The sequence below is a fragment of the Arachis ipaensis genome, chromosome B04 (genome assembly GCF_000816755.2).
Source record: "Arachis ipaensis cultivar K30076 chromosome B04, Araip1.1, whole genome shotgun sequence".
Lineage (NCBI taxonomy): Eukaryota > Viridiplantae > Streptophyta > Magnoliopsida > Fabales > Fabaceae > Arachis > Arachis ipaensis.
This window is the reverse complement of record NC_029788.2, coordinates 43,954,784-44,011,194: the sequence shown is the minus strand read 5'-3', so window position 1 is coordinate 44,011,194 and position 56,411 is coordinate 43,954,784. Positions and strand designations below refer to the sequence as shown.

At 39.2% G+C, this 56,411-nt stretch overlaps 2 protein-coding genes across 2 annotated transcripts; both read left to right on the top strand.

Moving 5' to 3' along the window:
* On the top strand, positions 13,038 to 30,816 carry LOC107637767 (phosphatidylinositol/phosphatidylcholine transfer protein SFH11-like). The gene is made up of 6 exons (XM_021122438.1): positions 13,038 to 13,184; positions 29,621 to 29,749; positions 29,847 to 29,924; positions 30,017 to 30,118; positions 30,193 to 30,242; positions 30,343 to 30,816. Exons 1-6 carry the CDS (start codon positions 13,038 to 13,040, stop codon positions 30,539 to 30,541), a joined length of 705 nt encoding a protein of 234 aa, XP_020978097.1. The 3' UTR covers positions 30,542 to 30,816.
* LOC107636460 lies at positions 40,875 to 44,917 on the top strand. The gene is made up of 3 exons (XM_016339965.2): positions 40,875 to 41,231; positions 41,334 to 41,786; positions 44,507 to 44,917. The coding sequence occupies exons 1-3, from the start codon at positions 40,875 to 40,877 to the stop codon at positions 44,915 to 44,917; spliced, it is 1,221 nt and encodes a 406-aa protein (XP_016195451.2).

Genomic DNA, 56,411 nt, shown 5'->3' with positions numbered 1-56,411 from the left:
TCCAATTAAGTTATAGTCTATTTTTCTCATCATCAGCAAACATGAATAAAATAGTAGATCTTTTGAATAAGAGGCAATAAAATTTCGAGTTTTTAATAAGAAAAATTCTAATTAGTAACATGTGGTGGCAATGCTTTCTGTCTTCTGAATGAATGCTTGAACAGTGGATATGTCTTTTGAATTTGTTGTTTAAGACTGTTAAATATGTTGGCTCTTGAAAGAATGATGAACATGAGAGATGTTATTGATAATCTGAAAAATCATAAAAATGATTCTTGAAGCAAGAAAAAGCAGCAAAGAACAAAGCTTGCTTTCATATAGTTTTTAGTATGTTTTAGTTAGTTTTTTGTTTATTTTCATTAGTTTTTAGGAAAAATTTATATTTCTGGACTTTACTATGAGTTGTGTGTTTTTCTGTAATTTCAGGTATTTTTCTAGCTGAAATTGAGGGAGCTGAGCAAAAATATGATTCAGGCTGAAAAAGGACTGCTGATGCTGTTGGATTCTGACCTCCCTGCACTCAAAGTAGATTTTCTGGAGCTACAGAACTCGAAATGGCGTGATTCCAATTGCGTTGGAAAGTAGCCATCTAGGGCTTTCCAGCAATATATAATAGTCTATACTTTGCTCAAGGATAGACGACGTAAACTGGCGTTCAACGCCAGTTCTCTGCCCAATTCTGGCGTCCAGCGCCAGAAAAGGATTAAAAGTTGGAGTTCAACGCCAGAAATGGATCCAAACCTGGCGTTGAACGCCCAAAATGGCCTCATGCACGTGAATTACTTAAATTTCATCCCCAGCACACACCAAGTGGGCCCCAGAAGTGGATCTCTATACCATTTGCTATAGTTTACTCATTTTCTGTAAACCTAGGCTACTAGTTGAGTATTTAAACAACTTTTAGAGAATCATTTTGTATCTGATGACATTTTTTAGATCTGAACTTTGTACTCTTGACGGCATGAGTCTCTAAACTCCAACATATTCTCCATTACTGCATCACAAGTAACCTTTAATTTATGCTCTCTTGTTTACTCGCAATTCACTTGATAAATATAATTGACTTCCTGACTAAGAATTGCAAGATAACCATAGCTTGCTTCAAACCAACAATCTCCGTGGGATTCGACCCTTACTCACGTAAGGTATTACTTGGACGACCCAGTGCACTTGCTGGTTAGTGGTACGAGTTGTGAAAAGTGTGATTCACAATTTGTGCACCAAGCGGCGCAACCAACGCCGATACACTTTTGTCAAAAAGCTTCTAAGTTGCCTAGCACCACCTATGGAAGAACCAAATATTTCCACATCCACCGACACCGATAATGAAGATAGCGATAATGGAGATGATGATGGACACTCGGAAGCCGATCAACCACTGCGTCTCACTCAAGGCAGGGAGGACCGTGCCAACTTCTAAGTGTGGGGAGGTCGGTCGGCCAACCGGTCTTCATAGGTAACACCCGAATAAATTTTGAATTTCTTTTGTTAAGTAGGATAGATTACATTTGACATCCCTTACATGTTAGTTCTCTCTTAATAAGTCCACTTGGTTAGAGTAATGACTTCTTTCCTAGGAAGCTAGAACTTTAGGGCAAACTCACCAAATTTAAAAATTTTTTGATGCTATGCTTGTTTGAAGAATGTAATTTGGAACACGGATTTTGAGCCAAGAACATAAGCAAGTGAGTTTTGAGCCTAATTGCGTGGCTACATTTTCTAGCAACTTACTTTCCTTCTTGTGAGCATTGTTCTCTCTCTACGATTGTGATCCTTAATTTGTTTGACTCTATATGTCCATTGTTATATGTGTGAATGCATGTACGTGATTGAGGCCATCAATTCACTTAGCCACTTACCCAAATGACCTTACCTTAAACAACTTTTGCAACCAATTTTGAGCCTATGCTTAACCCACTTATTCTTAATTTTAGCACATCACAAGCCAAAAGTGGAAAACCCATGAATGTCCCTATTTGAATCCTTGAATAGCTTAGGCTAGTGTGTATGTGCCATTCAAGTATGGGAAAATGGGAGGGAGCATCGGTTGAGGTAAAAGCATGTTATTGTTAAAAATATTAGAAAGTGGATACATTCTCATGTGATTGATTAAATATATAGACCTTATGCATTGATATTCTTGTACATAGTTTGAAAAAAAAGAGGGAAAGAAAAGGAAAAGAGACACAAAGAAAAAGAAAAGAAAAAGAAAAAAATATAAAAAAAAGAAAAAGAGAAGCAATAAAAGGGGAGAAAGTGCCCCAAAGTAAGACTCAAAGACAAATCAATGCATATGTGTAATGATCAAAAGTGAAAGCATGAGTATGTGGAAGAGTGAGGAGTGGGTAGTTAGGTTAGTACATAATTGTATAGGATGTTATATAGGTTAGGAGGAGAGCTTAAGTTAATCAAAGGATTCAACCTCTAGCCCACTTAGCCAAATATATAACCCTACCTTAACCCTAACCCCATTACAACTTAAGGAAAGACCTCGTGATATATGTATGCATGCATAGAGCAATTGTTGATTGTTAGAGGAAGAACAAATTTTGGAAGAGCATGAAATAGGGGAGGATTGAGTGATCAACCCTATACACCGAGCGAATAGAGTGCAAACACTTCCGGTGAAGGGTTCGAAGCTCGATTCCTTGTTCCCGGCTCTTGCGAGCATTCTTCAAGCAAACTATGCATATTTCACTTTGATGACAAAAATTGGTAGAGTTCATACATTGCCCATCATTTTGCCCTATGTGCATATATATATATGTGTGTGTGTGTGTGTGTCCTAGGAAGATTGAATTGCTCTTGACCAAGTAGATAGTAGCACACACCCTAGTTGCATTCATGTAGGTAGGTTGCATCCCATGAGTCTCACTCTCTTGTGATCTTTTGGTCTTTTGCTTTCCTTTAGCATGAGGACATGCTATACTTTAAGTGTGGGGAGGTTGATAAACCCCGTTTTTAGGGTTTATCATGTGTAGATTTTAAGGGTTTTATCAATGATCTTCCACACTTATTCATATAAAACTGCATGATTTTGTGTTCCTCTCCCTACTTTGCCTCATAGATGAAAACATGCTTCTTTTGCATCAAAAATTGATATATTGTAATCCTCCTCTATTACCATTCGATGCCTTGATGCGGTTTTTAAGTAGTTTTAGAAGTTATAAGGCAAAAATGGCTAAGAGGAGTGAAGGAAGCATGCATGAATGGAAGGAGCATGGAATAAAGTAGAATTTTGGAATTTGGGCATGGGCGCGATGCGCACCATGCGTGTATGCGCGGATGTGCACTCTCAGAGCCGGCTTAGTGGAGCCGAACGAGAAGCCAGCGCGCTTATATAGCTGGTCCATATTTCCTATGACGCGCGCGTGCACCGTACGCCTGCGCGTAGGTCACAAAAATCCCAGGGGCGCATACGCGTACTGTGCGTGTACGCGCCGATGTGCGCACGTGATTTTTAAAAGGAAAACGTGACCAGCAATTTCAGGGAGTCCCAGGCCCAGTTTTGGAGCAGAATTTTGGAGGAAAAAGCTTAAGAAGACCAAGGATTAGGGGGTTAGGACAATTAGTCATAATTTTAGATATTTTGGGTAGTTAGTTACATTTTGTTTTTAGAGAGAGAAACTCTAACTTCTCTCTAGGATTTCACTTTCTCCATTGCAATTCTCCTTTGATTTCTTGGTGAGATCCATTGCTAATTAACTTTTACTTTGATACAAGTTGTAGATCTACTCTTCTTCTACTCTCAATTAATGCTCTTTTGATTCAATCTCTTAGATCTAGATTTGTGACTTTGCTACCTTGAAATATGATTAATGAATTGAGGAATTTCATTCAATTGCTTGATTGTTGATGATTGTTTGGATTAGATAGCTTTAACTCAATTTTCTTCTCTCAATTACATCATGTCTTCTATGATTGCCTACTAGTTGTTTGTGATAATGACAACCCTAGCTATGGAGTAGATTTCTCTCACTTGGCTTAGGGGTTGAGTTATTGGAGACACTTGAGTAGTGAATATCAATTGCTAACTAAGAATTGAGAATTGCTAATTGACTTGGAGTGCACAAAAGCTATACTTCCCTAGGGTGAGACAAGGACTTGTGACTCAAGTTAGTTACTCTCACTTGAATTTCCTCCATTATTAGGGGGTTAACTAAGTGAAGCAATACTCAACTCTTACCACAATTGAAGGAATCTATAATGATGAAACTTCCAATAATTACCCTTAGCCAAGGCTTCTATCTCAATTAATCATTGATATTTGCGTGTTGGTTAGACTATACTCACGATTGGATTCATTGCTAATTTCTAACCGGCATATGAATATTTCGGTTCATCAGACACCAAGTGGCACGCCCAGCCTTTTTGGCTTTCAACCTCTTCTCTAGAAACTTGTACCGGCGTGCCACGCCTTGATGCTCAAGTGGTACGCCCACTTCAATGTGGCTCTTTCTAGCTTGGCGTGCCACGCCTGGCTCTTCAAATGACCCGCCAAAGTGACAATTTAAGCTGGCGTGCCACGCCTTTGATACCAAGTGCCACGCCCAGCCTTTTGGGTCTTCAATGTTGCTCTCTGGAATCTTGTACTGGCGTGCCACGCCCTGATACTCAAGTGTTACGCCCCTTTAGTGTGATACTTTTCAGCTTGGCGTGCCACGCCTGGCTCTTCAAGTGGCATGCCCAAGTGACTTTTGAAGCTGGCGTGCTACGCCTTCGATACCAAGTGGCACACCCAGGTGATGATCTCTTCTGGAGTGATGAACTGGCGTGCCACGCCCATGGCTCAAGTGGTACGCCCATAGTATGTGATGGGTTAGGCGTGCCACGCCCCTTTGGTGGCCTTCAACATTGCTCTCTGGAAAATTACACTGGCGTGCCACGCCCAGCTTCTGGCGTGCCATGCCCAGTTCCTGGCGTGCCAAGCCAATATAGATGACTTGAGGATCCTCCCTAGAATTCAGTATTGGCGTGCCACGCCCATACATTTTTGTGGCGCTTGCTTCAAGTGGCACGCCAGTTTCACACGCCCAGCCTTGTTTTGTTATTTTCTTCTCTTTTTGATGTCTTTTTCACCTGAAATTCAGCATAAACCCATTTCAAAGCAATGTACCAAAATATTCATCAAATAGTGCATGAATTGTAATGATCAAATGAGATTATACTCTTTTATGGTCCTTTTTATGCAAGAAAAAAGGGTAGATAATGCAAGTAATCACAACACCAAACTTCAGCTTTACTTGTCCCAAGCAAATCAATGTGAGCATTTCTTAGATAAATTGAGACTTTGACCTTGAATGGATGCAACATTACCAAGGATGAGGCTAAGTGTTTAACACATGATTATTTCTATTTCAATGTCACAAAGAACTCTTAGGTCCTTGAAGGTTATTCCAAGTATAAGCTTCAGGGGCCCTTTTTATTGATTGTCACCTTGAAGTAGTAAGAGTTATTCCATTCTCTTTTGATTGTCTTATTCGTTTCACTTTTCTTTTTTATTGACCACGACTCTAAGCATTTTGTCTCAGGACAACCCTTAAATTAGGCTTTCAATTAGCACTCACAAACCAGTTGGCTTTAGGGTACTAGGTGTTGAAACACCCCTAAGAATTTACTTGCCCAGGCCTCTTCCTGACACATCTTCACCACAAGCATCTACTAGGTTTTCCAACTCTTGTGAGCTCTTTAGTGTTTCTTTCCATCCTAGTAGTTGATGCTCAGAGCCTTGGGTCTTTGTTGCTTACTACTTCTTGGTTCTATAGATATTCAAGGGACACCCTTCTGCCTCTACTTGTCCTACCTTTTAAGCCTAGTTGCTTTTCATGACTCATTTTCTTTTCAATTCATTCAAGGTTCTACACTTAGTTCCTTATCTCTTAGTTTTTGAACACTTCCACTTGGTCTTAGTTTCTTTTGCTCTTGTTTTTGCAACACTCACAATGAATCTTTATGAAAGCAAACTAATCTTTTATTTATGTTGATGAAACTTGATTAACATTACATTTTCTTTCTTGTAAAAAAAAAAGAACTCATAAAAGACTCCAGGGCATAAAAAAAAACTAAGCATCAAAACATAAACTATCCTAACATGGAAACTTATTATCAAATAGAAATTCAAACATAAAGAAACTAAGACATAAATTCAGAATTTTGAGATTGTCAACCATGGAACTCAACAACCTTGAGCAGCTTTAGTTCATTGGCCCCTTTCCTTTGTCTTACTTCTTGGAAGGGGAGGAGTCATCATCATCCTTTTTAGAGGATCCCTCTTGTCCCTTTGTGTCCTTGGGCTTCCAGAATCCTAGCCTCCTCATGTAATTCCTTTCATCCTCTTTGTGCTTGGCCAGAATTTCCTCTTGTCTTGCACTCAACTCCTCCATTTCTTGCATGAATGTTGGGTATCCAGGGTTTAGAGCAGCCACAGCATTACACAAGTGATTCAGCTTCGCTTGTGTGTTGATGTCATATTGCCTCCTTGAAATAGTTCTGGCATCATAGAGATTCCTGAACTCAGCAAGGTGCATCTGCTGCCATTTATTTTGCTCCACTATCTTATTGAGTGCGCTTTGCATTTCTCCCCAGTCGAACTGTTTTTGCTGCTCCTTCCTCATGTGCTCCAAACATCCTTAGAGTTGTTGCATGTTCTGATTCACTTGGTCCCATTGTTGTTGATTTTCCTTGAGTTGATTGACATCTTCTCTCAAATGGTGTATGTCTCCTTGCACTTATTCCCAGTTGAAACCTTCAGAAAATTGTTGATATTGTTGGTATTGTTGATATGGTAGTAGTTGGAGTGCTAGGTGATGTGGTTACTTTTCTTCTTGTTGTGGCTGCCCTTGTGGTACATGAGCATGTCCCCTCTGCTCCTTCTCCTTTCGAGTGGATTGACAACCACCACTTTGGCCATCTTCTTGGCAGTTATGGGTTTGTCTTGGTCCACCAGCACGTCATCAATAATCTTCTCCACCCCTGCTTCATCACACAGCCTTTGGATGATGCTTGGGAATGCTAGCCTTGTGCTATCCTTGGTGCTTTTCACCACCCTGTTAATGTTGTTGGCTATCATCTCCCCAACATTCACATTCTCACCCTTCATAATGCTGTATATGAGCAAAGCTCTTTCCACAGTCACCTCAGAAGTTTTTGAAGTGGGGTTGAGAGATCTTCTCACAAAATCTAGCCACCCTCTAGTTTGGGGGCTCAAATCTCTTCTTCTCAGCTGGTTGGGTCTCCCATCTTTATCTCTGATCCATTGCACATTCAACACACAAATATCATTGAGAATTTCATTAAATTATGGGTCTTCTTGCTTTATCCTTTCTTCATAGCTCCGAGTGGAGCTTGTTTGTCTCACCATGAGCATCCTATCTATGTTAGAGGGGCTGTAGTCAATGTATTTCCCTCTCACATAGCTAAGATAGCCATAGGGTTGCCCTTGCTGAGGCACAGCATTGGTGTAGAACTCTCTCACCAAGCTTTCCACCACCTTCCTTGGTGGGTTACACAAGAGTGCCTAGCCTCTGTTGTTTATCTCCCTGTTGATCTCAGGGTGTTCATTCCTTCCCAATTAGAACCCAACTTCTGGAATAATTTGCCTCTCACTCGCCCAACCATAAAATTAGTTTTGGTTGAATGAAGAGAGGAACTTGTACTCATTGTGGCTTGAGGACCATGAGGTTAGTTCCTTGGTCTTTCTTTTCTTTGTTGATGAAGCTCTTGGTGGTGCCATTGGGATGAAGAAAGATGTTTGAAGGGTTAAAGAAGATTGAGAAAAGTTGCAAGAAAGCAAGCAAAACACAGTTTGCTCCAACACCAAACTTAGGGCTTGATTGTCCCTAATCAAGTAGAACAAGAAAGGTAAAGAAAAGAGAAAGGAGATGAAAAGAAAGAAGGAAGTGTGAGGATCTTTTCGTATGTGAGGTTGGGGTTTGAAGTGTGAGGAGAGGTAGAAAAAGTAGGGGTTTTTATAGCGATGGAAAGTGTGGTCTGAATGGTGGGAAGTGGGAGCAATTGAATGTTTTCCCACTTGGGAGTGGCGCCTAGCGTGGGAAGAGGCACCAATTCTTATCCAACTTTGCTTCCTGCATGTGTTGAGTTCCAAAGTGCAAGTACACTTTGACTCTCTTCTTGATGACTTATCAATCATGTGGGCCCATTCTCTCTCCTGAAAAAGGAAACCAAAAACCCTATCAGTAATGACAAAAGAATCCTCCACATTTCTTTTAATATGAGTGAATGAGGTTGCAACTAATGAGTGTCCCTTGGGACACCAAACTTAATCCCATTACATCCAATAAATTGTGTTCATCATTGGGTTTTTAATGTGTTCATAAGGGTGAATTAACTTTTATCCTTTCACATTCTTTTGCTTCTAAACCCCTTCCGAACACATTTAAAACCAACTTTCATACATTTATCAATTTATTAAATGCTTTTAACTTGGATGGCATTGGGCTTGCTGGGTGATCTTTGTATGGTGGTGGCCACACCAAACTTAATCTCTGGGCTTACTTCTTAATATTTAAATCATACAAAGGGTTGTAAGCCTAGATTAAGTGGGTTGGTGGCCGCACCAAACTTAGCTTGTTAGCCAGTTCCCAGCCCAATTACTCATCATCAGAAAATATATTCATCAAGTTACATTTTCAGAAAAAAAAAAAGAACAGAATGTAAAGCTACTAACAATTAAAAACTGAAATCTAAACTTCCTAATCTACCACCTTTAATCTACTTTTATAAGGCAATGAAATAGAACATTAAACTGAGACTCAAACTACCTAAACTAACAAGTTTTAAGCTACTTCTAAGAAAGCAGTAAATCAAAAGGATATAGGGTGTTAGGGTGCCTCCCAACCAGCGCTTCTTTATCGTCACTAGCTTGACGTTCTTCCTTCTTTAGCTGAGATGGTAGCTCACTCTCTTTTCATTCAGTGAGTTTTCCAAGTAATGCCTGAGTCTATGGCCATTCATAGTGAAGGTTCTCTGTGTTTTATCTTCCATGATCTCTACATGACCATAAGGTGACACCTTGAGAATGGTGAAGGGTCCTGACCATCGAGACTTTAACTTCCCTGAGAAGAACTTAAGCCTTGAATTGTACAGTAACACTCTTTGCCCTTCTGTGAACTCTCTCCTTGCTATCTTTTGGTCATGCCACCTTTCTGTGTTTTCCTTGTAGGTCTTTGTATTCTCATATGCTTGATTCCTGAATTCCTCCAACTCATTTAGTTGTATTAACCTCCTTTCTCCAGCAGCTTGATCATCAAAGTTCAGCATTTTTAGAGCCCAGAATGCTCTATGTTCAAGCTCAACTGGTAAGTGACAAGCCTTGCCAAACACCAATTGGTATGGAGACATTCCAATGGGTGTTTTGAAGGCTGTCATGTAGGCCTATAATGCATCATCCAGCTTCTTAGACCATCCTTTCTCGAGCTTCCAACAGTTTTTTCAAGAATTCGTTTGAGCTCCCTGTTTGAGATTTCAGCTTGCCCGTTGGTCTGTGGATGGTATGGAGTTACCACTTTGTGTTTCACTCCATATTTAGAGAGGAGTGCTTCAAGTTGCCTATTGCAGAAGTGTGATTCTCCATCACTAATGAGAGCTCTAGGAACTCCAAATCTACTTAAGATATTCTTGCTTAAGAAGTTCATCACAACCTTGTTGTCATTTGTTGAAGTAGCTATAGCTTCTACCCATTTTGAGACATAATCTACAGCCACCAATATGTAATTGTTTGAGTATGAGGATGGGAAGAGTCCCATAAAATCAATTCCCCATACATCAAACAATTCTAACTTCATTATAAACCTTTGTGGCATCTCATTTTTCTTGGGTAGATTGCCAGCCCTTTGGCATTCATCACACCTTGACACTAATTCCTTTGCATCTTTAAACATGGTTGGCCAATAAAACCCACATTGTAGCACCTTGGCTGCAGTTCTTTTCCCACTGAAGGCCTCCATATGCAGATCCATGGCATTGCCAAAGCACTTTTTGTCCTTCTTCATGGGAAATACACCTTCTCAAGATCCCATTAGCACCTTTTTTGAACAAATATGGATCATCCCAGATGTAGTGTTTAGTATCTTTGATCATCTTTCTCTTTATGTCTTTGTTGATGTTAGTTGGTAGCACTCCAACAGCCTTAAAATTGGCTATGTCTACAAACCAAGGAGCTTCTTGGATCATCATCAACTGCTCATCAGGGAAACTCTCATTCACTGCAATTTAGGGTGCATCATCTTTTTCCTGTGGGATTCTTGAAAGGTGGTCAGCCACCTTGTTCTCTGCTCCACTCCTATCTTTTATTTCAATGTCAAACTCTTGGAGAAGCAGGATCCATCTTATTAGTCTGGGCTTGGAATCTTGTTTAGTAAGCAAGTATTTGAGTGCTGCATAATCAGTGAATATAATTACTTTGGAGCCAACAAGATATGATCTAAACTTATTGAAAGCAAAGACAATGGCAAGTAATTCCTTCTATGTAGTGGTATAGTTCCTTTGATTCTCATTGAGGACTTTGCTGGCATAATAAATAACATGCACCAATTTGTCCCTCCTCTGTCCTAAAACATCACCAACAGCAAGGTCAGATGCATCACACATTAGCTCAAAAGGAAGATCCCAGCAAGGTGGTGCTATGATAGGTGTAGAGGAGAGTTTGTTCTTAAGCTCTTCAAAGGCTAGCATGTAATCTTTATCAAAAACAAAAGGTACATTAGAGACAAGTAGGTTGCTCAAAGGTTTGGCAACCTTTGAGAAGTCTCTAATGAACCTCCTATAGAAACCAACATGTCCTAGAAAATTTCTAACTTCCTTGACATTGCAAGGTGGGGGTAACTTTTCGATCACCTCCACCTTAGCCTTGTTCACCTCTATGCCTCTTTTGGAGATTTTGTGGCCAAGAACCACCCCCTCTGTAACCATAAAGTGGCATTTCTCCGAGTTCAAAACAAGGTTGGTTTCTTGGCATCTCTTTAGCACCAAGGCTAAGTGGTGTAAGAAGTTAGAATATGAATCACCAAATACAGAAAAGTCATCCATAAACACTTCTATAAATCTTTCAATCATGTGTGAAAATATGGAGAGTATGCACCTTTGGAATGTTACAGGTGCATTGCACAATCCAAAGGGCATTCTCCTATAGGCAAAAACACCATATGTACAAGTAAATGAGGTTTTTCTTGGTCCTTAGGGTCTACAACAATTTGGTTATAACCAGAATAACTGTCCAAGAAGCAATGATATTCATGTTTGGCCAATCTTTAAAGCATCTGATCCATGAAAGGTAGGAGGAAGTGATCCTTCTTGGTGGCCTCATTAAGCTTTCTATAATCGATGCACATGTGCCAACCGGTCACTGTTCTTGTAGGTATCAGCTTATTATTCTCATTTGGTATAACAGTGATCCCTCTTTTCTTTGGGACTACTTGCACTGGGCTTACCCAAGGGCTGTCTGAGATAGGGTAAATTACCCCAGCTTGCCACAATTTCAGTACCTCTTTTTGAACCACTTTATTCATGGTTGGGTTTAGCCTTCTTTGTTGCTGTCTTGAGGGCCTGGGTCCTTCTTCAAGTAGGATTTTGTGCATGCACATTGAAGGACTAATTCCCTTCAAATCTGCAAGTGTCCATCCTATAGCATCTTTATGTTATCTCAGCACTTGGAGAAGCTCCTCTTCCTACTCCTCACTCAAGCTTGCATTAATGATCACTGGGTAAGTGTTGTTATCACCCAAGTATGCGTACTTTAAGCTTGGAGGTAGGGTTTTCAGCTCTAGTTTTGGTGCCTCCACTTCTTTGTTATCCTTGTGGTTCAGCATGATTGAATTCTCCATGATCTCTTGTGGTAACTCTCCACCTGATGCTTGTTGTTCTGGCTCCATAATCTCTTCACATTGTTCTTCCTCCAACACTCTTTGAACTAGCTTCTCTATAGTATCTACCATCATGCATTCTCCTATGGATTCTTTGGGGTAACTCATTGCCTTAAAGACATTGAAGACCATCTTCTCTTCATGTAACCTCAAAACTAGTTCCCCTTTTTGGATATCAATAATGGCTCTAATGGTAGCTAGGAATGGCCTTCCTAGAATGATAGATGTGTTGGCTTCCTCTTCCATATCCAGCACAACAAAGTCAGCTGGGAAAATAAACTCTTCCACTTTCACCAACAAATCTTCCACTACCCCATGAGGGAATTTGAATTTTTTATCAGCCAATTGGAGTGCCATCCTTGTTGGTTTGGCTTTCTCAATCTTCATTCTTCTCATCATGGCCAGGGACATGAGATTGATACTAGCTCCCAGGTCACACAATGCTTTTTCAATGGTGATATCACATATGATGCATGGAATTTGGAAACTCCCAGGGTCTTTCATTTTCTGGGGGAGCTTCTTTTGTATGATAGCACTGCATTTCTCGGTTAGCACTATGGTTTCCTTCTCTCCCCAATTCCTCTTTCTTGTCATCAGCTCCTTTAAGAATTTGGCATAGAGGGGCATTTACTCTAATGCCTCAGCAAAGGGTATGTTGATCTGGAGCTTCTTGAAGATTTCTAGGAACCTTGAGAACTGGCTGTCTCTTCCATCTTTCCTTAGCCTTTGTGGATAGGGTGCTTGTGGCACATAAGGATTTAGGACTGGCTTTGATGAGGATGGTACAGGGGTCTCTTGTTCTTTCTTGTTTTTAGGCTCCTTTGCAGCTTATTTTTCTTGATTACTTTGATTTGAGGGTGCTTCCTCTACAACTTTTCCATTTCTAAGTGCATTCCCCTCTTGAGTTGACCATTGTTTCACTGGAAAATGTATGTATGGGCATTGGAATTTGCTTAGACATGCTCGCTAGTTGTGCCTCCAATTTTGAAATTGCTGCGCCTTGATTCTTTATGTTTGATCTGCACTCTTCTTGATTGGCATCCATCTTCCTTTCAGCCTGTATTTATCTATCCAAAACATTGAAAATAGCCCCTTTCAGCTGTGATGACATCTGTGCTATTACAGCCTCTATTCTTTCAAAGTTGCTTTTGATTTCACATGGCTGCATGGTCAATGTTGATGTTTCTTGGTGAGGGTTGCTGTGTGGTTGTTGGGTGGAATGGTATGATGTATTTTGTGCATTGTGGTAGGTCTATTGTTGCTTGCTTGATGGTTGGAGTTATGGTTATTGTATTGGTTGGATTGGTATCGTTTGCTATGGTCTTGGTTGTGGCCTTGTTGGTTTCCCCACCCAAAGTTTGGGTGGTTCTTCCAACCTGGGTTATATGTCTTGGAGTTTGGGTCATATGGTGGTCTAGAAGAATTATTCACATAATTTGCCTGTTCCCAATCAGTTCCAACGTCTGGGGTATCTTCTTCTTATGGTGATGCTTGAGCTTGGACAGCTGAGACTTGGCTAGTCTCCATCCTTTTTGTTAGGGCTGCTAGTTGTGCTGCATTCATCTTGTTTTATGCTAACAAGGAATCCATAGGATTTAGCTCTAGCACTCCTTTCTTTTGAGATATTTCTGAAGCATAGAAATATTCATTTTCAGCCACAGCCTCTATGACATCTATGGCTTCTTCAATGGTTTTCTTCTTGTTGGGTGAACCCCCTGAAGAATGGTCCACAACCTTCTTTGCTTCATATGATAACCCTTCATAGAAGATGTGAAATTGAACCCATTCGTTGAACATATCTGGAGGACACTTCCTCGTCAAGTCTTTGAACCTCTCCCAGGCCTCATAAAGTGTTTCACCATCTTGCTGTCTGAAGGTCTGCACCTCAGCTCTCAGTCTATTGACTCTTTGTGGAGGGTAGAATCTTGCCAGAAATTTGTTTACAACTTCATCCCAAGTTGTTAGGCTCTCCTTGGGAAATGCTTCCAACCACTTTGCTGCCTTATCTCTGAGAGAGAAAGGAAACAAAAGTAGCTTGTAGGTGTCAGGGTATATACCATTGGACTTTACAGTGTCACAAATCCTCAAGAATATAGTGAGATGTTGGTTTGGGTCCTCCTGGGCTCCCCCTCCATATGAGCAATTATTCTGGACAAGTGTGATGAGTTGAGGTTTTAACTCAAAGTCGTTAGCATGGATTGTTGGCTTGAGAATGCTACTGCCACAGTTTCCTGGATTTGTACTTCTTCTTGCCCAATATGATTACCAGCATCCACTCCAACATGATTTTGTACTTCTTCTTCCATAGTAGCTTCCAGATCTTCCTTTACTACTTCATCTCCAACTATGCCTTTGCCTCTTGCTTCCCTCCTTAATCTAAGGAAGGTCCTCTCAGGTTCACTATCAAAAGAGGATGAAGTTTCTCCCCTTCTACTTGTCATACATTCAACAAATAGCAAGTAGAGAGCAAGTGAAGGAATCACTCTTGTTAAGATTAATGGTTAGCTTGGTTGATGCAATTAATCAAACAGTTAGAAGAATGGAAATATGAACAATGAATAACTAAAATCCAAAGTAAAATAAAAAAAACAAAACAGAAAGAGAATTCAAGAACTAAAAAAAATTAACAATGTAATTAAAATACTTAATCTAGCTCTCCAATCAATTTAATCATTGTCAAATTCAAACCAACCCCCGGCAACAGCGCCATAAAACTTGATGACCAGAATTTACACCCCATATAAAATGATAAATCCATTCTTTTGGCAAGCGTAGCAAAAATTATCGTCAAGTAATAACCCATAGTGAAGTGAGATTGTATCCACAGAGATTGGTAGGTTTAAGCAACTTTAATTAATTGGTGAATTAGTCAAGCTAAGCAGAATAAATGGTGATTGCAGAATTGTAAATAGGCAAAAACATAAATGACTTAAGAGTAAATGTAAGCAGTAAAGTGCAAAAAAGAAAATGGCAATAATATAAAGTGCAGAAATGTAAATGACTTAATTGTAAATGGGAATGGAGATTTGCAGAATGTAAAGAAAGTTATAAAGAAAGTAGAAGATAAGCAGAAGGGGAATTCATTGAGATCAGAAGATGTTGTCTCTTTGGATTAAATCCAGTTCATATCATCTTCAATCATACAACTCATTGACCTCTTGGCAATCATGATTGATTGAGCCCCAATCCCTTGGTGACTCAATCTCTCAGATCTTGATCAATAGCCAATTCTTTGGTCTAATTTCTCATGAAGAGAGATATGCTTGGTCCCTAATTATACCACACATCATCATAAGTCCAAGTAGAGGGAGGATTATTGATGACATGTCAACATGTCATGTTTTTCTATGCTTTTTCATACAAGAAATTTATGATTAGTGCTTAAATATTGAATGCTTTTGTGCTTAAATGGTACATTTCTTTGATATTTTGATTTTATAAACTTTGTAGGAAATAAGTGGAAAAAGAAACAAAAAAAGCACAAAATAAGCAAAAAAGGAGAAAAGAGGAATTTTGGGACACATTTTGGAGCTTGGACACACTTTGGAACCTTAGGCCACGCTTTTAAAAGCGTGGCCCATGATTTACACAAGAAAGCGTGCTCTATTTGCACAACCAGTATTCATTTGCAAAGAGAATGCTACGTTGCATAAGTGAACGTTTTTGTGCAATTTCAAAATTGGAATTGGAATTTTGCAACCGACGCGCACGCGCACATGACGCGCACGCGTCGATAGAGAATCTGGAAGGAAGCACGCAGACGCGTGGGTGGCGCTGAAGGATGGAATCAACATTTTCCCACCTATGCGCAAGCACACATGACGCATACGCGTAGGGTAGCGTTCATTGCATGAATGCTGTGTTCGTTTTGTGAACGCTGCAAGGGACGCGTACGCGCAAGTGACGCGTACGCGTCAATGAGCCAAAACACCAGGGAAGCGCAAGCGTACAACATGCATACGCGTGGGTTCCCGAACGGTCCATTCTCTAAATGAATGCTACGCTCTCCTAGAAGCTGCAACTCTGGCTCACTTAAATCCAATTCAAGCCCATTGAAGCCCCAAAGCAAGCAAAGTCCATTTGACATCACTGAAAGGCACAAGGATCATCTAGAGTAGGAATTTTGCATTTAATTGTAATTTTTTTCCAATTTGAATTTCATTTGTATTTTAGGAATACCTATAACAAAGGCTTTACTTCTGTTAGAAAAAAAGAGGGGAGCGCACAGTAGGAGTAGGAGTAGAATAGAGGCTCAGGCTGGAGGATTAGAGACTCCAGATCTCTCTTGGAGGATTAGAGACTCTAGAGAGCTTAGCATAGTTTGATACACTTTTATCTTTCTGCAAATTGTTACATTCCAGTATTAAATTCAGTTTTATTTCAAATTCTCTTCTACACATTTACTTTCTGCAACTTTACATTTGAGTTTGTTGTGATCTGAATTTACTTTTCATGCAATTTACATCTTATGCAATTGTTCTAAGTTCTGCTTTACTACTTTCATTTAATTTCCCTGCACCCAATTCCCTTTACATTTGCTGCAATTTACATTTCTTGCTCTTTAAGATTCTGCCAATTTACCTTTTGCACTTTAGCTTCTCTGCAAATTTACATTCTGCTATCCAATTTTCATTTAATTCACCACTGTCTGTTTGACTAAGCTGACCACTCACTAAAGTTGCTTGATCCATCAATCCCTGTGGGATCGACCTCACTCTTGTGAGTTATTACTACTTGATGCGACCCGGTACACTTGCCGGTGAGTTTTGTGTGGAATCGTTTTTCCCTCATCAAGTTTTTGGCGCCGTTGCCGTGGATTGATTTAGATCGACAATGATTAAGTAGGTGAGAAGTCTAGATTAAGCGTTTTCTTTATTTTTGTCCTTTTAATTTTCTGTTTTAAACTGATACCAAGGTGTTTGAGTTATTGCCTCACTAAGAAATTCTTCTTTGTGACATGAATTTCAATTTTCATTGGTGATGTATTTTACAAAATTCAAATGGAGTTCAACTCATCTTGTGATCAAACAAATTTTATGGGATATTACCCACCATCACCAATTGACTATTCTAATGGTGGCTGGGAATATCACTAAGAAATCACAGATTCTGAGCACTCCAATCAATGGAGATATGCTTCAGAACCACAAGATGAGTAAGAGAATCACATGGGATATTTCCCACCACCACAAAATGATTCAAGTCATTATTCTAATGGTGGCTGGGAGTATCACCAAGAATTAACAGATTCTGAGAAACCCAATCAATGGGGTATGCTTCAGAAAAAGATGAAGCAATTCACATGAGATATGATCCAGAACCACAAGATGATTTATTTCATTACCCTCATGGTGTCTAGACATGTCAACAAGAGTGTGAACAATCAGTTGAAATGGGACACTTCTCAGAGACACAATATGATCCAGATTTTGATGAGTCTAACAACTATTCATATTGTGGCTGGGAAGGTCAAAATCAAAGAGATCTTAGTGATCCATACTTTGTTCATCAAGAGACGTCATCACTGGAGTGTGCTTTCAATAAATTCATGCAAGATTGTCCCCCAATTCCACCAAATGATCCATACTGTGATGAATTCAACAAAGATTCAAGTTGAGGTCGGGAGGACCAAAATTAGAGAGCATTTGACAATTCATACTCCACTTATCAAGAGCCATCATCACTTGAGCAAACCTTCAATTCATTCATGCAAAATTGTCCAACCTCACCTCCTAGTTTCTCATGTGAAAATTCTTCATCACTAGATGATGCCTCAACACAAAGTTTCCTCCACGATCCATACCAACCACAAAATTCAGTCCATAATTCACAAAATTCATTCTATGTCCCTCAAAACATCACCACAACACACCCATGCCCACAAAATTATTCTCAACCTTTATCCCTTGAGCTAGCATTTGAACAATACTTACAAACATCCATAGACTCTTGGAAAGAACAAGAAACCCTCTGAATAAGATGGATAGATATTTGGAGCAGGCAAGGAAAAACAAAGAAGTTCTAAGCAAGGAAGATGAAGAACAATTGGTGGATGTGAATAAGGAAGTGGAAGAAGAGGCCACTGCATCAAGTAAAATTTCAATAGAGGAGGAGGTCGTGGAGATATTTGAACCTGAGATTGCATATCTACAGAAGCCACTTGAGATGACAAAGGAGCATGAAAACTCACAACCCTCACAAACTTCCCTGAAGCAAAGATTCTCAGTACTTGAATCCGTGATTGAAAGATATGAAGAGGAAATGAAGAGATCTTGGGAAGAACAACAAGCCTCCTCCATGAAAGTGCTATTAAGTTAAATGTTGAGTGCAGAGGAGGAAGTGGAAGAACAAGAAAGTGAGGAAGACAATCAAGGAAATCCAAACTCAAGTGAAGCAGAAAGTTGCATAGAAGAAGGGCTCATTAAACCACCAATTCAAAAGGATTTTGATGAAGATAATGCTCCAAACATCACACAACCACCAAGTATTGATATCCAAGAAGTGAAGGCAACTAACAAGAGCACCGATCCTACCCCTGATCCAGCAAGCAAGCTCAATCAAGCCATTAACAAAAGGAAGCTTACTGAGGAGAGACCAAGACAGGGGACAATAGCTGAATCTTCTCCCTACTTGAGGTCATTCCTCTTATCAAACTGGAAGAAGAGGAAGAAAGTGAAGAACAACATGTCAAGCTAATGACACTAAAAGAGCGCTTGTTGGGAGGCAACCCAACCATAGGTAACATTTCATTTCTTTGCTTTGTTTATTTTCTCTGTCTGCTTTGTTTAAATTTCAATAAATTGGCATATGATTATATTCTAAGTTTGGTGTTACCCTACAACAATCTATTTTCAATCTTTATGAATGATTGCATCAATTCTAAACTAAAAGTGTCACACTAAGATTCTAAGTTTGGTGTGCCACTTATTTTTCTATGTAATTTATTCAGCAACACCACTTGTTTGCATAATCATAATGCCTCTGTAAAGTTATCTTTCTTTTGGTTTAACATTTTTACTATTATCTTTGTTTTAGTCATTTCTTTGTTTTTACTGCTTTCATTTATTTTGCTCCTTAACTGTTTTTGTTAAAGACCTTACCAAGAAATCCTTATTCATGACAGATTCTTCCGTTGGTAATGATATTTAACATATAACAGTTGCCTTTGTTTTAGTTATAATAAATTGATATATGGTTGCATTCTAAGTTTGGTGTTGCTATGCAACAAAATTTGCTTCCAATCTTTACTGGATACTTGTATCAATTCCAAGTGAAAGTGTCATACTAAGTTTGGTGTGCCACTCATTCTTTATGCAATGTATCATGCACACCCTCTTATTTTTGCAATCACAATGCTCTGTCTCCTGTGCCTTCATAGTTATTTTTAATTCTGCTTGCTTAAACACATGTGCTACTGACATTTTATGTAAGACATTCATGATCCATCTTAGCCCCATCACTATTGTTTTAATTGTTGCTTGAGGATGAGCAAGCATTCTGAGTTTGGTATGGGAAGGGGAAAGAATAGGAGGAAAAGGACAACAGTAGAGAAGATGAATTACAAGGTGGTAAAGTTCCTTTTCCTCTCATTTGTTTCCAGCACTTTAAATTGCATGATTGTCTTCTAGCTTCTCTGTAGGCATGTGTGTTATGAATAAGCATAGCTTGATTGCTAAATTGTAACATGTTGTGACATTATGACTACCATCTTGAATTTTGTAAGTTCAAAGCAATAAAGTATCATGATCATAAACAAACAAGGAATTAAAGAAGAACTTAGCATGTTCATACAAGTACTGAAAGGCTAGTATGGTTAATTGTTGCTCAATTGCATTAGATTTTATTTAATTAAAGTTTTCATTTAGGACATTTTATGAAATTTTTGAAATCATGAAAACCTTGAAAAAGCAATTGCAAATTAAGTCAAGAAAAGCAAAAGGGAAAGAATGAGAAAGCTGAAGGCTCTGAGTACCAATGACAATTTAATTGTTAAGTACTTGTGGTGTTTATGTATCAGGCAAAAAGCTTGAAAATAAAACACTTAGAGTCAAGGCTAGGCTCAAGTGCAAAAGCACTCCCTCAAAGCTCAAGGCTCTGAGCATCAGTAATTACAGAGTAAGAAAAGAAACAAATGAGCTTAAAGAAGTCCTCTAATTAAATGCTTGTGGTGCTTATGTATCAAGTGGTAATACTTGAAAACAAAGCATTTAGAGTCGTAGCTTTGTTATCAACTCATGGGACAAAGCACCCAAAAGGAAAAGCTAATAAAAAAATGAAAAAGCTTGTTTCAAGGAAGAAATATAAGAAAAAGATTTCATAAAATGAGTGGTGCACGAATTGTGAATCACACTTTTCACAACTCGTACCACTAACCAGCAAGTGCACTGGGTCGTATAAGTAATACCTTACGTGAGTAAGGGTCGATCCTACGGAGATTGTTGGTTTGAAGCAATTTATGGTTATCTTGTAAATCTTAGTCAGGAAATCAATTATAATTATCAGTATGAATTGCGAAGAATAAAAGAGCATGGATTAAATACTTGTTCTGTAGTAATGAAGAATATGTTGGAGTTTTGGAGATGCTTTGTCTTCTGAATCTCTGCTTTCTCCCTGTCTTCTTCTTCACGCACGCAAGGTTCCTCCTATGGCAAGCTGTGTGTTGGTGGATCACCGTTGTCAATGGCTACCATCCATCCTCTCAGTGAAAAAGATCTAGGTGTGCTGTCACCGCACGGCTATTCATCTGTCGGTTCCCACTCATGCTGGAATAGGATCCATTGATCCTTTTGCGTCTGTCACTATGCCCAGCCCTTGTGAGTTTGAAGCTCGTCACAGTCATTCAATCTCTGAATCCTACTCGGAATGCCACAGACAAGGTTTAGACTTTCCGGATTCTCAAGAATGCTGCCAATAGATTCTAGCTTATACCACGAAGATTCTGATTAATTCAGAGACTCATGCCGTCAAAGAGTACAAAGTTCAGATCTAAAAATGTCATGAGGTGCGAAAATAGACCTCTAAAAGTTGTTTAAATACTAAACTAGTAACCTAGGTTTACAGAAAATGAATAAACTATGATAGATGGTGCAGAAATCCACTTATGGGGCCCACTTGGTGTGTGCTGGGGCTGAGACTTAAGCTTCTCACGTGCCTAGGCTATTTCTGGAGTTAAACGCCAGGTTGTAACCTGTTTCTGGCGTTCAACTCCCATTTGTAACCTGTTTCTGGCGTTTGACGCCAGACTGCAACATGGAACTGGCGTTGAACGGAAGTTTACGTCGTCTATCCTTGAGCAAAGTATAAACTATTATATATTGCTGGAAAGCCCTGGATGTCTACTTTCCAGCGCAATTGAGAGTGCGCCATTTGGAGTTTTGTAGCTCCAGGATATTCACTTTGAGTGCAGGGAGGTCAGAATCCAACAGCATCAGTAGTCCTTTTTCAGCCTGAATCAAATTTTTGCTCAGCTCCCTCAATTTCAGCCAGAAAATACCTGAAATTATAGAAAATCACACAAACTTATAGTAAAGTCTAGAATTGTGATTTTTATTTAAAAACTAATAGAAATATAATAAAAACTAACTAAATTACACTGAAAACATACAAAAAACAATGCCAAAAAGCGTATAAATTATCCGCTCATCAATGAGCTAGATAGAAGCATCAATCATCTACATTTCTTTTGTGATTGTAGCATGCATAGAAAACTAGCCAACCATAAATATCAAACTTGCTATTCTTCTCACTTTGGTTTGTCAAAACTTAATGCATGACTCTTTTCTTGCTTGGGGACAAGCAAGATTTAAGTTTGGTGTTGTGATGACATGTCAACATGTCATATTTTTCTATGCTTTTTCATACAAGAAATTTATGATTAGTGCTTAAATATTGAATGCTTTTGTGCTTAAATGGTACATTTCTTTGATCTTTTGATTTTATAAATTTGTAGGAAATAAGTGGAAAAAGAAACAAAAAAAGTACAAAATAAGCAAAAAAGGAGAAAAGAGGAATTTTGGGGCACATTTTGGAGCTTGGACACACTTTGGAACCTTAGGCCACGCTTTTAAAAACGTGGCCCATGATTTACACAAGAAAGCGTGCTCTATTTGCATAGGTTAATCAGAGGTTACAACAATCCTAAAGCTTATACATAAATATATATAGAAAGAAATAATAATTTTAGAAGCCCAATGAAGAAAATAAGCTCAAATACGGAATTACAAAGCGCGAACGTTCACACGAAGCTACAAGCATAAAAGACAAGATCTACAATGTAAGATAACAAGATACATGTAGTTATATAAGAGTATAATAATCATAAGATACTAGCCACAGCCCGCGGAGTTTAGGCCGACTAGTTAAATACTGACATACTGAGTTTTAAACAGGTAAAGCAGCTTATACAAACTTTCTCTCAAGTGAGCCTCTAGGCTAAATAAATACAAAAGTGAGAGATCTTAAACAAAATACTCAAAAGACTTCAAAACAAGATAGAGATCCTCCGCTCTGTCACCACCAAAGCAACTCACCAAGATGGGTTGTGATGAATCCATATTTGACGATATATTTGATTTGAGTGGATTTCATCATATAAAACCACATTTATTCACCTAAATAGCATGCTTTTATGTTATCTCCCTTAATTGAGCCTAAATGTGAAAACATGCATTTTTGTGCTTAAATTAGTGATTTTAATCCCACTTTTATACCATTCGATGTCATGACATGTTTGATGAGTGATTTTAGGTCCTAAAGGCAAGTTTGGCAAGGCAAAAGTGGAAGGAAGCATGTACAAAGGGAGAAAGCATGAAGAAAACAAAGGAGAAGTACATATTGGAGTGTGTGTGCACACAACCCCCTGTGCGTACGCATAAGAACCACACAGCCTGTGTGCCTACGCACAAAAACCTGTGCGTATGCACAGGAGGAAAATAATCATGTGTGCGTACGCACACATCTGTGCATACGCACACTCCTGTGCGTATGCACACGTCCCAGCACGTGACTCACTTAATGGAAATCGCTGGGAGCGATTTCTGGGCCTTAAGAGCCCAGTTTTTGGACTTTCTGAAGCTGATTATTCCTATATTAAGCAAGGCCTTACTCCATGTGAGGGGGGGGGTATATTAGAGTAGTTAGTTGATTTGGTTTCCATTGACTCTATGTGACCCAATAGTGTTGACTTAGGACTTAGGGATTGAAATCACTATGCCTATTTGACTTATCCTTGATGTAGGGTTGACTAAGTAAGATTAACTCTTCATAATCATCATGTGTTTGTGGTCAATAGCTAGGATAGGTAGCCTTAGCCCTCAATCTATGCCAAGAGGTTTCTTCCATTTTAATTTTTCTTGCTTTGACTTTTATTGCTTTGACTTTTAATTCCTTGTATGATCTTTTAATTGCCTTCATTTAATTCCTTGCTTGTTTACTCACTTCCTTGCATTTTAATTTCTTGCTCCTTGCAATCACAACCCCCAATCCCTCGTAGCTAATAACATGACACTTCATTGCAACTCTTAGGGAAGACGACCCTGGAGTCAAAATACTCTTGGTTAATATATTTGGTTTGAATTGTGATAACATTTGATTGATGATCAATTGTTGGGTTTGGACTATACTTGCAACTCAATCCTATTTTTAGTATGAAAATCCAAACCTATGCAATTTGATCACTCATCAAATTCGGCACCATTGCCGGGGAGTTGTAATGGTGTTGTATTTTTGGCTATTGTGCATATGTGAATAGTGTGAATAGCTTATTTTTGGTTGATTGTACATATGTTGCTTGCTTTTGGTTAATGTGAATATGTTAATATGTGAATATGTGAATAGTTGTTTTTGATTGATTGCATGTTTTTGCTAGTATTAGGAGTTCATTTTAATTGTTTTTGTTACCTTTGATTTCCATTTTCTTTTTATCCTATGAAATCTCACCCATTGCATTGTGAGTTGTGTTGCTATTGTGTATAGGAATTGGGAATTTCAATTGCTTGTTACCTAGAAGGAATGAAAGGAATTCACAACAAGATTGGGTGCACAAGCTTGGGAATCTCAATTGCCTTGGAGGATACAAGCTTGGGTGGGATTTCAAGTTTGATGAGAGCTCTCCATAAGTCTAACTTAAGGACTCTAAATAGAAGTGCTAGGTGGGCATCTGTTCGTACCTGTGCATGCGCACCGACCTGTGCGCACGCACACTCATGATATTACCCCCTGTTTGCAGCGCCAGCACGCCTTGTGCATGTGCATTCCTTTGTTTTCTGCGACCCGTTCGTGCGCACGTACCTGTGCGTACGCATAGGTTCCCTTTTTCGCACTCCCTGTGTGAGCGCACAGGTTTGTGCGTCTGCACGCCAACTTGCATCCCTTTTGGTGGGAGCACTGGCACAGCCTGTGCCCGTGAACCCCTACCCATTTTTGTTCCTGTGCGTGCGCTCGGACCTGTGTGCGTGCACACACATGATCCTTTTGGGAAAAAAAAAACCTGCCTGTGCATGCGCATAGCTCTGTGCGCACGCAAAACCCTCAACAACCCCTCTACTCGCAGCACACGCACCCCTTGTGCGTGGGAACACCCCCTCTTTTCCCTTCTGTGCGCCCGCACACGCTTCTGTGTGTGTGCACAGATTCTTATGTTCCTTCTGTTCGCAGCGCCTGCACCCTGCTGTGCGCACGCATAACTCCCTTTTCCACCTTGTGTGCGTACGCACACGTACCTGTGCCTACGCACACCCCTGTTTTCTCCTACTTTACTTCTTTTCTTCTCTTCTCTCTACTTCTTCTCTTCTTTTTCCATCCATTCCTCTCTTCTCTTACTTTTTCCCTATTTTCTACTTATTCTTGTTAGTTTTATTGCATCTCATTTTTGTTTTAGTAATTTTATATTAGTTTTGGTTTAGTTACTTGTTAATTAAATAAGTTGCAAGTGTTTGATTGATGTTGATTGGGTTGCTTCTTGCTTAAGTTTTATTTTTGATGACTATGTGCACTGAGCATTAAGTCTTTGTTTGATTGCTTAGATGAACTGTGAGTCTGATTCATGTTTGTAGCTACCATATGCATTAAACTTTATTCTTGTTTGGTATCATGAATTGTGCACTTTTACTTTAGTGAATTGAGTTGTAATTACTTGTTCATCATGATCCTCATGTCAATATAAATCATATAACAAGATACTTGTTTGTTTTTAATGCCTTGCATTTGTTTGAGTGACTTAACTTGATTCTTATGTAGCTTGTCACTTTTTGCAACAAGTACCTTTATTATTTAACTATTGCATCGTGTTTGAGGATGAACAAGTAGGTTGCTTTTCATCAATGAATTGGTTATGGTTGATTGTGCCATTTTTTCTATTCACCTTGCACTTTCATTTGCACAACTTTAATAACTAATGTCTTATATATTCAATTCACTTTAGTTGTGGCTATCTAGGTTTGGTTGTGTCCTATCTCTTGTTTTCCTTTACTTGTAACCTAGGCCACTTAATTAAGGAACATGCTATTTCTTTTGGTTGTGTGGTTTCTATTTTTATCCGGCCAATGTGTGTGTTCTAAATCGTGCGCATTTAGAATATGCACATTGCTTTTTCTCATACCACACTTCTATGACTTCTTTCTCAATTGTTGTTTATGTGTTTATATAGTAACCGGAGCCCCAGTGCCCACCAGCTGAAGGTGGAGCCTCACATCTCTTCACCTCCAAATTGAGTGCATGCACAGAGGACCGTACAACGTTTAAGTGTGGGGGAGGATCCGCAAATTTGGGGCATAAATTCTCTCTTCATAAACAATTTGCACTATTTTCTTAGTTTTGATAGTTATGCTTTTGTGAATATTTGTTTAGTATTTGTTTAGCATTTCACTTTGCTTAGTTGCTTGTATATTTCATAGTTTGCTTATAGTTTTATATTAGTAAATATTTGCATAGTAGAGTAAATAAGTTTGGTAAAACAACAAAGAATTTTCAAGAAATCCCTTTTAGGGTGTTCCATTGATTAGATTTGAAAACTTGTTTTTGAACTTGCATAAAGTATTCTTTGTTATGGAACATAGAAAAGAGCTTGAACAAATTACCTAGTGAGATTTGAGCTTTAAATGTGTGGTTGCACATTTTCAACCACAAAATTTTGTTCTTGTATGATAAACTCCGTTTATGATTGTGATCTTAGATTTGCTTGAATCTTTATGTCCTATATTTGTTGTGTTGAATGCATTTAGTATGATTGAGGCCATTTTTGAATTTAAACTCAGTTAACTCATATGGCCAACCCTTACATCTACCTTTGAAAACCACTTTTGAGTCTTTAATTCCCCTTTGTTATAATATTAAGCACATCTTTTGCCCTAAGTAAAAAACCATTAATGTCCATGTGTTGTATCTTTGATTAGCTTGGGTTTGAGGAGTGTGTGTTATTGAAGTGTGGAGAATTTGTGGAACACATTGGTAGAAAGTTAGTTTGGGTTCTCATTTTGAAATTTGGAAAAATGGGTAAACACTCATGCATTCTATACTTGAAACATATGCATCTCTTTTTCATGTCAAAAAAAAAAGAGAGAAAAAGAAAAGAAAATAAAATAAAATAAAAATAAAAATAAAGGATGCATATGTGTGTGAATTGGAAAGAGGATGCATGAGTGAATGTGAGAAAGAGGATAAATGGATAGTTAGGTTGTTTTGTTATGTATATAGGATGATATAGGATTAGGTGGGGTACTTGAGCTAATCAAAGATCCAATCTAATAGCCCACTTAACCATATTAATCCTACCCTTACCTAAGCCCCATTACAACCCTCAAAAGTCCTCATGATATTTGCATTCATGCATCAAGTATTAGTTGATTGTTAGATGACTTGCAAATCTTTGAGAAACATGATTAAAGGAGAATTGAGTGATTAAGCCCTAAACGCTGAGCGACTAGAGTGTATACACATCCGGTGAGGGGTTCAATCACTCCATTCTATGTTTCCATCCCTTATTTTGTGTCTTCTAGCAAGTTGTTGAAAGTAATTTTTGAAAGGTTCAAATCAAATCTTTGGACATTGATTATATTGCTATATTTTTTTGTCTTGGCCCTAAGACTTGTTTTGGATTGATTGAGATTCTATTGTTTATTTTTGCCAAACTCAATAGGAACCATAGTATATATATATATATATATATATATATATATATATATATATAGTATTTAGTATAGTTGCACGCATGTAGTTAGTTGTATTTAATAAATTGCTTGCCCTCCTTATCCTTCTCATTTGATTGTGATTAGCATAAGGACATGGTATTGTTTAAGTGTGGGAGAATTGATGAATCCATATTTGACGATATATTTTGGTTGATTTGAGTGTATTTTATCATGTAAAACCACATTTATTCACCTAAATAGCATGCTTTTGTGTTATCTCCCTTAATTGAGCCTAAATGTCAAAACATGCGTTTTTGTGCTTAAATTAGTGATTTTGATCCCACTTTTATGCCATTCGATGTCATGACATGTTTGATGAGTGATTTTAGGTCCTAAAGGCAAGTTTGGCAAGGCAAAAGTGGAAGGAAGCATGTACAAAGGGAGAAAGCATGAAGAAAACAAAGGAGAAGCACACAATAGAGTGTGTGTGCGTACAACCCCCTGTGCGTACGCACAAGAACCACACAGCCATGTGTGCATACGCATAACAACCTGGGCATACGCACAGGAGGAAAATCAGCATGTGTGCATACGCACACACCTGTGCGTACGCATACGATGCAGCACGTGACTTAGTTAGTTGATTTAGTTTTTCTTGACTCTATGTGACCCAATAGTGTTGACTTAGGACTTAGGGATTGAAATCAACTATGCCTATTTGACTTATCCTCGATGTAGGGTTGACTAAGTAGGATTAACTCTTCATAATCATCATGTGTTTGTGGTCAATGGCTTGGATAGGTTGTCTTAGCCCTCAATCCATGCCAAGAGGTTTCTTCTATTTCAATGTTCCTTGCTTTGACTTTTAATTGCTTGCATGATCATTTAATTGCCTTCATTTAACTTCTTGCATGTTTACTCACTTCCTTGCATTTTAGTTTCTTGCTTCTTACAATCACAACCCCCAATTCCTCGTAGCCAATAGCATGACACTTTATTGCAACTCCTAGGAAAGACGACCTGGGAGTCGAAATACTCTCGGTTAATATATTTGGTTTGAATTGTGATAACATTTGATTGATGATCAATTGTTGGGTTTGGACTATACTTGAAACGTCAATCCTATTTTTGGTGTGAAAATCCAAACCTATAAAATTTGATTACTCATCAGGTTGCGACCTGCATCTGAAAAACAACAACAAGTATGGAATGAGAACCGGAGGTTCTCAGTATGGTAACCGTGACCAATATGTAAGATGTAAGGATCTGGGATGCCGAAGGCAATCCTAGAACTTCACATCGATACAAAATATTCAAGCTTAAAACAAAATAATTAACGTAAACCATAAACAATAAATACGGTTTTTTAAACTTAAAGGATTTCTAACTAGTACTAATCACACCATTGTATCCCATAGCCTTTGCCAACCTAACCTCCGTGCGATCCCATCACCACCACCTACGTAACCTCCTCAGCGCTAGACAAACACAAGTACTACAAGGAAATAATACACAGTTCATATGCAAATATAGCAAGTAATACAAGAAGAAAGTAGGCATATTATACATTTAGGCAAACTAAACTAATCAAAGCAAACAAGCATATGGTAGATGCATATGATGAATGCCCGTCCTATTGGCTGTGATATCACATGTCGGTTATCGTATCAAACCCGACAGAAAATCCAGACGGCAACTCCTGGATTAGTCTCTCTGTTACGCATATTCAGGAGGAATAATTCCGAGGGATGAGTGCCCTACCACCTTCTCCTTTCAGATGGAAATGTTCTGAGGGAGAGTGTCCTACCAACTTCTTCTAGATGCCGCATAATTTGGAGTGATAGTGCCCTACCACCTTGCAACCAGAGAGAAAACACATGCTCAGGAGGAATAATTTCCGAGGTATGAGTGCCCTACCACCTTTCTCTGGAGCGATAATTATGAGTGAGAAGCCCAGCTTCAACCCTCACATCCGAACGTAGGTGGGAGACTGCCACAGCCCCTACGATAGAGAACAATGCATATCATAATCACAATCTCACTCTCAGAGATCACTGCTCATAGCACAGGTCTATTTATATCCATCTTATAGTCCACATCATTCATCCTCAATATCTTCAAGTTCATCGTCAAATCCTCAACATCACAATGTTATCATACCAATCGTCTTTACAACACTCTACCACTTCACTCAACTAAATCACCCTCAGTACTCCAGAAACCTAAGTCTCTGTCTTCTAAACTTTTGCCAGAAATATCTAGTTAAACTCACTTATAGTATTCTCTATGTTTAACATCCAAAAACAAGGTAAAAAGTCTTAAATAGGTGTCACAGAAGTTTACAAGCTTGTTGGGAAGGTGAAGTAGTTAAAAACAAGATTTTAGTTGAGAAACAGGGCATGTGTGTAGGCACAAGGGTATGCGTGCGCACGCCCAAGAAAGTTTTCAAATGTGTGCGTATGCATAGAGGTGTGCGTACGCACAAGTAGTAAAAATTTCAACTCTGTTCATCCGCACAAGGCATGCGAACGCCCTCAACAGAGAACACCTTCCAACGTGTGCGTGCGCACAGGGCTGTGCGTGTGCACAGGTTGCAAAACTTCGTTGGTTAATAAGGTTGCTTCACATGAGATATTTTCACATGAGAGAAAAGAGAAAACATTGGGAATAAGGTACCCTGTATGTTCAATGGCAGCTAAAAGGCACATAGCATCCACTACAAGTATCTTGGATGTTAATGGAGTAGTAAGCACATTTTAATTTCGACTAGTTCAATTCAGTTTCTAGCGCTAGCTCCAAATTAATGCATATGGTTTTAATTGGTGGGTTAATATTATTCTAGGGAATGTCTAATTTCTCAATGCCAGCAAGACACCTCTTTATGGAAATTCAGAAGATGGATTGTAGTTACTATCCTGAGGTATATGTGTATGTCTCTCTAATAATTCCTTTTCAAATGGAAGATTGAACTTACTGATTACAAAACAGTTCGCTACATGGATGGCCTTGCAGACTCTTCATAAGCTCTTTATTATCAATGCTAGATCTGGCTTCAAAATGCTACGAAAAGCCGTTAAGACATTCCTAGATGTTCGCATAGTAGCAAAAGTTCAAGTATAGATCATTATTATGTTCCATCATATTATTCCATTTTTTCATTTCTTGAACTAACACAATTCTTATTTCAGGTGTTAGGTTCTAATTATCTTAGTGTGTTACTTGAGGCTATTGATATAAGGTAACAAATTTTCTTTTCTTGTAAAGTCATCACATTTTTATGGTAAATGTGATAATATAGTGAACCTATAAGATTTAATTATTGTTTGATTATTATATAGTAATTTGCTAAGTTTTTTGGGTGGTAAATGCACATGTTCTACTTATGGAGGATGCTTAATGAGTGATAGAAGTCCATGGAAAAATCAAGATCTAGTAAAAATGATTAAGGTTTGGCAGTACTTGAAAATGGCATATTTTTTAACTCTTTCAACATCAAAAGGGTTGTGCTTTTACTTGGCATGTATGAATAGTAGTTGAGAGATATATATCACTTAATTTTGAAGGTAATTTCTTTGAGAGAAGAGACGGATAGTAAAAATGATTCAAATAATAGTGATGTGGCTTAGTATGGAGTATGGAGTATGAAAATAATGATGTGGTTTCTCACATGTGCCTCTCTTTGTTGAAAATCAAGACATTGATCCTGGTTAGGATTCTAAGGAGTTCATCCTTTTAGATTAATTTATTCTTTCATTCTTTTTTTTTTCTTGGCTTTCTTACCGCTATAAAACTTACAGTGAGTGGGTGCTGTTGTTGCAAATCATTTTTCCTCTATCTCATTTGTAATCAGCAACAGAAAAAAAAAAACAAATTCACTAAATTAAATTATATAATTTCACTTTCTTATATAGACTGAGTAAATATTAGACTTTTCTCTCTTTGTCACTTAACAAAGATTTCTTGTTTCTTAGTATAAATTTTATTTCTATTTTAAAGTTTATTTGCTAATAGGGACCAAATGTTAGCATGTGATCTATATACTCTATTTTTTATTTGATTTTTGTTTTCAATTGTCCGTTCATTTGGTTTATTGTCATTAATTATGATATATGTGAGGAGTTGTGCATACTATGATGTGACTTTGCTTTGCATGTTAATGAAGCAAGTGCTGAGCTTTCATATGGTAAAGTGGCTGAAACAAAAGTTCTCGAGCGTTGAAAAGGAAGAATAGCAATACCAGAAACAATCTATCCTGGCAGAGTCTGAATTGCATTACTCTCACGCCTGAGTAACAATTCTGTTAATAGTGTCTACTTAGTGTTCATGTATATATCACTGTATAAAACTAAGATTGAGACAAGTGTATTCACTCAACTATATTGATATGTTAGTTGGTTACTTTAATCACAACGTATGTTAATTGTTGAAAATTTTTTTCCTCTAACTTTTATGATTTAGATGTCTTGAATTTCTCATTTTTAGATTTATTTTGGGATTATCATCATTTTGAGATGTGATCATGCTTTTAAAAAAAATTAAATCTCATAAAACAAAATAAGCTATGGTTACGGTAAAAACCGTGCCCATAGATAAGACTATGGTCACGGTTTTAAGGTGGGGTGACCATAGATAAGCTTTGGACACAGTAAAAACCATGACTATAGCTTTAAGGTGGGATGACCATAGAGGCTATAGTCATGGCGAAAACCCATAGAGGCTATGGTCACGGTTTTAAGGAGGGGTGACCATAGAGACTATGGTCACGGTAAAAATCATGACCATCGATTAGGCTATGGTCACGGTTTTAATAAAGGGGATGACCATAGAGCAACCTATGGGCACGGTTTTTACGCATGACACGGTAAAAAAATATGGCCTAAGGTGCCAGAATTTGAGCACTACAACCGTGACCATAGATAAAAAAACCCGTAATCATAGGTCTATGACTATGGCAGAATAAGCCACGGTGAAAAAACCGTGACCATATAGAGCTATAGTCATTCTTTCACTAGCTATGGTCACGATTTTTCACTGTGATCATGGATTTTTCTTTTGGTAGTGATTGGTGATGTCTTCTCAAACAGAATTAACGACATCAAGGATGATAGCTGTTTACTTGTTCTTTTCATGTTAATGAGATTTGCGAAATTGTGATTCCTAAGAATTTTGTCCGTGTAATGCCAATTACATATCGTCCAATATCTTCATAAATAAAGAAATACGTGTCAGTAAATATGTTAGATTTGTACAAGAAGATCCTGACAAAGTTGCTACAACATTAGAAATATAGCACAATTTTTGAGATTAAATTACGAAATGTTATACATTTACCTAAAAAGAAATGAGAGAGAAACATATAAAAAATAAGATTAATAATGGGGAATGCCAATTTAATAGTAAGTAATTATGCACTAATAGCTATAAAGAAGAATTGAATTGATTTAAGAAAATTCTGCTAATACAGCACTAATAGTAAGTAATTATTATGCATAAGTATGTTACATATTTTCAATAGTTAAAGTATTTGAGACCCCCTGGGAAAAAAGAAAACTTCTTTTAACCTAAATTGTGATGTGACCAGGTTTAAACTTTACTATAAAAGTAAAAAAATAATATATCTATTATTAGTGTGATAATTGATATAATCGTTATAAGTTGGTTACGAAAAGTTCGGCATATATATTATAGGTCGGCTATTAAAATCACAATGACAAATTAGAACGTTATGATCAACATACGTTACAACCATAATTCGATAACGGACAAACTCGGATCACGAACTCCTAATATAAAAGAGAAGGAGGTACTCATTTGGAGATAAGTTAAATATTGCTTAAGAATAAAATAAAAAAACCTCACTTGAGCATTGGAGTACCTTTTACAGGTATCTTCCCGTATTTTTGTTCACTCTATGTCAAGGTGTGCCTCTTTTGGAGAAGAAGCTTGGAGCAGAGATAAAGAAGGTCGGAGTAGAAAGTCAACAAGGGCGAGTTATACCTCAACCATCAAGCAAGAACAATTGGCGTCCACCGTGGGGCCTAAAAAATAAAACCCTTTTCCCCCTTTTTTTTTCTAGATCCCAAAATTTCTTTATCTACCCATGACTAATCAACTTCCTCCAACACCCTCTAAACTCCTTCGGATTGTAACTGAGTTACAACAAGCTAATCAGCACATGGCGGAAAAAAAAATCAAAAGATGGCAAACCAAATAGCCGAGTTGACCAATATTCGGATTGAAAATAATGACGATCATGATGAACGAGGGGAAGATGAGGAACACGAATTTGATCCAACGCATGTTTCTAAAACTCAGCGGCACGAAAAAGGTCGGCAAACTAATGACTGATGCCAGGGCATCATAGCCTATTTTTCTATGCTTTTTCACTAGATTTTGGTTTAGTTTTCATACAAATTTTATTTATAAAGGAGCAAAAGCATGAATAATTTTTGCATGAAACAAAATCTCAAGCATAGGTGAATTTTAGTTAATATACAGGGTAAATATGATCAAATAGATCACACTAAGTGAAGTTATGATTTTGAGCATTATTAGCACACTTAGCATAGTAAAGATTATCTTGTATGTTACTTTGATACACTTATTTGTTTGATGATAGGCAAAAGAGAAGCAGAAAATGGGGCAAGGAAGAAGCAAGAAGGCAATGTTTGAGCCCAAAGTTAGACCTCAAACGCTACCTCAAACGTTGGCCAAGAGAAAGGTGCATAGTTGGAGGCAAAGTTGGATTCCAACTATGCCTTAAAGTTCAATTCAAGAGATCATAGTTGGAGCCAAAGTTGGACTCTAACCTGGGTCCAACGTTAGGGGTAGAGAGGTGCCAATATTGGAGGGAACGTTGGTGGTCCAACGTTACCTCCAACGTGCTCGACAAAATCTCAAAATGTGAAGTTGGAAATTTGCAGCCATGCGTACGCGTCGCCCACATGTACGCGTGGGAAGTGAAAAATCAGCAGCCACGCGTACGCACACTCACGCGTATGCGTGAGAAGTGAAAAATTGACAATCCACGCGTGCACGTCGCTCATGCGCACGCGTGGGGTGAACGTTGTCTCCAACGCTCATTTCAAACGTTAAAAAACCAAGGGTCACGTGTACGCGTCGCCCATACGTATGTGTGACCAAAAAATGTTAGAGGGAATGTTTGCATGCCAACATTGACGAAAATGCTGAGGAAGGGTTTGGAAGCAAAACTTTAATGCTACAACATCACTAAAGGCCCCAATTACACCCTTGGATCATGCAAGCAAGCTGAGCCTATCAACATCACTCAATCCAAGGCATAAGAAGCATCTAGATTAGGAATTTTAATTCAATTGTAATTTTCTCTTTCATTTTAGTTTGTAAGCCTATATATAGGCAGTAGCTGGATTGGAGAAATCATTCTGGATTAGAGGGGAGTCTAGAATCATGCATCCACATCCCCTGACACACACCACTCTTACACTCTTCTTCCTTTTCTTTGTTTTTCTTCCTTAGTAGTAGCTTCATTTTAATTTGTAATTTTCAATATGAATTCTGAAGTTTCAATTCCAGTTATTAATTCTTAATTTTTTTATTTATTTTTCTGCACTTTCTTTCTTTCTGTTTGAACAAAGCAATGAATTAAACTAACTTTTTTCATTGGGTTAGAGAGCTCTATTGTATTTAATAGATCAATTGTAGTTTTTATTCTTCTTCCTCTATCTTTTCTCTTGATTTTTCTAGAAAGATTTTGTTCTTTATTCAAGCATTTAATTATCTTGGAAGAGAAATTGAATGTACTTGGGTTTTTGTGATAAGCTTGGAAGAAAAATCATAGAAACCATGCTAGAAATGCTTTCTCACATTGGATTAGGTTGGGGGTTGGATGGATATCGTGACATGTAATCTTACCAATACTTTGATCTATAAAGGTGTGTGGTATAATCAGTGACCAAACTTTATCTCTTCCAATGAGCTCTTAGATTAAGGAATTGGGTAATTATTCATGCTTAGAGAGATTGGATTGCCAAGGAATTGGGATCCAATCACTTAAAATTTCTGAGGAGATCAATGAATGCATTGATTGAGGAAGAGATAAGAATAAACTTGATCCGGAGAATGTAATATCTCTTGATCCCAATAATTTTCTTTCTTTCTTTTTAGTTATTTACTATCTGGTACTTTTCTTCCATACATTCCTGTACTTTATTGCTCTTTTATATTCCAGCACTTTATTTTTTTTGTCATTTTACTTACTTCTCTGCAGTTTATGCTTACCTTTACTTTTATGCAATTTACATTTCCTGCTATTCATCATCCAATTGTGCTTGTCTAACTAGGATAATCAATTAACTATTAATTGCTTAATCCGTTAATCCTCGTAGGATCGACCTCACTCTTTTATTAGTTTTATTACTTGATACGACCCGGTGCACTTGCCGGTAGTTATTGCGTGGAAATTTTTTTTTCGCGTATTAAGTTTTCAAGTAATAACTATTCAACACAACCGGCCCTTCTGTATTTTCCGGTATAAAGTACACCGATTTTGCAGAACAGTCGAGCAAAACATGATTCTTAGATAACCAGTCCAAACCCAAGATAAGATCAAGACCGGTCATCGGTAAACAGATTAAATGATGAACAAAATCGCGTTGTTGGACCCTAGATCCATCACAAAGACAGCAATAAAGTGGTTCGACAGTTTGCCTCCTAGATCCATCACAAGTTTTGACGACTTAGCCAAAAAATTCCTTGCTAGATTCTCAATCCAAAAGGACAAAGCCAAACACACCCCGAGCCTGTTAGGGATCAAGCAAGGAGATCGGAAAAGTCTTCGCAACTACATGGAAAGATTCAACAAAGCGTGTCTAGACATACAAAGTCTGCTAACTGAAGCAACCATCATGGGTGTCATCAATGGCCTGCGAGAAGGACCTTTTAGTTACTCCATATCAAAAAAGCATACAACATCTCTGAATGAGGTACAAGAAAGGGCAGAAAATATATTAATACGGAGGAGAATTCTCAATTAGGAGAATCCTCAAAACTTGGGTTCTCCTATCCCTCTCGGGACAAGGATAAAGAGTCCAAGAAAAAAGAAGATCAACTCAGTGAGAAACCAAGAAAATACCACAATTACACCCCTCTTCGGGTGTCTCTTGTGGATGTTTACCGAGAAATATGCAACGCTGAGAAGATCCCACCACCCCGCCCAATCAAAAGCAAAAAAGAGGGGGAAGCTGGACAGAGTACTGTGAATATCACCAAATCTATGGACACCCCACCAACGAATGCTACGACCTAAAAAATATCATAGAGAAGCTAGCCCGGGAAGGAAGACTAGACAGGTTCTTGGCCAACAAAACTGACGAACCGAGAAAGAGAAGACGAGACGAAGAGGTCGGACGGGTTGAACAACCACCCCACACTCCTGAGAGACATGTTCATATGATAAATGGAGGATTCGCAGGAGGAGAGATCTCTAAATCATCTTGCAAAGGACACCTTAAAGAGGTATATCATGTCGGGGAAGAAGAGAGGTCATCCGACCTCCCCACAATTACCTTTACCCAAGAAGATGCAACAGGCGTCATCCCGGAACATGATGATCCCATGGTCATCACTATCATATTGGCCAATGTTAATCTCCACAGAACACTAGTAGACCAAGGAAGCTTCGCGGATATCTTGTTCAAATCCGCCTTCGACAAACTCGGTTTGTAAGATAAAGAGCTCAGAGCATACCCGAATAGTTTGTTCGGACTGGAAGATATTCCAATCCAACCACTTGGATATATCTCACTACACACAACCTTTGGAAAGGGAACCCGGTCAAGGACACTCAACATAGACTACATCGTAGTCGACGTGAGCTCAGCTTACAACTCCCTAATAGGTTAGACAACACTAAATCAGCTCACCGCAGTAGTCTCGACTCCACATCTCTGCATGAAGTTCCTAACTCCGGAGGGGATCGCCACGATAAAGGGAGACAAAAAAATCGCATGACGCTGTTATAATGAAAGTCTAAACCTTAAAGGCAACCCCAAAAGAGAGGAAGTCAACACTATTAAGCTCGGGGGAGTGCGAGCTCGCGAAGAATTTCGTTCAGAGCCGGAAGGCGAGACTGAAGAGGTCCAAATTGGCGATGCCTGGGATAGGACGACAAATATTAGGGCAACCTTAAAGGGAGATTTAAAAGAGTCTCTGATACAATTCCTAAAGGATAACGCCGATCTCTTTGCAGTGACGAACGGACTTCTTCTAGTAAAGAATTTCACAAATAAATTCTCGTTGCAAGTATAGTTTCTAAACTAGCAAAGAATCCTTTGGTACAAAAATTTGGTTGTCACAAGTAACAAACCCCTAATAAAATTGATAACCGAAGTATTTAAACCTCGGGTCGTCTGATAAACCCCATTTTGAGGGTTTATCTTGTATCGATTTCAGGGGTTTTATCAATGATTCCACACGCTTTTCATATGAAAATACAAGACTTTGTGTTCCTTTCCTAACTTTTGCCTCATGGATGAAAACATGCTTATTTTGCACTAAATTAGATACATTTCTAATCTTCTCTTGGTGCCATTCAATGCCGTGACCTGTGTGTTAAGTGGTTTCAGAATATAGGGCAGGGATGAACCGGAAGAGAGAAGGAGAATGGGCGCGAAGGAAAGGAGCATGAGGAATTGAGCTTTGGAAACTTCAGCAAGGGCGCGTGCGCGTACTTGGCGCGCCCGCGTGGATTGCGCAGCTAGAAGTCAAAGCCAGAAGCCAAGCCACGAGCCGGCTTGTGTAGCAGCTAGGCCATAACCCCCATGGGCGCGCACGCGTACGCTGCGCCTCCGCTCACATTGCAAGATGCCCCAGTGGCGCGCACGCGTACTTTGTGCGTACGCGCCGATGCTCGAACATGATTTTTTTAGAAGTCACGTGACCTTGGCATAGAGACATTTGGAGATCTCATCTTGGGGGAAGTGCCTTGGCGGGAAGAGCTTAAGAAGACCAAGGGTTGAAGGGTTAAGGACTTTTGGCTCATTTTTAGATGGTTTTATATTTTTTGCTATTGTTAGTTACACTCTTGGGTAGAGAGAGAGAGGGAGATTCCAAGCTCTCATTAGGGTTCATCTTCATCCATTTTCTGAATTTCCAATCACACTTTGGTGAGATCCATTGCAATTCTCAATTCACTTGTTCATGTTATAGATCTTCTTCTCCAATCTCAATTAGTGCTTGTAATTGCTCAATCCTCACAGATCCTAGATTCAACTTTGTAGTTTTGGATTTTTTCAATTTCTTGAGAAGTTCATTTCCATTGTTGTTCTTTGTTAATTGTTGTTAGTTCCTTATGTTGAAGCACTTTCAATTCTACTTCCTTCTCATTTTTACTATGCCTTTTATCCTTGCTCATCAATTGTTTGATAAAATGCCAACATTAGTTATGGAGTAAAAGTTTCTTACTTGGCATAGGGTTTGAGTCATTAGAAAGAGTTGAATAGTTTATGTCAATTGTTGATTTGGAATTAGAAATTGCTAATTGACATGGAGTGCACTAAAGCTAGATTTCCCTAAGGTGAAAACTAGGACTTGTGACTCAAGTTAGTTACTCTCATTTGACTTTCCTCTATACCTAGGGGTTAACTAAATGAAGCAAGGCCTAATTGTTATCATCATTGAAGGGACTATAAGGATAGAATTTCTAATGCCAACCCTAGGCCAAGTCTTCTAAAAATTGATTGCTTGTTTGTCATTTATTTTGCTAAACCTTCAAAAGAACCACAACAAGGCTTCCTAATCGATAAGATGCATGCTCTAGCAATTCCAAGGGAGGACGACTCGGGGGACTAGTACTCTCGGTTATAGATTGTAGGATTATTTGATGCAAAGTTTGAATGTCGATTAGACTATACTCACGATTATATCCATTATTGAATTCTATATCGGCATGATAAATTTCGTTTATCATCGTCTCTCAAGGAATTGCAGGGAAGTATGATTTATTATTGGTTATGGAAGCTTATCTTTTTGGGGTTTTTGAATAAGGAACAAGGAAAAGTAAATTGTAAGAAGGTAAATTAATAACTAATAAAGCTCTTAGTAAGGTATGAGAACTGAAAATCCTATCCTAGTTATCCTTATCAATTGTGATGAGAATTGTTTATTGCTCCCACTTAGTTAACCCTTACTAAATAAAGGAAAGTCAAGTGGACTAATCAATTTGATTCCTCAAGTCCTAGTCAACTCCTAAGGAAAGACTAGCTTTAGAGGGATCCAAATCAACCAGCAAATTCCAATTATCAAACAACAAAGGAGTTTGATAACTCAAGTGTCACCAATTACTCAACCAAAGCTAAAAGTTGAGAAATCTAAATATTGAAAGCATCAATCACATAAATTGAAGAAAGCAACCATAAATCTGAAAGTGAACATCGAACCGTCATTCAACGAAGGCAATAATGATTCTCCCATCAAAATCACTAACAATTCTTTTCTTGTTTTAGGTGCTAACGCCATGGATGCTCCGAGGAGAGTTACTATCAAGGAAGCGGGTGCACCGGATTATGTCCTTCAACCCCTTCATGTAACTCACCCCAATTTGAATGCAAACTTTGAACTCAAGACCGCTTTGATCAACCTCCTACCCAAATTTCATGGGCTTCCCGCATAAGACCCTATTCGACATCTTAAAGACTTTCATCGTATATGCTCAACAACAAGACGGGAAGGATCCGATGAGGTTGCTATATGGTTGTTTGCTTTCCCTTTCTCTCTTGAGGACAAGGCTAAAGAATGGTTCTACACTTTTTCTAGTGAAGTCACCTCCGATTGGGACTTGCTTAGACGAGGATTCTTGGATAAATTCTTGCCCCCAGAGAAGATGGATAGGCTAAGGAAGGAAATGTCTTGTATTGTACAAGGTGAAACGGAACCACTGTACGAGTATTGGGAACGGTTTCGTAAGCTACTAGACGCATGCCCTAATCACATGCTTGACACTCAAGTATTGCTTGGATACATATGTCAAGGGATGCGAGAACAAGATAGAACCCTCTTGGACACCTCTAGCAATGGTTCTTTGTCTAAATATAAAACAGCGGAGGAGGCATGGCAACTTATCATTGACTTAGCCGAATCCAATCAACATATGAGACGAAGAGTCAACCGCCCAAAAACCGTGAATGAGGTATCCACTAGTAGTGAAACCACCGCTCTAACCAAATCCTTGAGCGAAATGACATCCGTCTTGAGGCAACTCCAATTGAGTCAACAACAACCACAACAACCTCAACCTCAACCTCAACCATATCAACAACACTCTCCACCCCCTCAACAACACAATCAACAAATTGGTCCCTCAAAAAGTGTGTGGCATTTATTCTTGCTATTCCCACTACACGGACGAGTGCCCAAGCCTTCAAGAGGACAACACTTTGGCGGCTACCCACAATTTCTATGACCGCCCATATCAAGGGTACAACCAAGGCGGTAATCCTAACCAAGGGCACCCTTATCAAGGAGGAAGCTACAATCAAGGGAGTGGGTACCACAATCAAAATTGGAGAGACAATCATCAACAAGAAAATAGGACAACAACAACAATGGAGGAGGTCAAAGATGGAACAACAATTCACAAAACCGGCCACTATACAACCAAAACAACCTACCATACAACCAACAAAACCAACAAAGAAACTACCAAACATACCAACCACCACATCAAAGACCACCACCCAACCAATCACAAGCTCCTCAACTCACATATCCAACCGCCCCCTCCAACCAAGATGAAACACTCCGGACCATCATCCAAGGCCAAAAAGAACTACAAAACACACTTGCTTCCGGTCTCACCGGCCTCACCTCTACACTACAAGCTCTTCTTGCACGAATGGACACATCATCAAATCCCACTCCTCAACCCCCAATCCAAAGCGTCATTCCCTCTCAACCTCAACCCAATCCTAAGGGGGACATCAATGCCATCACCCTGAGATCTGGAACACAATTAAAAGAGAATGGAGCAAAGGATTCAAATCCCATCACAATCACTCAAGAGGAGGAGAGAATAGATATAGAAGAGGTAGTGGAAAAGGAGACACCACAAGTCATAGTTGAGGATGAAACTCAACCAACAAAAGAGACCCCCAAGACTAAGAGAACCTTGGAAGAAGAAATTGCTCAACCACTCCCATTTCCAACACTTGCAAAGAAAGCTAGGAAGCGCATAGAACTCGACCCCAAAATGGTAAAAATGTTCAAGAAAGTTGAGGTAACCATCCCCCTCTTTGATGCTATCCATCAAGTTCCTAGATATGCAAAATTCCTTAAAGATCTATGCATGAACAAGGATAGAATTCTTGAATTGGAAACCATCCCATTGGGGAGTTCTATTTCCGCTTTAATGGGAGCATTGCCCGAGAAGTGTGATGATCCAGGCCCTTGTATGGTCACTTGCACCGTCAATGGAGTTCAATTCGTAGATTGTATGTGTGACCTCGGAGCATGTGTTAGCATCATGCCTCTCTCCGTCTACCGAGTATTGAAGTTACCACCACTAAAAAGGTCGACGGCGAGATTTGTCCTAGCGGATAAAAGCATAATAACCGTGATGGGTGTTGTGGAAGATGTATTGGTGAACATCAAAGGGTTGGTATTTCCGATTGACTTCTATGTCCTTGAAATGCCATCAAGTGAAACCGAGAGAGCATCATCCATCCTACTTGGAAGACCATTTTTGAGAACTTCTAGATTTAAGCTAGATGCTTACTCGGGAACATACTCATTTGAGATAGATGGGAGAGTCGTAAGTTTTAGCCTAGAAGAAGCAATGAAGCATCCACCGGAAAATCACTCTCTATAACGGTGTGACCCAATTGACAACATTGTTGCCGAAGTGCACCTTGCAAAGTTAGATGAGAAGTACATGATTGAAGAGGCAAATGAAGATCCAAGCAAATTAAACACCACACACCATACAAACCATCCGGAAACCCAAACATCAAATCATGACAAAAAGATGGAATTGAAGCCACTACCTCCCCACCTAAGGTATTCATATCTTGATGAAGCCCAAAAGCTCCCCGTGATAATCGCACAAGAGCTAACTCCTCAACAAGAAGAAAAGTTGCTAGAGGTATTGAGAAAAAATAAAAGGGCAATTGGGTGGAGTTTGGCGGATCTAGTGGGAATAAGCCCCCAAGTATGCAAGCACCGCATATTCCTTGAAGAAGGAGCAAGACCGGTCCGACAACCTCAAAGGAGACTTAATCCAACCATTCTTGAGGTGGTGAAAAAAGAGGTCACTCGGCTACTTGAAGCGGACATCATCTATCCTATCTCGGATAGCGAGTGGGTAAGCCCGGTCCAAGTGGTGCCAAAGAAATCCGGGGTGACCACAATCAAAAATAAAAGCGGTGAACTTATAGCAACAAGAGTGCAAAATTCTTGGAGAGTATGCATAGACTACCGAAGGTTGAATGCGGCCACAAGAAAAGATCACTTCCCACTACCGTTCATCGATCAAATGCTTGATCGACTAGCCGGTAAATCATATTATTGCTTTCTTGATGGTTACTCCGGATACTTCCAAATACACATTGCTCTAGAAGACCAAGAAAAAACAACATTTACTTGCCCCTTTGGAACGTATGCTTACAAACGTATGCCATTTGGCCTATGCAACGCACCGGCAACGTTTCAAAGATGCATGATGAGCCTATTTGCGGACTTTCTAGAGCAATGTATGGAAGTCTTCATGGATGACTTTAGCGTGTACGGTGATTCATTTGATCATTGCTTATGTAACCTTGAAAAAGTCTTAGAGAGATGCACCAAAACAAACCTTGTCTTAAATTTTGAAAAGTGTCATTTCATGGTCAAAAAAGGCATTGTTTTGGGGCACATAGTTTCAAAAGAAGGAATCTCCGTAGATCCGGCAAAAATAAATGTCATATCTAGTTTACCTTACCCCTCCTCCGAGAGGGAAGTCCGCTCTTTTCTTGGACATGCAGGATTCTACCGGAGATTCATCAAAGACTTTAGCAAGGTAGCCCTACCTCTCTCTCGACTACTACAAAAGGACACTGAATTTGAGCTAAGCAAGGAATGTATGGAAGCATATGACAAACTTAAAGTGGCATTGACACAAGCTCCTATTGAGCGAGGACCGAATTGGGCTCAACCATTTGAAATCATGTGTGATGCTTCGAATTATGCGATAGGAGCTGCGTTAGCACAACGCGAGGGTAAGATTCCCTATGTCATAGCTTATGCTTCAAAGACACTAGATGGAGCCCAATCCAACTACACTACTACCGAGAAGGAACTCCTAGCTATTGTTTTTGCTTTGGACAAGTTCCGAGCCTATCTTCTTGGTTCCAAGGTAGTAGTGTTCTCGGATCACGCGGCACTAAAGTATTTATTGGCCAAAAAGGAATCAAAACCGAGATTAATTCGTTGGGTGCTTTTGTTACAAGAATTTGACTTGGAGATCAAGGATAGGAGTGGTTCCCAAAACTTAGTGGCGGACCATATAAGTCGCCTCGAACACACAAAAGGCGACACCACTCCTATCAATGACTCCTTTCCTCTAGATAGTTTGCACACAATCTCGGAAGTAGTTCCTTGGTATGCCCCAATAGCAAACTACTTGGTTTCACGCACCTTCCGTCCCAATCTCAACAAACATCAAAAGGATAAGCTGAAAAGCGAATCCAAATACTATGTTTAGGACGATCCCTATTTGTGAAGGTGTGGAGCGGACCAAATAGTGCGACGGTGCATACCTCAAACCGAATTCCAAGCAATCTTGGATGCTTGCCATTCTTCCGAAGGAGGTGGCCACTACGGCCCCCAAAGAACGGCAAGAAAGGTCCTTGATTGCGGATTTTGGTGGCCAACCCTTCCCAAAGATTCTTCCCTCTATTGCAAATCTTGTCCCAATGCATTCGGTTTGGAAATATTTCTAAGAAGGACGAAATCCCCCAACAAAATATGCTTTTTTGTGAAATCTTTGATGTATGGGGAATCGACTTCATGGGACCATTTCTAAATTCCAATGGCTTTCTCTACATCTTGTTAGCCGTCGATTATGTGTCAAAATGGGTGGAGGCAATCCCCACCCGGACGGATGATGCCCATGTTGTTTATTCTTTTGTGAGGAATAATATCATTTGTCGTTTTGGCTCCCCAAGAGCAATCATAAGTGATCAAGGATCCCATTTTTGCAACAAAAAAATGGACGGCCTCATGAGAAAGTATAGCATCATACACAAAGTCGCCACGGCCTACCACCCTCAGACAAACGGCCAAGCCGAGGTGTCTTCCCAGGAAATTAAACATGTGTTGGAAAGAATTGTGAAGCCGAATAGGAAAGATTGGAGCGCTAAACTCTCCGATGCACTTTGGGCATATCGAACGGCTTACAAAACACCCATTGGCATGAGCCCTTTTAGACTTGTATATGGTAAAGCATGCCATCTACTGGTAGAAATCTAACACAAAGCTTATTGGGCCATAAAGGAATGCAATATGAGTTTGGGTGGAGCCAGAATAGAGAGAAAGCTTCAATTGGCGGAATTGGAGTGCTTGAGATTAGAAGCCTATGACAATTCTAGACTCTACAAGAAACAGATGAAAGCCATTCATGACAAGAACATTAGGAGAAAGGAATTTAGACCCGGTGATCTAGTGCTCCTTTACAACTCAAGGTTGAGATTACTACCCGGAAAGCTTAGATCAAGATGGGATGGACCTTACCAAGTAGAGAAAGTAGAACCTTACGGGGTCTATCACTTGCGCCATCCATCAAGTCCGGACATTTTCAAGGTAAATGGGCACCGTCTCAAATTGTACCATGGTGAGCAAAGAAAGAACTCCAAGAAATTTGAAGTGTTCCTCTTGAGGGATGCATCTCTTGAACAAGAGCTTTGAGCTAGTGGACGTCCAACTTAAGGACGGTAAACAAAAGTGCAAGGTGGGAGACACCCCACCATGGTAAGATCTACCATTTGTACATAGCCATTGAATTTTTCTTTGATTGATACTTGCTTACTACTTGACTTCATGTTTGGTAGCTAGGTGATCGATGAAGTTGTAGCTAGATTTCGTTTCAAATTTTGTTTCATTTGTTGAGTTCATTTGGTACTTTATCATGTCAAAACATCCTTCTATAGTACCTAAAGTGGTTGTTTGGAGGGTTGGAATGCTGAAAGTGGTGCGAGAACATGCAACTTTGAAAAAGGCACCCTTCCGCGCGTGCGCGCACCTAACGCGCACGTGCCCATGAAGCATTTCCGACCATCCACGCGGACGCGCGATGTGCGCGGATGCGTGGATTGCAAGAAGTACCCCTCCATACATATTCCAGGGAGTTAGGCCACTCTCACGCCTGCACCATGCCTGAGGCACAGGCCGCTCACGTGTGCGCGCACGTGGCGCGTACACACTCTTTGACAAATCCTCAGATCGACGCGCTAGCACACCTCGCGCGCGCGCGCCGATCGCCCCTGTGCACTCCTGGTACATTTTCCAGAGAGTTAGGCCACTCTCGCGCCTGCACTAAGCCACTAGCCCACCACCTCTACCGCGTGCGCGCACTAGGCGCCAACGCGCCCACATGCCCGCAAATCGAGGCACGCGCACGCGCCCATGCCGCGCACGCATCCCTTGCCCCTGTACAATCCTGGTACATATTCCAAAGAGTTAAGCCAACCCCAAGCGCATCTCAAGCCTGGGGCATAATCACATTGCCGCGCGCGCGCACCGTGCGCGCGCGCGCCATCACTCCACCCCGCTTCCTTGCGCTAGCGCGCCCCGTGCGCGAATGTGTGGGTGACCGACGTAAACCTAATGGGGAGCACACTTGCTCCCTTCATTCTTCTTCTCCCTTTTTCTTCTTACCTCCTCTACTACCCATTTACCTCCTACTATTTCTCCTCCCAAACAACCACCCACCTCCGGTGGCCCCTACATTGCCCCCTCCATTCTCCATCATTCCAACCCACAACTTCCTCCCCCATACTATTTTCCATCTCTCTCAAGGTACTATACTAGGCTCCCCTCTTGCTCTACTTTTCTCTTTTGCTTCTTAGTCAGTTAATTTCATTCTCTTTTAGGTAGTCTCTTTCTTCCCCGCCCCCTCTTTTGAGCCCCTCACTTCTTTGGGGTGTTTTTTGGCTCCTTTTCCATTTAACTCTTCATAGGCACTTGGGTCATAACTTCTCTTGCATTGATGGATGAGATGTGTTGCATGATTTTCTTATAACCACTGTGCATTGTGGTGATTAATGTTGGTTTGTAGAATGTTACATTGCTCCCCCCCATCTATTTACATACTACAAAAGGATGCACCCCAAGTGTTTGAAGAAATGCATACATGATACTTTTTGAACTCATTGTGGCTCATTGCTTCTTAACTAGTCACTTTTGGGTGCACCTTCACATTCTACAATCCACCCACTCACCATTTCATAAATTGCTTCCCACTTTTGGTATTTGAGGGTGTATGCTTCTCATGCCTTTTCCTTGCATGCCTACACTACCCCTATACCACATGCCAATGATTTGCCTTGCTCATCACATGTTATCTTCGTTACATGTTGCAGCTGTCATGTAATAAGGATACCCATATTTTTACGGCACAATTTTTCATTTGCATAATCATATTCAATTACGCTTCTTTGGGTTTGATGTTATCTCCTTTCTTTACTATCATAGGATGGTCATCAAAAAGAGCAACGGGAAAGCCCCGAAGAAGCCAGCATCCAATAGAGCACGCCAGGAACTAACGGCCAAGCCAATCCTAAAGAAGGCTAAGGGCCCCGTTGATGTTCTAGAGAAGGACAACCCTCCGAAGAATCCAAACAAGTTCCCTAACCGCTACTGCGAACTTGTTTACTCAAGGATGATTGAATGGGATTATCACCCAGGGCTTCTTCTAGTCCTACCGGCCCACCTCACTCCGATAGTGATGCCACACATTGACCGGAGGCAATGGAGGTTCCTCTTGAGGCAACCCAAGGAGGTCAACTTATCGTGGGTGGTGGAATTCTACACCAACTACCACTCACCCCTTCTCACATCAATCTTTGTGCGCCGGAAGCAAGTGTCAATCATAGTGGAGTCCTTGGGATTGGGCCATTAGCAGATGGATATGATGCCTATCAAGAAGTCTTGACAGCATGCGACGACCGTGAGTTCGATTGGAACGCAGTCCTCCGCGTAATTGCTTCACCCGAAGCATGTTGGATTCGGGGGACCATAAAGCAGCGACCAAAAGGTTTAGATGCACGCTCCCTCACTCAAGAAGCCACGGCATGGGCCCAAATTCTAGCTCACTACGTGCTCCCAAGCACCCATGGATCATCCATTACCGCCGAGCTTGCCTTATTGATATGGTGCATCTTAACCGAGAACCGGTCGACATTTCACATGCCATTCGCCAATCCATGGGGCACATTCATGCCAAGAGAAATCTACCATTCTCCGCTATGGTGACCGAATTAGTGGCGGCAGCCGGCGTCCACCGAGAGGCTAAGGATAGGAGGACCTCAATCCCGGTCGAGGGCGATGTTATTCCGACCAAGAGGTGCCTCAAGCCTCCGGAAGTCACCAAGGACATTGGACTACCCACACCAACTCGCAACACCACTACATCATCCACGCCACAAAAATCAGCCATCCAACGCCTTGAAGACCTTCACAAGAAGTTGGACCGTTGTGAGAGGCGTAACCAACGCCGATATGCTCACGTGAAGAAACTTCTAAGCATTGTCACCCCACCTATGGAGGAACCAGATATCTCCACATCCACCGCAACTTCAAGCGGAAGTAGCGATGACAACGGAGATGAAGGACACTCGGGACTCGGCCATTGCCACCCATTACGCATCACCTCTAGCACGGAGGACCGTGCTAAGTTTTAAGTGTGGAGAGGTCGGCCGACCGATCTCCATAGGTAACACCCAAATAAATTTTCATTTTCTGAACTCCTTTGTAGTAGGATAAGTTGCATGATTAGGTTTTCTTTGATATCATTTGCATGATAAGTTTACTTGGTTGGAACAATGAAACTCTCTCTTAGGAAACTAATATTTTGGGGCAACCTTGACATTGCCAATTTTGAATATCTTGATGCCAAACTTGCTTGAAGAACTGTATTTTGGAACATGAATTTTGAGTTAAGAACACAAGCTAGTGAGCTTTGAGCCTTGTTTTGTGGCTACATCTTATAGTCACTTATTCTCCTTCTTGTGTGCAATTGTTTTCTCTCTATGAGTGTAATCCTTGCTTTGTTTGAGTCTATATGTCCATTATTCCTTGTATTCATGCATTTATATGATTGAGGCCATCACTTCATTAGCCCACCTACCAAATAGCCTTACCCTCTATCTTCCTTTGTTAGCCAAAATTGAGCCTAAGCTTAACCCACTTGTTCTTAAAATTAGCACATTACAAGCCTAAAGCGGAAAACCATAATTGTCTTCATTTGGATCTTTGATTAGCTTAGGCTAGTGTGTGTGTGAGTATCATTCAAGTGTGGGAACCTTGGGACATTGGGGGAATAAAAGGGGAAGTTTTGTATTGTTATTGAAAATATTGGGAATTGGGTACATACTCATGTATTGGTCAGATGTAAAACCTTATGCATTGATGCTCTTGTAGATAGAAAAAAAAATGAGAAAAACAAATGAAAAGGAAAATAGAAAAAATAATATGAAAAGAAAGAAAAAAATAGAAATAAGAAAGAAAAAAAAAAGAGAAGAGAAAAAAAAAAGAAAGGAATAAAAAGGGGACAAAATGCCCTAAAGCAAAGTGCAGCTTAATAAGATCAATGCATAAGTGTTGTGAAATGAAAAAGAAAATACATGAGTATGTGAAAAAGTAAAGAATGGGTAGTTAGATTAGAACTCAATTGTATAGGATGTCATAGGTTAGGTGGAAAGTTTAAAGCTTATCAAAGATTCAAATTTCAAGCTCACTTAACCATATATGCATCCTACCTTAACCCTAGCCCCATTACAACCAAAGAAAAGACCTCATGATAGATGTATGCATGCATGAAATATATGTTGATTGATTAGATGAGGAACAAATCTTAGAAAGCATGATTAGGAGAAAATTGAGAGAATCAACCCTAGACACTCGAGCGAATAGAGTGTAAACACTTCCGGTGAGGGTTCGAAGGCTCTAATTCATGATTCCCGGCTCTCACGAGCATGCTTCATGCAAAGTTGCATATATTGCACTTGATGCTCAAAAATTGGTGAATCCCATATATTGACCGCCACCGTGCCCTATATGCTTGCATATATCTTAGGAAGGTTGATTTGTTCCTAACCAAGTAGATGGTAGCACTAGTCGTAGTTGCATTCACGTAAGTAAGTTGCACCTCATGAGTCTTATACCTTTATGATCCTTCGGTCTTTTACGTTTCTCTTGCATTTCTCTAAGCATGAGGACATGCTAGAATCTAAGTGTGGGGAGGTTGATAAACCCCATTTTGAGGGTTTATCTTGTATCGATTTCAGGGGTTTTATCAATGATTCCACACGCTTTTCATATGAAAATACAAGACTTTGTGTTCCTTTCCTAACTTTTGCCTCATCGATGAAAACATGCTTATTTTGCACTAAATTAGATACATTTCTAATCTTCTCTTGGTGCCGTTCGATGCCGTGACCTGTGTGTTAAGTGGTTTCAGAATATAGGGCAGGGATGAACCGGAAGAGAGAAGGAGAATGGGCGCGAAGGAAAGGAGCATGAGGAATTGAGCTTTGGAAACTTCAGCAAGGGCGCGTGCGCGTACTTGGCGCGCCCGCGTGGATTGCGCAGCTAGAAGTCAAAGCCAGAAGCCAAGCCACGAGTCGGCTTGTGTAGCGGCTAGGCCATAACCCCCATGGGCGCGCACGCGTACGCTGCGCCTCCGCTCACATTGCAAGATGCTCCAGTGGCGCGCACGCGTGCTTTGTGCGTACGCGCCGATGCTCGAACATGATTTTTTTAGAAGTCACATGACCTGGGCGTGGAGACAATTGGAGATCTCATCTTGGGGGAAGTGCCTTGGCGGGAAGAGCTTAAGAAGACCAAGGGTTGAAGGGTTAAGGACTTTTGGCTCATTTTTAGATGGTTTTATATTTTTTGCTATTGTTAGTTACACTCTTGGGTAGAGAGAGAGGGAGATTCCAAGCTCTCATTAGGGTTCATCTTCATCCATTTTCTGAATTTCCAATCACACTTTGGTGAGATCCATTGCAATTCTTAATTCACTTGTTCATGTTATAGATCTTCTTCTCCAATCTCAATTAGTGCTTGTAATTGCTCAATCCTCATAGATCCTAGATTCAACTTTGTAGTTTTGGATTTTTTCAATTTCTTGAGAAGTTCATTTCCATTTTTGGGGTTTTTGAATAAGGAACAAGGAAAAGTAAATTGTAAGAAGGTAAATTAATAACTAATAAAGCTCTTAGCAAGGTATGAGAACTGAAAATCCTATCCTAGTTATCCTTATCAGTTGTGATGAGAATTGTTTATTGCTCCCACTTAGTTAACCCTTACTAAATAAAGGAAAGTCAAGTGGACTAATCAATTTGATTCCTCAAGTCCTAGTCAACTCCTAAGGAAAGACTAGCTTTAGAGGGATCCAAATCAACCAGCAAATTCCAATTATCAATCAACAAAGGAGTTTGATAACTCAAGTGTCACCAATTACTCAACCAAAGCTAAAAGGAGAGAAATCTAAATATTGAAAGCATCAATCACATAAATTGAAGAAAGCAACCATAAATCTGAAATACCTCAAATTGCATTAAATAAAGAAATCAAATCTAACATGGAGTTCATAAACCAAATTGGGAAAATAAACAAACTAAAGTAATAGAATAAATAAAAGTAGAAGAGAAACTAAATTAAAGGATCATTGAACCTGGAATTGAGAAGAAGTTATCCTAAAACTAAGAGAAATCCTAAATCCTAAAACCTAAAGAGAGGAGAGAGCCTCTCTCTCTATAAACTACATCTAAAACCTAAATTGTGAATTATGAATGGATGATGAATGAATGAATGGATTATCCCACTTTGTAGCCTCTAATCTGTGTTTTCTGGGCCAAAAACTGGGTCAAAAACAGCCTAGAAATTGCCCCCAGTGATTTTTGATACGTCCAGCATGCGGCACTGTCACGTGTACGCGTCGTCCACACGTACGCATGGATTGAATTTTTGCCAGGTCATGCGTACGCGTGATCCACGAGTGAACGTAACCCAACAGCCATGCAGCTATGGCAAATTATATATTTTTGCGAAGCCCCAGATGTTAGCTTTTCAACGCAACTAGAACTACCTCATTTGGACCTTGTTAGCTCAAGTTATGGTCAGTTAAGTATGAAGAGGTCAGGCTAGACAGCTTTAGCAATTCCTTCAATTTCTTGTATTCCTTCCACTTTTTCATGCTTCCTTTCCATCCTCTAAGCCATTCCTATCCTATAAACCTTGAAAACACTTAACACACATATCATGGCATCGAATGGTAATAAGAGAAGATTAAAACTAGCTAAATCAAGACCAAAGAAACATGTTTTCAATCATAGCACAAAATTAGGAAGGAAAATGTAAAACATGCAATTTACATGAATAAGTGTGAGAATAGTGGATAAAATCCACTCAATTAAGCACAATATGTACCACGAAATAGTGGTGCATCAAATCTCCCCACACTTAAACATTAGCATGTCCTCATGCTAAGCTTAGGAGAAGCTATAAAGGAATGAAGGGGAATGGTAAAACTTATGAAATGCAACCTATCTATATGAATGAAACTAAATGCAAAAATACTTCTACCTACTTGGTTAAAAGTAAACAAATTCTCCAAGACAAACATAAACTGGATTTCACTAATTTAAATCACACAATAAGAAACAAATAAACTTGTAAGAAGATAGCTCATGAAAGCAGGGAACATAGAATCAAGCATTTTGAACCCTCACTGGTAGTGTATATGCACTCTAATTGCTCAAGTGTCTAGGGTTAATCACTCTACTCTTCTCTAGTCATGCTTTCTAAAACTTTTTTCTTTATCTAACCAATCAACAAATATTTAGTATATCAATGCAAACATCATGAGGTCTTTTCAGGGTTGTAATTGATGACAAGTCATCATATGCTAGCTATGCAAGCATTTTTCACTTATTTCATTAGTTTTTATGCACTTTCTTACATTGTAAGTTAGTAATTTGGAGTGGAATTGCATGGCTTATTTGAATCAATCAACCACCCTTTAATTGGCATAAGATCATGAGGTTTAAGCTTGAATTAATTGATTTTTAAATGAATTTTAAACCTTATTAATCTGGTAATACTTTGATTGGTTGTTTTGATTACTTGTAGGTGAAGAAAAGAAAAAAAATGAGAAAAGCATGGCCTAGGGAGCATGCTCAAAGGAAATAAAGAAAGCATGGCCAAAGGAAGAGAAGCGTGGCCCAAAAGAAGAAAAACGTGGCTCAAAACAAGGAGCAAGAGCACAAAGCTCTTGCCAAGAGCTTAGAGCTCTTGTGGAGAGCTTTACTTCAAAAATCAAAGGCCAAGCAAGGAGCAAGAGCACAAAGCTCTTGCCAAGAGCCTAGAGCTCTTGCCAAGAGCTTAACCAAGCGCTACAAAGAATAAGGAAGCAAGAAATTTCGCTAAGTTAAATCTGGGCGTTCACAGCATGACCATGCCTCCTTCAAAGGGCCATAACTTGAGCTACAAACATCCAATTGATGTGCTTCTAGTTGTGTTGGAAAGCTGACATTTAGAGATTTCCAATGATATATGACAATCCATATTTGGCATAAAATTAAGGTACGAGTGAAAGGCATCTTTAAGAGCAAAAAATAAGCAAAAAAAATCAGCAATGCTTTCACCAAGGTTCGAAGTTGGAGCCTCACTCCAAAGCAAAGTAGCGCTCATATGGAGAGCTCTAAGCTCTTGCCAAGAGCTTTATTGTGCTTCACACAAAAAAAAAAAGAGGAATACAGCATGGGAAAAGTGGGGATGCTAGGATTCGAACTTGGAGGCTTCACTAAGGACAAGGAGGAAGCTCTTACCAAGAGCCTAGAGCTCTTGCAAGGAGCGCTACCTCCCTTAAGCATGTCACGCACAAATTGTCACAAGGTCAGGGAACCAAAGCTCAGCTCGTTGCAAGAACCGAGCCTTGCCCTGGGAGCAACTTCCATGGGCCAAAAATTCAACCAAAATTTCTATTTAATTCAATTCTTCACAAATTAAAAGGACCACTCCAAAGCAAGAAAAGCCCACATAATTCAAAGACACAGAGAAGTTAGATTAGGAATTTTATTTTATAATTTGTTTTTAATTTTATTTTCATTTTTATTTTGTAAAAAGCCTATATAAAGGCATCATTCTCAATTCATTAGGAAGGTTGGCTCCACTAGGGAGCATTAGGATCAGAGAGCTCTCTCTTAGTTTTCATTTTTGTTTTGAATCTTAGGTTGAGAATTGAGGAAATTCTGTTTCAATCTCACCTTGAGAATTCTCTCTGTTTGCTTGTCTGCATAATTTCAGTGAATTGTGAGTTGAATCAAAGCTCTCTTTACTGCTTTCATCTCTATTTCTTCTTCAATCTGCTTGCTGTTGGATCAAGGAAGGCATTGAGATCTAGACTTGTTTTCTAGTCTCATTGAGCTCCTGAGATCTTCAACCTCTCATTTAGATTTTGCAATTGAGCTGCATTTTACTTTCTGTTTCATTCCTCTTCAATTTCCTTTCTGTTTTGATCTTGAGAGCAAGTGAGCTCTTGGCTTCCTTTCTGTTTTTATTATTTCATTGAAATTGTTAGTTTCTCTTTGAGAATTCAAAATTGATCTAAGTCTTCTTGCTAATTTCCTCTTCTGCTACTTTTACTTTTCTGCAATTTCCTTTCCTGCATTCCGCAATTTCACATTTCTGTTCACATTGAGGTTGATTTAATTTCCTGCACATTTACATTTTCCTACAATTTAAATTTTCAGTTGCTTGATCTATTGCTTTCTTTAATTTCCAGCACCCACTCCCCTTTACTTTTCATGCAATTTACTTTTCTTGCAATTTAAGTTTCAGTTATTTTACTTTCTTGTTCTTTAAGTTACTTGCAATTTTACTTTCTGCATCTTTAAGATTCTTGCAGTTTACATTCTGTTGGCTACATTTCACCCACTTTCACTTCAATGTTAGCTTGACTAAACTAATCACCCACTAAAATTGCTTGATTCATCAATCCTCGTGGGATCGACCTCATTCTAAGTGAGTTTTACTACTTGATGCGACCCGGTTCACTTGCCGGTGAGTTTGAGTTGTTGGAATTTCGGTTCCAACCCATCAGTAATGGAGCTAAGGTAAGGGTGAGGATATATGTATGGCCAAGTGAGCTATGATATGAATCTTTGACTAACCTAAGCTCCTACTTAACACACACACACTCTATGTAATTCTAAATTCATACCTAGCTATCCATAATTCCCACTTTTGCATCACATACTCATGTATTAACTTTTCTTTAATTTTCACCACATATGTATTGATCTTTTATTAAACTTAACATTGGGGTAATTTTGTCCTCTTATTTATTTATTGTAATATTTATTTATTTATTTGTTTTTTTATTTATTTATTTTTTATTTATTTATTTATTTTATTATTATTTTTTATTATTTTTTATTTATTTTTTATTTATTTTTTTATTAGTTTTATTTATTTATTATTTATTTATTATTTTTTTATCTATTTTTTAATCATAAAAGCAAACATAACATATCAATGCATATGGTAATTTTTTTTGTTTCACATGAGTATGCACCCAAATTTCCAATATTTAAATAAAGTAGAAACATAACACATTCCCCATTAACCCAGGTTTCCCACAGTTTTCTCACACGTAGTTGACACACAATCTCTATCTTAAGCTAACTAAAGATTCAATGGGATAATTAACTATTTTTCTGCTTAAGGCTTGTGATGTGGTAAAATACAGAACAAATGGGATTAAAAGGCTCAAAGTGGCAAACAAAGGTAATTGAAATGGTAGGCTATTTGGGATGAGTGAGCTAATAACAAATGATGGCCTCAATCATATGCAAGCATGTAAATACACTAAACATTGGACATATAGAGTGGAACAAAATAAAGATTACAATTATAGAAAAGAAAACACACAAGAATAAAATATTATGGTTAAATAGTGTAACCATGTAATCAAGCTCAAATCTCACAGGTTGTGTGTTCTTAGCTATAATTCATGTTCCAATTTACAATCTTCAGACAAGTTTAACACAAAATTTTCAATTTAAATTAGTGAAATATTATAAAATATTTCTTGAAAAAGAATTTGTTACTTCAACCAAGTAGTAACTAAATGCACAAAATCAAGCAAACATGCAATCAAATGTGCAAATGCAGCAATGAACTACAAAGAAAATTAAATATTGGTGCTGAAAAGAAGGTAACTAACCCACGGAAGTCGGTATCGACCTCCCCACACTTAAAGATTGCACCGTCCTCGGTGCATGCTAAGATGTGTGATGAGCGGATAATTTATACGCTTTTTAACATTGTTTTTAGTATGTTTTTAGTAGGATCTAGTTACTTTTAGGGATGTTTTCATTAGTTTTTATGTTAAATTCACATTTCTGGACTTTACTATGAGTTTGTGTGTTTTTCTGTGATTTCAGGTATTTTCTGGCTAAAATTGAGGGACTTGAGCAGAAATCAGATTCAAAGGTTGAAGAAGGACTGCTGATGCTGTTGGATTCTGACCTCCCTGCACTCAAAGTGGGTTTTCTGGAGCTACAGAACTAGAAATGGCGCTTCTAATTGCGTTGGAAAGTAGACATCTAGGGCTTTCCAGCAATATATAATAGTCCATACTTTGACCAAGAATAGACGACGTAAAATGGCATTCAACGCCAGCTTTCTGCCCAAATCTGGCGTCCAGCGCCAGAAAAGGAGCCAAAACCAGAGTTGAACGCCCAAACTGGCACAAAAGCTGGCGTTCAACTCCAAGAAGGACCTCTACACGTGCAACACTCAAGCTCAGCCCTAGCACACACCAAGTGGGCCCCGGAAGTGGATTTATGCATCAATTACTTACTTCTGTAAACCCTAGTAGCTAGTTTATTATAAATAGGACCTTTCACTATTGTATTAAACGTCTTTTTGACCATCTTTGGACGCCTGGTTCTTAGATCAGAGGGGCTGGCCATTCGGCCATGCCTGGACCTTTCACTTATGTAATTTTAACGGTAGAGTTTCTACACTCCATAGATTAAGGTGTGGAGCTCTGTTGTTCCTCAAAGATTAATGCAAAGTACTACTGTTATCTATTCAATTCATCTTATTTCGCTTCTAAGATATTCATTCGTACTTCAATCTGAATGTGATGAACGTGACAATCATCATC

What these genes read in the sequence shown, in the direction of transcription:
- LOC107636460 (XM_016339965.2), top strand. Translation starts at nt 40,875, where the DNA reads ATGGACACATCATCAAATCCCACTCCTCAACCCCCAATCCAAAGCGTC. An exon ending in TAGAACTCGACCCCAAAATG is followed by an intron (nt 41,232 to 41,333) that starts GTAAAAATGTTC and finishes TGCATGAACAAG; the next exon opens with GATAGAATTCTTGAATTGGA. An exon ending in CATTTGAGATAGATGGGAGA is followed by an intron (nt 41,787 to 44,506) that starts GTCGTAAGTTTT and finishes TGGGCCATAAAG; the next exon opens with GAATGCAATATGAGTTTGGG.
- LOC107637767 (XM_021122438.1), top strand. Translation starts at nt 13,038, where the DNA reads ATGGCTGCATGGTCAATGTTGATGTTTCTTGGTGAGGGTTGCTGTGTG. An exon ending in TTATTGTATTGGTTGGATTG is followed by an intron (nt 13,185 to 29,620) that starts GTATCGTTTGCT and finishes TTGGTTAATAAG; the next exon opens with GTTGCTTCACATGAGATATT. An exon ending in CTTGAGGCTATTGATATAAG is followed by an intron (nt 30,243 to 30,342) that starts GTAACAAATTTT and finishes ATTATTATATAG; the next exon opens with TAATTTGCTAAGTTTTTTGG.